Source organism: Cryptomeria japonica, chromosome 6 (genome assembly GCF_030272615.1).
Source record: "Cryptomeria japonica chromosome 6, Sugi_1.0, whole genome shotgun sequence".
Lineage (NCBI taxonomy): Eukaryota > Viridiplantae > Streptophyta > Pinopsida > Cupressales > Cupressaceae > Cryptomeria > Cryptomeria japonica.
This window is the reverse complement of record NC_081410.1, coordinates 600,902,374-600,974,462: the sequence shown is the minus strand read 5'-3', so window position 1 is coordinate 600,974,462 and position 72,089 is coordinate 600,902,374. Positions and strand designations below refer to the sequence as shown.

Genomic DNA, 72,089 nt, shown 5'->3' with positions numbered 1-72,089 from the left:
ATTCTTAGGATCTTACACACACACAACATTCTTTGACACACATTTTTCACTACATTATTAGCTATTTGTGGAAGTGGAAATCACCAAAATAGGGGTTTGACTAAGAAAAAACCCTATATAGCCACCCCAAGCCCTCTTTTTCAACTTCAGGTACAGGATCGAAATGGAGCATACCTGGAAGTTTTAGGACCGGAAGAGCATAGAGGGATAGTCCTGGATTGCAGATCTTGGTAAAAAACCCAAGGACAGAGGTATGGTACCCTGGTCCTACCCAGGATAGTGGCATGGCTCCATGGTCCTGCCCTGTGTTAGCAGGACTTGGTAGAACTACACTTTGCAGGCTTCAGAATTGCAGAATCAGGACAATGGCATGGCACCTTGGTCTTAGACATTTCTACTCAGATTTTAGGCATAGGTGCACCTCTGATTTTTCCTTCTGATCTATACTTTTTAGTAGTGTATCATTTGTTCTTTGATCTGCATTCTCATATTAGGGTTTGCTTGCTTACTTGCATTCTAGGTTAGATTGCATTTTGTATCATTCCTCTCTCTCATTTACAGCAAAGGAATAGAAAACTTAAGAGGTAATCTGTGACTCTCTCTTTCTCATAAGAAGTATCCGACATGAGTTACCTCCCTAGGCTCTTTCATATTCCATGAGTGTGTATGAGAGAGGGATTAGGGTTTTCATTATTAGTCTCACTTTTTCCCCTACACATCTTTGGTGAACCTGACGTGAATCCAATTTCATTTTCATTGCATTACATTATTACATCTAGATCTAGTTTATTTCATTTTCTTTGAAAACATAAAAAAAAGAAAAAAAGATAGGTTTCTTTCATTTTCCTTGCATTGTGTGTTTGAGTTTCATACAATTTTTATTTCAAAATGTTAGATTTCTATTTACAAGATGTTCATTCTTTCGATGATGTATGCAATTTTTTTGATAATGAGTTTAGTAAGGATGAATTATATGAAGCTCTAGATTAATTTTTGAACCCTAAGCCTTCTAAACCCTCATTTTGCCAAAATTTAATCAACCTTGTTACTATGCCATTTCGTGGTGATGAGAAAGATAAGTTGAATGATTCCTCTCATGGGTACATTCCTATCAACTCCTCCACTAGATCTAGCAACATGGTTGACTCTCATGATAAGCCTTTCAATCACTATGATCATGCTTTATTGGATCATGCCCTTGATGACTTTATGTCTTTGCCTAAACTTTCAAACAAGAATAATGCATCTAAAAGGTTAATAAATATGATCAATGTGAATGAATATAGAAAACCACTTTTTGTTGTCCAAGGTGCTTGTCCTTTTCCAACTTCACCTCTTCCTAATCAACCTCTTTTCATGATTCAAGGTGGATATAGTCATGATTCCTTTAGTACTCCAAAAAAACCTATCATTATGGCTCAAGGAAGGAATCCCAGTAAGAGTCCTTATAGCTATGCTAGACAATTACTAAGGAAAGTTATAATGCAGTTTTGCATACCTATAACATGAGAAACACTAGGAAACCTAACCCTTCTCCAGTTTTTCTGACTCCTCGACCTGACCCTCAATCCATTCTTCCTTGAGCGCCTCACATTTTATAAACCCTTGGTAAGGAATATGATCTTGTTGAACAACTTAAAGCTACTCCTGCCATGATATCCCTTTAGGATTGGCTTCAAAATTCCTTGACTCATCATGGAATGCTACAAGATTCCTTGAAAACATTGAATGTCCTACCCATAGTGATATTCAATAATAGGGCTTCCTTGATTAACTCTATTACAACACCTAAGGCTCAGATTGTGTTTACACAAGATGAGCTGCCCTCTAGAGAAGTTCAACAACAATATTATCCCTTAATGATTGTGATTATTATAAATGATATTGTGATAAGATGAAAACTAGTGGATAATGGTTCTAGCCTTAATTTTGTAGCATTAACTTGTTGCATAAGATCAATGTTGATACATCTCTTATGAATCCTGATTCTCTCACCTTTCATGGTTTCATTAATGTTGCTAAATCTTCACTAGGTATCATCACCTTGCATGTTAAGGTAGGCTCTATTACTTTACCCACACCTATCCATGTCATGTTTGGAGAGTTGGCATACAACTTTTTGATAGGGAGACCTTGGATTCATAGCATGCAAGCTGTTCCCTCTATATTGCATAGGCAAATCAAATTTATTTACAATAATACAACATACACCTTGTTAGGTGACACAAGATTCCAGGCTTGTTTACAAACATCAAGTTCTAAATCCTCTTCAATCAATTCTTCCCCAACTATCTTAGATAATTCCTTAAAATCTTCTACTCCAATTAGTGTAACCAGTTCATCAAACTTGTCTCCTATATCTGAATCAATTACCAATACTTTCTCAAGTAACCCTAAGATTCTTGAGGAAGAGTCTTCTCAACCCGATTCTACGTTTGAGAACACTTTCTCTCTAGAAAAGATTCTTGTAGAAGATGATTGGGGATCCCTTGATTTTAATCCTACTTTTGTAGGGGAATACAAAATTCCCCCAAGAGAACCTAAGATCGAAAAAAAGAAAGAAGAAGAAGAAGAACCTAAAAAGGAATCCACCTTATCTAGGTCGTTAAGTAATAACTTTGTGGCAGGTTCTCAAACTTCATCTCCCTTAGTTTCTAGGTTAGAGGATTTTGATCCTTCACTTTTTTAAAATCCTCCTTCTTTAGAAATGACTAACCTTTATGGTCCTGGTTTTCACATCCTAGCCAGGTCTGGATATAATGGAAATGGATGTGGTTCTCAAGAACAAGGGATTAAGGTTCCCTTGGTAAACAACTTTCATGATATGACATTTGGGCTTGGTTATGATCCTTTCAAGAATACTAAAGCCTCTAAGAGACCATCTATTAGTGTTAATGTCATTTATTCTTCTCTCTCACTAAAATATCCACAATATATTGACTGTGACCCTTCTTGTGTCTTTTCTTTGGATGTCTTTTCTACCAATGATTCCTCACCTAAATTTTTGGGAGCTTATGAGAACCTTCTGTCGTGCCCAAACTTTTGGGCAAAAATGGAACAACAAAAATTTTTTTTTGACAACATAAACTCACAAAATAATCTGCATTTAAAATGAAATCAATTAAGTTTTGTCTTAACTAAGGTGTAAATAGAAGTGTTTACTAAAGTTGGAATGATTAACTCCATTAATGAAGTGATAATATTTAATGAAGACTAATTATTCCCTAAGAGAGTCATCGCAATTTAATTAGTTAATTTAACCAACCTAATTAATTTGCCGCTACTTAAAGTCGAGGGATATTTAAATATCTCAATCGCTTTTAAAACATTCTAGACCAAAAATCATGATAATGCTATCTTAAATTTAAAATTAATTAATTAGGTGCATGCAAATTCATTATTTAAATTTAACCAATAAGGTTACAAATTCAATAATGTTATTTGCCAAATAAATCTAATTTATACTATAGCCAATTTTAATCTCCCCTAAACCTTCAAGTTTTGACTATTAAATAATTTGGCCAATATTGACCTCATAGGCTAAAAATTTGCATAAAATAATTAATAATTTTCGTTTCCAAATTTCCCCCAAATTAAATTCAACTTAACGTCCATATTTAATTGAATATATAAAAATAACTATATAGTAACCCTAGTTAAATAAATTAAATCAATTATGCAATTAATGTAACTATTTAACATTAATCTTCATTTTAAATCCTATAAAAAAAACTATATTAAAATTAATTTCAAACCCTAATTAGGGTAGAGTTAATTCTTCTTCTATATTTTATTTAAAATCAACTTAACAATTCTCCTTTTTTTAATTTGCTAACCCTAACCCGAATATGGGCTAGGGTTGCATCTAATTTTCTTTTATTATTTAAATGCTAACACTAACCTGAAATTGGGTTAGGGTTGCATATTTTTATTATCTAAAAATTCTCTTTTTCTCTATTGCTTTTACCTTAACTCGAAACTGGGTTAGGGTTTATTATTTTTATTTTTATTTTTATTTTGTGTGTGTGTATTTTGTGTGTTGCAGGGTATAGTGGCCATGAGGCAGCGGCCATGGAGGTGGCGGTGAGTGTGAAGGCATGAGGGCCAAGGCGGGTTTAGGGGGCCACAGGGTACCACTGTGGATACACACAGTGGCAGCCCTGACACCACCCACTTAGGTTATCCACAGTGGTGGTGCCGACGCTACCCACTGTGGATGCCCATGATGGTGGACACGGCTCCACCCGCTATGGGTACCCACTGTGGATACCCACAGTGGCGGACGTGGCCCCACCCACTGCGGGAGGCACCGAAGAGGACCTGCACCGCCCAGGGGTAAGGGTTTCGGCCACAAGAAAGAATCTCCCTCCTTTTTTAAAAAAAATAATTAAATTTTGTTTTACTTTGTTTTATTATATATATATATATAAATATTTATATATATACTAAATAGATATCTTGAAATGCATGCATGATTTTTTTGTTTCCATGCATGATATCTTGAACAACAAGTTTAAATGGTTGTTTAAAATAATAAAATAGGACAACATTTTTGTTAGGTAAATATTTCCTCTCTTCCTTTTTTTTTTGCTTGCAAATAGGAGGGATAATATATATGTACGAATATATATGTGTATTTATATGGTTATTTAAATGATTATATTGTCCTCTCTAACTGTCTAATATATAGGGATAAAATAAAATAACGAATATCCTAGAAATAAACCAGCAACATAAATAAATGCATATTTTTATTTCTCATGTATAAACATTACAAACTAACTACATTTTTTTTTTATCCTTTTCATTTTAAACCTCTAATAGTTAACTATAGGAAAAGAAAAATTTGTCTACCTTAACTTTCTACATTTTTTTGAAATAGATAAATGACAGAATAAGTAAAATTACAGCAACATTTAAATAGTCTAGAAAACACATAAATACATTATCATTTTGTACAATGCAAAACTATTATACTTCAATGGCTATTTAACCCTATTTGCATTTGGAAAATAACTAGAACTTAAATAATTATTTTTCTATTACTAACATTCATTTTATTTTTTTTGAAATAAGTTAACTTATCTATGTGAAATTTCTTGTAATATTTAGAAGGAAAAATGACAGATTTCAAATAAATAACAGTAGCATTAACTTTACAGAATTTATTCAAAATACAATCTCCTTACTTAAATTACCAACATCTTTAGCAAAATACATTACATTGCATGGTAAGCCATTTGAATAGTACATTTCTGTTTCCAAAAATAAATACAACATAAACTCCTCTTTTACATTACTGCAACTGAATTACAACATTACATTTCCTATTCTTTTAATGTAACTAAAATAAAATCAGCAACTCCTAGCTTTCCTTTTTTTTCTTTTCCAAGCAACCTACATTCAAAATCTTAAGGCTATGACCATGGAGAGCTCACCTCCCAGCCTAGGCTTACTAGAAGCCACCATCGAGCTTGGAGAACCAAGTACTAGACGGCTTACACTCAAGCAAACACAAACAAGCAAGGGAGAAACTCAAACAAGCACATTCCCATCCCAAGGCTGAACTTTATCACATAATGTGATATTTACATGGGTGGAAGTGGACCAAGTACCTTGAGGAGAACTCCAAGATAGTAGATCATAGCCAACTCATGGCAACCAAGAACACAACAAAAATCCATCTTAACCCAAAATCCTAATGACTCCCAAGGCATACATGTCATACTTTCTCCCCTTATGACCCCCGAATGCATAAACAAAACTATGCTGTAAGGGTCACATAAACAAACCCTTGAGATCACTCTCATAATGAGAGCCTCTCACTCTAAGGCTGTCAAAGTCCTTCCATCGCCAAGACCATTCTATCCTCCCAAGGGTAAGAAGGCCTTGGATACTCCCAAAACACAAGGAAATGCATACAAAAAAAGAAATAAGAGAAAGATCACATAATATTTTCACAAAGGAAATACAAGGAAAGCAACATTTACATTCAAGCAATCCTACAAATAGATTTCCAACATACAAGTAAGAAAATGCACCAACCCTGAATCTGCCAAGGGTTTTCTAGGGATAGCTTGGAGAAGAGCAGCCCAATTCCACAATTCTTTTCTCGAACACTTAGCCAAAATTCTATTTTAAAACCGGTTTTCAAAATTCCATGATCTCCAAAGATGGATACCGGGTGATTAACTCACTAAGTCTCAATCTCTTGCCTAAGAAGGCTTCTCCCACTCTTTCCAATCTCTTGGATAGAGTGAGAGGCTCCCATTGGTTGGTCTTCCCTAGGTCTTACACACTCCCTAACCAAGGCACCTCAAGAAGAGGAATGTAATGGGGAAGAGGAATGACACATACCAAGAAGGTTATCTACCCAAGGATGGCACTCCTAAAGATTAAATTCTGCCATCTAGGAAAACCCACTTTTTTGGGAGGTTAAACAAGTCCTAGGGGAAGGACACATGGCCAAATTTGGCCTTCACCTATAGATACCCCATGAGGCCCAATAAAAATACTCCAAAACTAACTCTAGGAGTTGGTTTAACCCTTTGAAAGTCCACCTAAAGTTTACCTACGGGTCAACTCTGAGTTGACCCTCCTAATCGCTCACTATCCTAGATTTCTTGGAACCTTCAAGGATAATTTGGAAATATAACAATTAAACAAAATAAATCTCTCAAAAAAGGTGACATGACAATGCCAACACAACATACAACATATGTGTCAAATGACGCTACAAAATAATTCCACATCACTAATACACACATGGCAATTGTCTCTTTTAGGATTTACACAAATAAATAATTATAATTTAACACACATGCAATCATTTATGTTTACGAATAAAATATGATACATACGGGGTGTTGTCTCTCCAAATAGACAACCCCTAGTTTTATGAACATACATAGGCCTAGGCTTGATTCTCCATAATGTTTTCATGGTCACATGGATAATTTTCCTATGCATCTCAATTACACATTAGTACTTCCCAATAGCCTCATATAATATTAAACACAGAAATAAGAATACAAATCAATCACTCTACATACAATTGACATCATACAAATCAATTTACCATATAAAAAGGCAAATCCACATAAGCAATTATCATAATCCTCATAAATTTAATTCATTCATAAGATATGCATCATATTTCTAGCATCATAATAAAGTCCTTCAAATCAAATGATGACATACACCATCTCAATGTTATCCTATTCTAGAATCATATACAATTCTATATCCACAATGCATAGAAGTGAAGCATCAATATATCAATGTTATCCAATTCCTGGGATCATATAAAGTTCTATATCCATAATGCATAAAAATAAGGCATCCATAATAGTTCCAACATGAAAATCACTGAAATGCTAGGATGGGTTGGGGTAGGGCCTCACACCCTCCCCCTCTAGGCATGAACTTCATCTAGAGTTCATCAAACAGATGAGGGTACTGTGATCTCATACATGCTGCATCCTCCCATGAAGTTGTAACCTCATCATAACAATCACACTGGACCATAACCTGGTCTAGCTCTTGACCATGAAGGGCCAACATCTGGCGAGCCAAAATGCGAATGGGCTCCAAAGCTAGCTGCCCATCCGACTCCACCTGCAATGCATCCCAATCTAAAATATGAGACTTATCATAGATATACTTCCTCAAAACTGATACATGAAACACATCGTAGATGCGTGACAAGCTAGGTGGCAAAGCTAGACAATAAGCAACTGGTTCCATCTTCTCAAGGATCTCAAATGGTCTGACAAAGTGAGGTGCAAGCTTAGAACCCTTTCCATAATGGATTGGACTCTTATGCGGCTGCACTCTTAGAAAAACGATGTCCCCAACCATGTAACTTCCGTCTATCCTCTTTGCATCTGTATACTTCTTCTTCCTATCTTGTGCCTCTCTAAGGTGTTGTCTAGTCAAAATTACCTATTGCTCCATATCATGAACCATCTCAGGACCTATGGCCACTCTATCCTCAATACAGTCCCAACTCAAAGGTGTCCTACAAGGTCTACCATACAAAGCCTGATACGGTGGCATCCCCAAAGAAGAGTGATGCCCATTATTATAGGCAAACTTTACTAAATGAAGGTACTCCTCCCATCGGGTCTGATGATCCATGACATACATGTGGATCATATCCTCTAACACCTTTTTAACCTGCTCTATCTATCGATCCTTGTCCTCTTGTCAGCCTTGTCATTTTGCGATTGATTCATCATCGATCCTTGTCCTCTTGTTAGCCTTGTCATTTTGCGATCGATTCGTCATCGATCCTTGTCCTTTTCAATCATGTCAGTTTGGATCGATTAGTCATTGTTCCTCATCAATTTGCGCCTATCAATTTGATCTCCTTATCAATCTTGGTCAATTTGTCATTGATTTTTGTTAACCAATTTTAATCATTTATCAATATTGGTCCTTTTTCAGTCAGAATCATGATTGAACCTACATTAATTTCTTGTTGTCTTGACCTAATTCCTTGTCCTCTTATTTCTAAGGTTTTATGATTTGTTCATTTAATCCTTTTCTTCTTCTTTGTGGGTTAAATAAATCTATATGTTTAGTCCTAGGTCTCTTTCATGAATTAATTAATGGATGAAAACCTATTAATTAATTCACCTAATTTCTATTTCATCTTTTTCTTCAATTTTCTAATTTGCTAATTTCTCCTAATTTCTAAATTTCTATTTCATATTTCAATTTTGTCATAGTTTGTCATGCATTTTGCATAGCAACTTGTCATAATTTGTCATATTTTGTCATACTCCTTGCATAAAAATTTGTCATACATTTGTCATAATGTTGCCATTCTTCATTTGAATTTCCTTTCAAATCTCTTCATGCTAATCATGTCCTCTCTCCAATTTGTCTATAAATTGGATGAGTTTCTTCAATCAAAGGATCAATCAATCAATCACATTTTTGAGTAGCCTTATGCTGCAAATTTCATCTCTCAACTTGCTTTCTACTTGCATTTTGTACTTGTAGGTGAGATCAACATCAAATTTGAAGGTGAAAGATGAACAATGGAGCCACATGAAGGAGATATCTACATTGGTTTGCTTTGATTTCATGCAATTTGAATATCTTGTATTTATGTTTCCATTGATTGGATTAGGATTGCTTTCATTGTAGTTTTAGGTTTTGTGATTGTCCTAACTTGATATTGCTTTAATGTTTTCCCAATTTCCTGATCTAAATTTTGGTGAACCTGACGTGAACTAACCCCTTAACCATGTTTTGAGTGCTTTTGAGCTGTTTGTAGGTGAAAAACTCAAGAAACAGGGCGACTAGGAGCTTTCTGGGCACTTCTGCGCCTATGTAGAAGGGTTCTATGCCTATGTTGAGGCATTTTGTGCCTGTGTAGAAGGGTTCTGCGCCTATGTTGATGAGACTTGCGCCTGTGTTGAGGCATTCTACACCTATGTAAGGATAGAAATAGAGGTGAAATCAGTTGTTTTTACTTGCAAGTTTGTTTGTTTTTCATTCTCTTTCTTGCATTCTGGTTTTTCTTTGGTACTAATTCTTTTTGCAGCATCTTGGCATTACATGTGACGAAGACTAAAAATGCAACTACTAACGAATCTTATGCAGGACGCGGTCAAAGACTTCTATTAAAACATCTTGCTTGTGATTTTTAAAGTAGTTGCACATTTCATTTCTTAAAGGTTAATGAACACAATGCATGCTTTGTCTATTTTTAATTTGATTGTATGTTTTAACCCTTAGAACTAGGCCTGCCTCCCGATTTGCCTGGCACTTCGCACAGGCATTGGTGAGAGGGAACGACCCAAAGTGGTGATGGGCTAAAGCCAAGGTCTTTCAAACCACTTAAATAACTGTGGATGCAACAAAAGTTGTAGACAACGGGTGCTAGAATGGTATTGCGATGATTTATTCGCCAGATAATACCCACCCAAACGGATGCCCTTACTAGAATCTCTTGTTTTTAGATGCCAAAATCTTTCTATCTTTTGGCTTAGGCGTTGTGATACATGCATGCCGAAGACACCTCTCATGTACTCCTCAGTTAGAGATAGCAAGTTCTTGGGAAGTGATGCCCCTTGAACTCAAAGCTTGGTATGCCTGAGAAGTGAGTGCACTGTAAGGGGGAGCCAGTGCTACCAAGTATCTAGCTATCCAGCTGAGTGTTGTATTTTATGGTTAGAGGATTCAACAGGTATTACCCTTGCCAGCCATAGGATTTGTTGTGAATGTGCTTGATTGTCTTGAGTCAAAGTCAAACAAACATTTTGTCTTCCATGATTGTCAAAAATTAAATCCAAAACAAAATTTCAAAAGTTCTCATAGTCAACTTGGGTTTTCAAAATCAACAACCTTCAATTCAAAACAAAATCCAAACAAAAGTCCAAATTTGTCCAAGTATTCATCCAACATTTGAACATGGCTTGTCAAAACATTGAATGTCTTTGTTTCAAAAATTCATGTCACTTTAGGCTAGGTTTTGTATAGTCCAACTTAGGTCCTAGGGCATATTGTCATCTCCCTTCATTTTAGTCCTTTTCATTGCAATCGTCCTCATTTTGCACTTAGGTTCAAAATCATTTCCCTAAGTTTGTATTTCATTGTCATATCCAAGCTATATTTCCATTTAGGTGACATTCGTTCATTATCCTTGTCATGCTACAATTAGGTCTTGCCTAGGTTGCATTTTGCATATTCCAAGTCATTGGTCTTCGCATATCCTTATCATTGTATTGTCATCTTGTCTTGGCTTCATCTTGTCATATCATATCCTTAGATCATTTTCATGTCATATCCTAAGTCATTGTCATAATCATTGCCTTCTTGTATTTAGTCTCAAAATTTTGGTTTGTCAAACTTAAAAAATCAAAACTTTGGATGATACCCTAAGTTGTTGTTAGGGAGTCTTGACCTTGTCTAAAATTTGTCCTTTCATTAATATCATTTTTGTCAAACCTAGCTTAGTATCCAAGCATATAGGTGAGACATTGTCAATTTGTCCTATTGTCATTTGGTCCTTTGTCCTTTAAGGTCTTGACTTCATTTCAATTTCCCAAGGTTGTGTCTTTAGCTTTGCATTTCAAAAGTTTGTCTCCAAAAATTCAAAAAGTCCAAAAACATTAAGTTGCATTGTCATCCTTTTAGGTTGCATTTAGTTGCATATGATACATCATCCTTTTAAAATCAAAAAAATCCCAAAAATATTGCATTTGCATAGTGACATGTTTGTTGAAATGAGGTCTCAACCTTCTTATGAAGCCATGTCATCACAATTGAGAAATCAATCATGTCAATCCAATCTCTACATGTCTTAGAACTTGGATCAAACTTATCATGATGATGTAAATGTCCAAATACAAAAAATAGAGGAGAAACTAGCTCAAGAAAAAGAGATCTTTGAACAAAAAGTGAAAAATAGTGAGAAGATTAGATCCCAAATGTCCAAAACATTTAAAAAATTTTAAGGTCTAAACCCAAAATTTGAGTCAATTGATGTGAAAGCTCTTATCGAATGATTAGACATACCAGCTCTCATCTCTCAAATAGAGATGATGAAACAATTTCAAAAAACAAGCACAAATTTCAATCAAGTCCCAAATCAAAATTCATTTGGTCAAATTTCATTCAATCAAATCTCGAATCAACAACATATACAACCAACACAACCAATGGTTCAATTTCAACAATATGTCCACAAATAGTTCAACCAATGGTGGAATATCAACAAGTTCAATCAACATATCAATGTCAACAACCACAACCAAACATTCAAAAACAAAGGTTGCAACATGCACCAAGCCAAATTTTGAACATGTCAAACCAATTTGATCAACATCTAGTTCGAAATGAAAACATGACATCAGACCAGAACCAACTCCTTTCCAAACAAGTTCAAATTCCAGATACATCTATATCAAAACCTCGAAAGAAAGATGGCCTTATTGCAAGGATCTTAAGGAAATTACCAAGTGAGTTCTTGAGGATGATCAAAATCATACACCAATGTCTAGCAATGGCTCATCCATCCATCAAGAATTTGACCCTCAATTTGCCTCCACTTCCCCTCCCATTCCATCATATTTTGAAGTTTCACAAGCGCAATTTACACCATCGCCTCCAAATGATGTATCAAATAATGCATCCTCCCAAGGATTGTTTGCCACAGAAATATATGCTAATCAATTCATTTATACAAATACCTTGTACTATTTGGAAATGCAAGATTTAATGCCATCAAATGCTTCTCTCTTAGAGAGTCCCATTCAAATTCCATCCCCTTCATGCCAAATCATTAATCCCTTGCCAAAATCCCCCATGCATATCCAAAGTCCAACCCCATGTCAAGAGGATAATTTAGATAATGAAGAAACATGTCTTGAAATAGATGAAGATCAAGATCTTGAAACCTTATCATCCCATCCAATTGTTGACCAAGATCCCATTTCCCCAAACACTCGCAATGATTCACTTATTCCTGTCAATTCTATCCAAGAATAGAATGTCCTTTCAAATCCCATTGACATTCCACTTCCTAAGAAAGATCAAGATATCCCTTCCATCCTTTCCAATGATCCCATTAAAAGTCAAGAGCAAAGCAACTTTAAAGAGGATTCCAATGATCTTCCTCCTTGTCAAGATCAAATTATTCCTTTAAATCCTCCACAAGATCCTTTTGTTCCTCCATCAAGGTGTGTTCCAATGTTGATCTTGCCTTCATTTCTATCCACTCAAGCACAGTTCTTCCAATACCCTATCCATTATCCAATGCATATTTTCCATCCTTCAATCCCTTTGATCCAATCCTTTGCATAAATCCTCGCCTTAGTTTCATCTTATTTTCCATGTCCTTATCCTACCAACATCTTTGAGCATACTTTTAAAGGTCATGGTCCATTTTTTTCAAGGCTACTATCCAAACAAAAAGACGCTTGAGTCCTTCTTCCATCCCCTATCATGTGTCCATCTTCTATTGAAAAAGTCAAAATACATTAAAAAAAAAGAAGAAACAAAAAAGAAAAAAAAGACAAAAAAAAAAAAGTAAAGCAAAAATAATTCGTCCACTGGTGAAAACCCAGCAAACAGCCACCTTGGGCAAGTACCGTGATGAAAACCTAGCAAACAGGCATCATGCATAATCTATGAACTTCTTGCATACCATACTTGGGGATAGGTTTTATCCTATCATATCCTTTTGTCCTTCATTGTTCCATTATCTTATTGAACCCCTGTAATTACCCTTCATATCCTATTGTCCCTCATGTCCAGTTTCCCTTTCCACCTTTGATCTTGACAAGGCTAAGGATTGTCATGAGCATCATGCATCTTGTTTGCAGCTTTTAGTCCATCATAGCTTTTGATCTTTATCCATTTGCTTATTATAACTTTTCATCCATATTCCCTAGCTTATTGCAACTTTCTACCACTATCCTGTATCCTTCAGTCCATATCTTAGCACTATCCATACACTATTTTTGTCCCTTGATCTTGATCTGACATAAGGATGTGAAATGCAAAACATGTTGTTCAAAACCTTGACATATCCCTCATGCCATGTCACTGCTTTACATTGTCATATCCAGTCTCTTGTCCCATCATGCAATAGCCCTTGAAAATTGCATCTGTATTGTCTCCATGATAAAAGGCCTTTGTCTTTCCTCTATCCACCAACATTTTAGAAAGCCTATTTATTCACCTATCATATTCCTTGCCTTGCTAGACACTGGGGGCAAAATCATAAAAATTGAAAAATATTCTGAAATAATAAAAAAAAAATTGAAAAAATCCTAAAAACATTCAAAAACATCAAAAAAATCATGTGTTCATTTTCAGCTAAAATTTCAAAATCCCTAAAAATCATATAATGTCCTGAAAAAATCCCTAAAAATCATATAATGTCTTGAAAAAATCCCTAAAAATCAAATAATGTCTTGGAAAAAAATCCCTAAAAATCAAATAATGTCCTGAAAAAATCCCTAAAAAGTCAAAAAAAGTCCTGAAAAACGAACAAAAAAATAAAAAAAACTTGAAATTCCTACAAAGTGAAAAACATCAAAATTCAAAAATAATTTCTTTGGCATTTTGCATTTTGTCAATAAATGGTCCCTTTTGTGCATAGATAGATCGTTGAGCATACATCCAACGACAATCAATCAAACATTGTGCTTTAATGAAATCATGCATTAATAGATGAACTTTTCAATCAAACCAGGCACTCAAACTGATCAAAATTGTCATGTCAATCACTCAACATCAATACCATTCATCCTTGTCAACATTATCATGGGTCTTATATAGGGTGTGGTATACTCAAAACTAGACTGTCTCCTGTCTTAGACGGGGTACCGCATTCCCTGAAACCAGACAGCATGATCATTCTTGTTTTCCACTTTTGACAATGATGATCAGACTGTTTGTTTGACTTGGTTGAATTTGTGTGTCTTATCTTTTTACTGATTTATCTTTGGCTTTGATCATGTTCCTATGTTGCTCGATGATGTCACTGAGTGATTTAGAGTGACCAGGATGGTTCATGGTCCCTTTCCTTTTGTTTTTTTGTTGTGTTTGTTGTTTGTGGAATGTTTGTCACAAACTGGGCCAACTATATCATTGGGTGTCTGTGATAAGTACGTTCACTTTGTGAACACCACACATACCTCGACCCTTGATGTATGCACCCTAGGATACTTCACTCATTCCTTGTGTGAGATGTGTCTGTCTTTTGCAAAAGGGGTTGCATTCTAGCTCTGGCCTTCAATGCCATGATGCTCTGCATCCACTTTGCTACATTAAATAAAGGTTCTCACCTCCTTATGTGCATTTGTGAAAGAAAGTTTTACTTCATCTCTAACTATCCTCTATCTAATTTCTGCTTCCTAACATTTCTTCCATCAGTCTTGGCAGTCCATTCGAACCTATCATCTTCTGTCATTCTTATCGATCACTTGGCCTCTTTTCTTGATTTTTTTGGGCAATTCCTCAAGGGGGCATGCATATGTTATTGTTATTGTTTGGGGCATTTTCATTATTGTTCTTTGAAACAACGCTTAGAATCACATTGTCTCAAAGAGGGGCAAAATGTAGACATCTAAAAATGGTCAATGCTTGCAGAGTCATACTTTAACATTTGTGCATTGCCTTATTTTAGGGTTCTTGCATCGCATTAACATTTCTTCTATGTTGTGTACTTGGTCTTTATCATTTGCAAGCATCGAGTCCTTCTTCTGCATTACTCATTTTCATCGCTTTCAAATTCGGTCTTGTCGATAACAATCTTGAGTCATGATTTTGGTCGATCTTATCCTGTCGCATCAATGTGCATGCTCATTTATCATCATTTTGGACATCATCAATCCTAATTGATGATAGAATTAGGGTTTTGTCCTCTTGTCAGCCTTGTCATTTTGCAATTGATTTGTCATCGATCCTTGTCCTCTTGTCAGCCTTGTCATTTTGCGATCGATTCGTCATTGATCCTTGTCCTTTTCAATCATGTCAGTTTGGATCGATTAGTCATTGTTCCTTGTCAATTGGCACCTATCAATTTGATCTCCTTGTCAATCTTGGTCAATTTATCATTGATTTTTGTCAACCAATTTTAATCATTTATCAAGATTGGTCCTTTGTCAATCAAAATCATGATTGAACCTACATTAATTTCTTGTTGTCTTGACCTAATTCCTTGTCCTCTTATTTCTAGGGTTTTATGATTTCTTCATTTAATCCTTTTCTTCTTCTTTGTGGGTTAAATAAATCTATTTGTTTAGTCCTAGGTCTCTTTCATGAATTAATTAATGGATGAAAACCTATTAATTAATTCACCTAATTTCTATTTCATCTTTTTCTTCAATTTTCTAATTTGCTAATCTCTCCTAATTTCTAAATTTCTATTTCATATTTCAATTTTGTCATAGTTTGTCATGCATTTTGCATAGCAACTTGTCATAATTTGTCATATTTTGTCATACTCCTTGCATAGAAATTTGTCAAACATTTGTCATAATGTTGCCATTCTTGATTTGAATTTCCTTTCAAATCTCTTCATGCTAATCATGTCCTCTCTCCAATTTGTCTATAAATTGGATGAGTTTCTTCAATCAAAGGATCAATCAATCAATCACATTTTCGAGTAGCCTTATGCTGCAAATTTCATCTCTCAACTTGCTTTCTACTTGCATTTTGCACTTGTAGGTGAGATCAACATCAAATTTGAAGGTGAAAGAAGAACAATGGAGCCACATGAAGGAGATATATGCATTGGTTTGCTTTGATTTCATGCAATTTGAATATCTTGTCTTTATGTTTCCATTGATTGGATTAGCATTGCTTTCATTGTAGTTTTAGGTTTTGTGATTGTCCTAACTTGATATTTCTTTAATGTTTTCCCAATTTCCTGATCTATAGGAAGAAGTGAATAGGGAATCCCTGTTAGAAATAATCTTGTGTGGAATGCCATGAACCCTGACAATGTCTTGCAAGAACACCTGTGCCATTGCTGGTGTTGTGAAGGTAGTTCAGACTGGTGAGAAGTGGGCCACTTTGGTCAACTTTTCAACTGTCACCAAGATAGCATCATGGCGACGAGATGACATGGGAAGACCAATAATGAAATCCATGGATATAGTATCCCACTTCCACTCTGGTATAGCATGGGATTGGAGCAACCCACTAGGATGGTAGTGCTCCGCCTTGACTCTCTGACACTCAAGGCATCGAGCTACTAATTCAGCAATAAGCTGCCGCATACCTAGCCAATGATATAACTATCTCAAGTCTGCATGCATTTTCTTAACCTCGGGATGCGTTGCATAAGGAGCTCTATGAGCCTCCATGACAATGAAATCTTGCAATCCCCCGAGAGAAGGTACATAGATGCGCCCTCTATGGCGTAATAGTCCATCGAACTCTAAGGAATAATCCACATACTTCCCTTCCAGGGTGTCCTAAGATCGAATCATCCGACAAACCTCTAGATACCATCCATCCTCTGGTAACTACTGCAATATAAGATCTCTCAAATCTATGCTCATAGATGTGGATTATACCTCATGTCATCTCCTACTCAAGGCATCTACAACTACGTTCTCTTTCCCCTTGATGTAGTGGACATGAAAACCATACTCCCATAGAAACTCCATCCATCTCCTCTGACGGGCATTAAGATTAGGCTGGGTGAAGATGTACTGCAAGCTCTGATGGTCTAAATGAAGCTCAAAATAATGACCCAAAAGGAAGTGTCTCCACCTCACAAGTGCATGAACTACTCTTGCTAGCTCTAGGTCATGCGTAGGGTAGTTAAGCTCGTGAGTCTTAAGCTTCTTAGACTCATAAGCTATAACTCGACCCTCCTGCATAAGGGCTGCTCCTAATCCATCCAAAGAAGCATCTGTGCATACCATGAAATCAGTCATGGGGTCTGGCAAAATAAGAATAGGTGCACTAGTGAGTGCCCTTTTTAGATCCTGAAAAGCCCTCTCACACCTTTCTGTCCACTCAAATTTCTCCCTTTAGTTGAAGGGATGTAATGGGGTGTGCAACTCTGGAAAACCCCTCAACAAAGCATCTATAGTACCCTGCTAGACCCATGAAGCTCCTGACCTCTGTCACACTGGTTGGCACTGGCCAATCTATAATAGCTCTAATATTAGATGGGTCAGATTAGATCCCATCACTGGATATAACATGCCCAAGGTACTTGACCTCTGATCTAAAGAAAGCACACTTCAACAAACTACCGAACAACTGGTTGTCCCTCAAACACTGCAAAACCTACCTCAAATGCTCCTCATGCTCCTTCTCATTTTGAGAATATATCAAAATGTCATCAAGGAACACAATCACAAATCAGTCAAGGAAAGTGAGAAATACCCCATTCATGAGACTCATGAATACAACTGGAGCATTCGTAAGACCGAATGGGACCACAGTGAACTCATATTGGCCATATCTGGTATGAAATGCGGTCTTGTGGATATCACTCTCCACAATCTGCAACTGATGATACCTTGAATTCAGATCTATTTTGGAAAACATTTTAGCACCCTGCAGCTGATCAAACAAATCATTGATCCTGGGCAAGGGATAGTGATTCTTGATGGTTAATTGTTCAACTTCTTGTAATCCATGCATAACCGAAGGGTCCATCCTTCTTCTTCATGAAGATGACTGGTGCGCCCCAAGGGGAGACACTAGGATGAATGTGACTTTTTTCTAAGAGTTCCTCAAGCTTCATCTTGAGCTCATTAAGCTCATGTGTGGTCATCCTATAAGGTGCTCTTGAAACTAGCTTGACTCCTGGTACAACATCTATGTGGAAGTCAATCTCTCTACTAGGTGGCATACCAGGTAGCCCAGCTGGAAACACATTTGCAAACTCCTCAAGGATGGGATGATCATCTAGGGAAGTCTCCTCATTTTCTTCCTCTCTATTATTTATGGTGATAGAAAACAACTGGCATTCCTTTTGTATGCTTCGCTTAAGCTGCATAGTGGAAATCATATGAAGAGACATGGGCCTCTGAATCCCAATGATTACTATGGGAGCACCATGATCATCCTCACACTTGATCTTTTTTAGGCAATAATCTATCTTGGCTCTGTGGGTGTAAAGCCAATCCATGCCAAGTATGATGCTATAAGATCCGAGTGGTGTAACTCTAAGGTCTACTAAGGTGGTGGTATTACCAATATGGAGCAAACATCCCCTAACCTCTGAATCCATTGACACTCTAGCCCCTGAAGCTAACTCCACTTCCCAACTGACACCTTGCCTAACTGCCACTAGCCCGCAACACTCCACAACCAATGGAGATATAAAGGAGTCAGTAGCTCCTGAGTCAAACAATATAGAAATAATGATACCTCTGATCATACCCGCAACCAAAATAATTGTGGGCTGGTGCTCTGCTTAGCAGTTGTCAACCACTATGAAGACCCTATGGGACTTGCCCATATCTCCAACTATAGGCTCCAATGGTGCCATCCTCTGACTACTTGCCATCTGACCCTATAGATACTCTCTCTCCATGTGCCCCATGGCTCCACATGTGAAAAAAGCACCACGTGCCTAAAACTATGTGTCCTGAGGCCTAGAGAAAGGCTATCTACCAGTCCTACTCGAACCACTTTACCCACCCCTGGAGGACTGTTGAGTCCGTGCTAGAGGTGTGTAAGTACCCTATGCTCTCTGGATGTGCCTAGAACCCTATGAATGCTACTGCTTGGGCTTGGAGCCCTATTGTCCCTGAGGGGGCCTCTACCTCTGATTCTACTATGACTGCTGTGAAGGAGGGGGTTTAAAGGACCCTGATGCATTTTTGTGGTTGCCTTTCCAGTGGGGTTTCTGAAACCTGAAAGATTGGGGTGTCAGGTTTTAGTTCCGAAACTGATCCCTCGTGTCCTGTGGCATGGCCTGAATCTCCTTTGCTATCAAGGCCTTCTCGACAGCAACCCGAAGGCTTCCTAGAGTGGTCATCCTCACTGGTCCTCCTATCCTGACATTCAGTCCCCTGATAAAATGATTGACGAGAAGCTTCTCGTCCTTCAGGTAATCCACATACGGTAGGAGCTTAATGAACTTACTCTCATACTGGGTCACTGAGAGACCCTTCTGCTAGAGGTCGTGGAACTCTTCTATCTACCTGAAGTGCTCTAATAAGTATCTCTCCCTGAACCTCTCTATAAAGATCTCCCATGTGAGGGTGTCTGCAACTAGGTGACACTTGTATTCCTCCTGTCTCCACCATGTGGAGGCCGTCCCTCTTGAAAGGTGCACTACTACTCGTGCCCTTAGATTGCTTTCATAAGAACGCAATGCAAAGCACCGATCTAGGCTCAAAAGCCAAGCCTTAGCTTCTACCCCATCGGTAGATCCCCAAAAGATGGTGGCTGGAGGCACAAAATCGCTCTGATCAAATCCCCTGGATCTCAATGTGCCCTCTCAATATAAATAGGTGTGGCTACTGGAGGTGGTCTGGGTAGATGAACGGACTCAGGCTCATGCTCAGCCTAGCCATCTAAGGGATTAGGAGGTGGACTCCTACTCCGTTCCCTAACTGTTGATCTATGACTCCCTAAGTTCTGGTTTTTTGCATGACGGTCGACTGCTGGAATCCTATCCTAAACTATCCCAATCAGGTTCTCAAGTGCTAATAAGATGTCTCAATTTGGGTCAACCGGTGGTTCGGGAGGGGCCTCTGGGTTCCATTCCAGAGCTGGTTCCTCCCTATCAACATCCTCATGTGCCATACGTGTATGCCTAGGACCCCTTCCGCGCTTGCAAGCTTGTCGCATAGTCAGAGGCATCCTTATGAGAAAAATAAAATAAAATAAAATAAATAAATAATTTTGGAGAAAAATTTAATTAATTAAATAATTAAAGTGAAACGTAATGGAGAAAGGTTTCTAGTTTTGGAAACCTTGCTCTGATACCAAAATGTCGTGCCCAAACTTTTGGGCAAAAACAAAACAACAAAAAAATTTTTTGACAACATAAACTCACAAAATAATCTACATTTAAAACGAAATCAATTAAGTTTTGTCTTAACTAAGGTGTAAATAGAAGTGTTTACTAAAGCTAGAATGATTAACTCCATCAATGAAGTGATAATATTTAATGAAGACTAATTATTCCCTAAGAGGGTCATCGCAATTTAATTAGTAATTTAATCAACTTAATTAATTTGCTGCTACTTAAAGTCGAGGGATATTTAAATATCTCAATTGCATTTAAAACATTCTAGACCAAAAATAATGATAATGTTATCTTAAATTTAAAATTAATTAATTGGGAGCATTCAAATTCATTATTTAAATTTAACCAATAAGGTTACAAATTCAATAATGTTATTTGCCAAATAAATCTAATTTATACTATAGCCAATTTCAATCTCCCCTAAACCTTCAAATTTCAACTATTAAATAATTTGGCCAATATTGGCCTCATAGGCTAAAAATTCGCATAAAATAATTAATCATTTTTGTTTACAAATTTCGCCCAATTTAAATTTAACTTAACGTCCATATTTAATTGAATATATAAAAATAACTATATAGTAACCCTAGTTAAATAAATTAAATCAATTATGTGATTAATGTAACTATTTAACATTAATCTCCATTTTAAATTCTATAAAAAAAACTATATTAAATTAATTTCAAACCATAATTAGGGTAGAGTTAATTCTTCTTCTATATTTTATTTAAAATCAACTTAACAATTCTCTTTTTTTTATTTCCTAACCCTAACTCGAATATGGGGTAGGGTTGCATTTCTAATTTTCTTTTATTATTCAAATGCAAAACCTAACCCAAAATTGGGTTAGGGTTGCATATTTTTATTATCTAAAAATTCTCTCTTTCTCTATTGCTTTTACCCTAACCCGAAATTGGGTTAGGGTTTAATATTTTTATTTTTTTTGTGTGTGTGTATTTTGTGTGTGTTGTAGGGTACAGCGACCATGGAGGCAGTGGCGAGTGCAAAGGCATGAGGGCCAAGGTAGGTTTAGGGGGCTGCAAGGTACCACTGTGGATACACACAGTGGCAGCCTCGTGCCACTCACTATGGATATCCACAATGCCGGCCCCGATGCCACCCACTGTGGTTATCCATAATGATGGTGCTGACACCGCCCACTGTGGATACCCACAGTGGCGGACACGGCTCCGCCCACTGTGGGTACCCACAATGGTGGCACCGACGCTGCCCACTGTGGATGCCCATAGTAGCAGACGTGGCCCCACACACTGCAAGAGGCGTCGCGGAGGACCTGCGCCGCCTGGGGGTAAGGGTTTTCGTCGCAAGAAAAATCTCCCTCCTTTTTTTAAAAAAAAATTATTTTTTTGTCTTTCTTTTATTTATATATATATATATATATATATATATATATATATATATATATATATATATATATATATATATATATATATATATATTTATATATTTATTTATATATATACTAAATAGATATCTTGAAATGCATGCATGATTGTTTTGTTTTCACTACGCAAGTAGGGTGAGGAAAGAACAACAAGTTTACGTGGCTGTTTAAAATAATAAAATAGGACAACATTTTTTGTTAGATAAATATTTCATCTCTTCCTTTTTTTTTGCTTGCAAATAGGAGGGATAATATATATGTACGAATATATATATATGTGTATTTATATGGTTATTTAAATGATTATATTTTGTTCTCTAATTGTCTAATATACAGGGATAAAATAAAATAACAATTGTCCTGGAAATAAACCAGCAACATAAATAAATGCATATTTTTATTTCTCATGTATAAACATTACAGACTAACTACATTTTTTTTTTATCCTTTGCATTTTAAACCTCTAATAGTTAACTATAGGAAAAGTTAAATTTGTCTACCTTAACTTTCTGCATTTTTTTGAAATAGATAAATGATAGAATAAGTAAAATTACAACAACATTTAAATAGTCTAGAAAACACATAAATACGTTATCATTTTGTACAATGCAAAACTATTATACTTCAATGGCTATTTAACCCTATTTGCATTTGGAAAATAACTAGAACCTAAATAATTATTTTTCTATTACTAACATTCATTTTTTTTTTTTGAAATAAGTTAACTTATCTATGTGAAATTTCTTATAACATTTAGAAGGAAAATGACAAATTTCAAATAAATAATAGCAGCATTAACTTTACAGAATTTATTCAAAATACTTTCACCTTACTTAAAAGACCAACATCTTTAGTAAAATACACTACATTACATGGTAAGCCTTTTGAATAGTACATTTCTTTTTCCAAAAATAAATACAACATAAACTCCTCTTTTACATTTATACAACTGAATTACAACATTACATTTCCTATTCTTTTTCTGCAACTAAAATAAAATCAGCAACTCCTAGCTTTCCTTTTTCATCTTTTCCAAGCAACCTGCATTCAAAATCTTAAGGTTGTGACCATGGAGAGCTCACCTCCCAGCCTAGGCTTACTAGAAGTCATCCTCGAGCTTGGAAAACCAAGTCGTAGATGGGTTACACTCTAGCAAACATAAACAAATAAGGGATAAACTCAAAAAAGAACATTCCCATCCCAAAGTTCAACTTTATCACATAATGTGATATTTACATGGGTAGAAGTGGACCAAGTACCTTGAGGAGAAATGCAAGATAGTAGATCATAGCCAACTCATGGCAACCAAGAACACAACAAAAATCCATCTTAACCCAACATCCTTATGACCCCCAAGGCATACATGTCATACTTTCTCCCCTTATGACCCCCGAATGCATAAACAAAACTATGCAGCAAGGGTCACATAAAAAAACCCTTGAGATCACTCTCATATGAGAGCCTCTCACTCTAAGGCTATCAAATTCCTTCCACCCCAAGACCATTCTACCCTCCCAAGGGTAAGAAGGCCTTGGATACTCCCAAAACACAAGGAAATGTATACAAAAAAAGAAATAAGAGAAAGATCACATAATATTTTCACAAAGGAAATACAAGGAAGGCAAAATTTACATTCAAGCAATCCTACAAACATATTTCCAACATACAAGTAAGAAAATGCACCAACTTTAAATCTACCAAGGGTTTTCTAGGGATAGCTTGGAGAAGAGCAGCCCAATTCCACAATTCTTTTTTGCAACACTTAGCCAAAATTCTATTCTAAAACTGGTTTTCAAAATTCCAAGATCTCTAAAGATGGAGAGTGGGTGATTAACTCACTAAGTCTCAGTCTCTTGCCTATGAAGGCTTCTCCCACTCTTTCCAACCTCTTGGATAGAGTGAGAGGCTCCCATTGGTTGGTCTTCCCTAGGTCTTACACACTCCCTAACCAAAGCACCTCAAGAAGAGGAATGTAATGGGGAAGAGGAATGACAGATACCAAGAAGGTTATCTACCCAAGGATGGCACTCCTAACGATGAAATTCGGCAATCTAGAAAAACCCACTTTTTTGGAAGGTTAAACAAGTCCTAGGAGAAGAACACATGGCCAACTTTGGCCTTCACCCATAGGTACCCCATGAGGCCCAATAAAAATTCTCCAAAACTAACTCTAGGAGTCGGTTTAACCCTTTGAAAGTCAACCTAAAGTTTACCTATGGGTCAACTCTGAGGTGACCCTCCTAATGGCTCACTATCCTAGATTTCTTGGAACCTTCAAGGATAATTTGGAAATATAACAACTAAACAAAAATAAATTTCTCGAAAAAGGTGACATGACAATGCCAACACAACATACAACATATATGTCAAATGACGCTACAAAATAATTCCACATCACTAATACACACATGGCAATTATCTCTTGTAGGATTTACACACAAAAATAATTACAATTTAACACACATGCAGTCATTTACGTTTATGATTAAAATACGATACATACGGGGTGTTGTCTCTCCAAATAGACAAACCTTGGTTTTACGAACGTGCATAGGCCTAGGCTTGATTCTCCATAATGTTTCCATGGTCACATGGATAATTTTCCTACGCATCTCAATTACACATTAGTACTTCCCAATAGCCTCATATAATATTAAACACATAAATAAGAATACAAATCAATCACTTTGCATACAATTGACATCATACAAATCAATTTACCATATAACAAGGCAAATCCACATAAGCAATTATCATAATCCTCATAAATTTAATCCATTCATAAGATATGCATCATATTTGTAGCATCATAATAAAGTCCTGCAAATCAAATAATGACATACACCATCTCAATGCTATCCTATTCTAGAATCATTTACAATTCTATATCCACAATGCATAGAAATGAAGCATCAATATATCAATGTTATCCAATTCTTGGGATCATATAAAGTTCTATATCCATAATGCATAAAAATAAGGCATCCATAATAGTTCCAACATGAAAATCACTGAAGTGCTAGGATGGGTCAGGGTAGCGCCTCACACCTTCCTTGTTATCACCATAACCGTAGTTTTCCCTATTGTCTAAATGCGGAAGCTTACTTTGGGAAGGAAAGAAATAATGAGATAGTTAAAGAATTTCCTCAATTAAAAGATGCTCCTCAACGAATCAATCTCCTAATAAATGACACCATTGATATCAAGATGGATCCTTGTGTTGAAGATAAAATCATCAAGATAGGGAAATGTCTTGACGAAGAAGAGCAAAAATAGTATGTCGAGTTGTTACATGAATTCCCTGAGACCTTTGCTTGGATATATTTTGACATGCCTATCGTGGATCCTAAGATTGTCACTCATAACAATGTCCTGATCCCTGATTATAAATCTGCGAAGCAAAAGATTCGAAAGATTCCCCCTAAGGTGGTAGTACTTGTTAAAGCTGAAATTGAAAAATTGTTGGATGCTAGATTCATTAGTCCTATTGATTATTCCCCATGATTTCAAACATTGTGGTTGTGGTTAAAGCTGAAAACAAGATTAGGATGTGTATGAATTTTCCTAGTTTAAACAAGGCCTCTTTAAAGGATGACTTTCCTCTCGCGAATACCGATATGATAGTGGATTCGGTAGCAGTGCATGCTTTATTATCCTTTATGGATGGTTTCTCAAGATATAATAAAATCTTCATTAATCCCCAAGATCAATATAAAACTACTTTTACCACTCCTTGGGGTGTGTTATGTTTAATTGTGATGCCTTTTGGATTGAAAAATGTAAGTGCAACCTATCAGCATGCTATGACTCTCATATTCCATGACTATATGCATAAGACCTTAGAATATTACATTCATGATATCTTAGCCAAATTTTTTCATCATACAGATCATGTTAAGATCCTTTGTCAAATATTTGAGAGAATACATAAGTATAACATGCGTTTGAATCCCCATAAATGTGTTTTTGGTGTGGATAGTGGAAAACCATTAGGATTCATAGTTTCACATCATGGCATTGAGGTGGATATGAAGAAGATTGATGCTATTGTTAACATTCTACCTTCTAAGAATGTTTCCCAACTACAAAGTTTGTAAGGAAAGATCGAAGCTATTTGTAGGTTCGTATCTCAACTTGTGGATCGTACCTTTCCCTTCACACAATTGGTTAAAAATAATATCACTTTCCAATGGAATGAGGATTGTCGTAAAGCATTTGAAGACCTAAAAACCTATGTGGCCAATCCTCCTATTCTTCAACCTATTCATCCTACTAAGCCTTTCCTTCTGTACACTGTTGCTTCCCCTCAAGCTCTTGTAGCCCTATTAGCACAATGTGATAAGGATGGTATAGAATGCTCAATTTATTACATAACCCACACTCTACTCAATTATGAAGTCCGATATTCTGCGATAGAAAGACAGTGCCTTGCTTTACTCTTTGCAATTCAAAAGTTGAGGCATTATCTCTTGAATGTTGAGATCCATGTTATCATTATATTCGATCCTCTTAAACATCTTTTCTCCAAAACTGACCTTTCTGGACTCTTAGCTAAGTGGGTTATGATGTTGACCAAGTTTGACCTTAAGTATGTCTCACAAAAGGCAATAAAGGGTCAAGTATTGATGGACCACCTAGTTGATGCTCCTTCACCCTTTCCCTACCTTATCTAGAGTCTTTTCTTGATGAATACATTTTTTCCATTGAGGTTGATGAGGCTTGGGAATTGTACTTTATTGGCTCTAAGTTTCATACAAGATCGGTGGTAGGGGTGGTCTTAATCTCTCCTAAAAAGAAGCCTATTCCTTTATCATATCATCTCAATTTCTTATGTACCAACAACATTGCTGAATATGAAGTTCTTATAGCTAGAATTAAAGTAGCCTTGGCATTGAATGTATAACATCTACATATTTATGGAGATTCTCAACTAATCATAAGACAAGTGACAAGAGTTTATCAAGCTAAGCAAGAAAAATTATCACAATATAGAGATCTAGTTATATCCTTGTTGCAAAAATTTGATTCTTATACTATGGAGCTTGTTCCTCAAAAAGATAATCGACATGCTAATGTGATGGTATGTGTTTCCTCTCTTGTGTCTCTAGAGGACCCCTTGGTATATCTTAAATTCACTATTCACAACCTCACTACCCTGACTATTGTTGATAATCCCAGTGATGTGGCATTTTGTTGCATTTTAGATTCTGATGAATGGTACTTGCATATCATGAGATATTTGAGTGATGGTACCTTTCCAGACTCTGTGAATAAGAATACTAGGGCTAGGATTCACAAATTGGTTGCTAGATACATTATCCTTTCTAATGTTATTTATAGGAGGGGTTATAATGGTCTTCTCCTTCAATGCTTAAACAAGGTTAAAATCCCTATTTCTCTTGACGAAGCACATTTAGGTGCTTGTGGGGGGGAATTTTGGGGGTAGATATTTAGTTCAAAGATTTCTCCGAATGAGATATTATTGGCAAACCATGGAAAAGGATTCTTTTGAATTTGTTAATAAATGTCATCGGTGTCAGCAACATAGAAATTTGATCCATGCCATGCCCAAGAGCTTCAATCTCAGGTAGTATCTTGGCCCTTTTCTACATGGGGTTTGAATCTTGTTGGTAAAATATCTCCTCCTTCATCTGAAGGACATACTACTATTGAAGTAATCTATGAATTCATTTTGGAAAACATTATTTCTCGATTTGGGATATATTTTTCCTTAGTTTCAAATAATGGAACATCATTCAAAAATAAGGATGTGAAGAATTTTCTCAAGAAATATCATATTCAACATAGATTTTCTACACCTTATTATCCTCAATCAATTGGTCAGGTTGAGTCTTCTAATAGGATAATTGAACAAATTCTTTGAAAGACTGTAAACAAGCATGGTAAGGATTGACATGCTCAATTAACCTATGCTATGTGTGCTTATCGCAATAGTGTATGTGTTGCTACGGGTTGTACTCCTTATAACCTTGTTTATGGTGTTGATGCAATTATGCCTTTGGAGTTGAGATTCCTTCTCTGAGAGTCTCTCTTAGGGGTATAGTGGATGATGATTTCTATAGAGAGAAAAAGCTTCAACAACTTGATATTCTCGATGAGCGGTGTATAAATGCCCTCGAGCATATTCAAGCATATCATAAAAAATTTAAGCAAAGCTACAATGATAAGGTTATTCAATGTTCTTTCTCAGTAGGGGATTTAGTTCTTTACAAGAATCAATGCAATGTGAATGCCTTACCTAAGGAAAAAGGAAAATTCAGCCCTGATTGGCTTGGACCATACATTGTTGTTGAGGTCTATGGATCAAGTGCTTACAAGATAGAAGATGTGGAAGGTACACCTCTCAAGGAACTCATAAATGCTATGCATCTTCGTAGATATTATGCCTAGTTCTCTTTTTCTCTCTTTCTTTTTAGTCTACTTTTTGTTCTCCCTCTATATCTTTTTCTTCAAAATTGGGTAATATGTTAGCATGAATTAATTAAAGTATGCATGATTAAATGATGTTATATTGTTTAGTCTACATTACTTCATTCTTGAAAAGCATGTTTCATTACTTTATTGTTTGTCTTGGATTCTTTTATGTAAATTGTAATGGATTTACATCTCATATGTGCTAGGATATTATACAATTTCTTTTGTGTTAAGTAGAATTATATCATGTTGTGTTTAATCAGAGTTAATTAAATCACATTAGTTATATACTTCTCAGGCTTAATACATTGTTCTTTTACATCGTCAAAGTAGCATTTAATTACATACTTAGTTATTTATTTAAATCACACATGTATCAATTTAATCATGAAGCATTGACAAATCAATCACATGGAAATTAAAATTAGACATACATGTTCATCACTCAATATGTTACTTCTAATCTAAGCAATGCATATATTGTTTAAGTATTAAAATAACATATCTATGAGTATCATAATATATACATCAATACATCAAGGTCATCTCCTATTCCTAGGACTAGTAGCTGGAGGATAGTGGCTAGATGCTCCCTCCTTATCTGGCCATGGGGGTGGCCCCATGGAGGTGTATCATGATATGAACGGCAAGTGACTCTGAGAGGAGCTCCTGCAATCCCTCTCCATCATAATCCCACAGTATGTGGCTAACTCTATCTGTGACACTGCTAGGTCACGCTCTATCTATCATAATATCTCTCGTAGGACCTCCATCTCTATATGAATAGGGGAGATAAGGTCCTCATGTTTTCTTTTACTCCTCTGGGATCTGTGTGATATCTATGAGGAACTAGGAATGTGTGCAGTCACAATGAGGTCTGTCACTGCATTGTGAATGAGAAAATGCCACTCCTAGATGGTAGCTACAAGAAAGAGAGAAATTTTTCATCATTAACATTCTATATCATCAAATCTTAGAAAATAAGATACATATATTAATCAATAATAGGACACCTTACCTAGATCTCCCTCTCGCTTGTAGGGGTTGTGGAAAGTGATGGCCTAAGACTGGGACCTTCTAGGCTCTCTACGCTCGTACTTTCTATTTACAATAGGTGTAGGCCAATGGAGAATAGGATCAGAACCCCTTATAGGGTCATTCTCCACCTGTAGTGGGAGACTTGCTGGATCTAGGGCTATGGTATCCTCCCTAGAGTGATGAGGAACTGCATCTGACTCATCCTCCTTGTCCTCCACCTCGTCATCCTCCTCCTTTTCATCCTCCTCCTTATCATCGTCCTCCTCCTCCTCTCCATCCTCCTCATCATCTCTGTCCTGATCTCCCTCTCCGGTGTCAGGATTGTCTCCATCTTTGTCTGCCTCCTTCTCTTCTGTGGTGTTAACTTGATCATCTGATCCCTCCTCGGATTTATTAGATCCCTCTCCATCACCTAACTGTCGCCATGGTTTGGGGTTCCCTCTAGGGAAATCTACTGGGAAGATGTCTCCAGGGTATGTCCTACCCCACCATGTAATGTACCTATGGTGCACACCTGAATCATCTCTATAGTCTATCGCAATGTCCTGATTTGACCCATCTGAATTTGTGATGTCGATCTAAGCACTGGTAGGCCTAGGAATGGCTCATAGCCTCGACATCATGCATGAGTATCAGATGTACACAGGCACATTAGTAGGAACACACTGCTCAAACCTAAACTGCCACCAAACTTGGTTGAAGTAGAAGGGAACAACTATGTGGTTGTACCACCCCTCTAGTAGATGATTCCTTTGCATGTTGAACATCTGCCTATGTATCCCTACCCACATGTACATCCTGAGGTAGGGTCTCCATATTACTTCGCCCTCTATCAATCTATCCAAGCTCAACCTCCAATACAAGAGATCATCGATTCTCCACTCATAGGTAAGAGGATAAGAAAATACCCTAGGCTACTCTGGGACTTTCTCTATGGGGGCTCCAGCAGGCCTCGTGCAGGTAATATGCTTGAACATCCACACTTGTAGTAGTGTACATGTCATTAGACTACATCCCTGTCTAAAGACATACTCCCCAAGGTCATGATAGAGATGTGCAAGCATTCTCCAACCCTAGGAGTATACCCTTCTATATCTCTCCATCACTTGGATAGCATAGATGAGTCTTTCATGCATATGTGTGTTGCGCCCATTAGGGCACACGGCTAGTACAAGGGTCACAATCATGAATCGCATCACTAATAGAACCTTTCTGGTAGGGTGTAGGAGCTAGATGACCATGATATGGCCCCTTGTCTTGCCGAGTATCAATCTTCCCACATCATATACCTACTCTCTCTTGTAATCCTCATCTGTCCGGTCAGATCGATATCTCACAGTCTCTCCCCTAATGGGAAGGTATAGAATGTGGTATACATATGCAAGGGTGACTGTCATCTCCCCCACAAGTAATAAGAATGTTGAGGTGTCTGCATCCCACCTCTCCATCAATGCCATCAACATCGTAGAATGGAATCAGATGGACGACATAGTCATCACATCCCAAAAGCCCATTGCATGTAGAAAATTCCTCTCTCCCACTATTAGTCTTGGGATTTTCTCCTGAAGGCTCTAGAAGGTGAGACCGATGGTATGCTCGCGGATGTATAGTAGTGTCTGCAAAATGCAAAACAATCTATCATCAGTAATCAATCATCATCACTATCATCTAAATAATGTGATCATTCTATCAATTCTAACATTCATCACCTGATCTCGTGTCACCATTGGTTGTCCCGAATAGGTACTAGAGATCCCTGATTGGACCATGGTGCCCTATTGGGACCATGGCACCTAGATGGGACAGTTGTTCTCAAAAAAGAGAAATCCAACTTCACCTGCCAACTATTTATGAGAAAGCCAATGTCAATCAATGAAAAAGCTTCAGGGCTTGGACAACATTAACATATGATCCTAATGATCTTCCTTTACTTTAGGTTCTACAAGACCTAGGGGGGGAAACCCTTTGATGCACAAAGTACAACTAGTTGCAAATATAAGGCATCAATAAATGCAGATAAATATCACAGGGCTCAACAACAAGGAGGTTACTATAGATGGGCTAGATCTACATTGACATCTCAATAAGATTGGAGCATGAGATAGATGGAACATCTAAAACTACAAATATAAAAGCAAATGAATACTTGATATTTTAAAATCTCTGAGAATCCCCATAATCTGCAAGACCAATGCCTTATCCAAAGGCATGGAGTCATACCTGAAACTGAAAATGAAAACCTCTATTGCAAATCCAATTTATTAAGAAAGATATCCCTGTATCAATGCCTGACATTAATACATTCTAAACTCAAATGAAGGATCATACATATCGAGAAATTATCCTCAATCCAAAATGATTATTCATAGAATTTAAACTCTTCCTTGAAGAGTACCTAAGAACACCCATTACACTCCCACAGTGAGAGGATAAACCCAAACTCCCTTGAAGACTAGAATTATTGAAAACAAGAGAAGGCCTAGAGACAATCCAATAAACTATATATATGCCTTACATATATGTGACCTACAATAGAAAACATTTACAGCAAGAAGATACTCTATTACTTGAAAAGGGACATTTTATTACAAATTTTTCCAAAAGCTCATAATTGGAAAACTACGATTATGGAGCCTCGCTCAAAAATATATGGAACCCCTTAAAAAATTATAAGACTCTCAAATAAGAAGGCAGTAAGGACAAAATCAGATTTCATTCTCTGACAATAGAAACTACTCTATCCTTCGGCAATAACTATTTCGCACAATTTGGCCTAAAGGACATCCAATCTCTCTAACTGAAAAATCCAATCTTAGATCCTAAGGTAACTGCCCCAAAAATATTTTCCATGGGTTACACTTGACCATAGGATCAAATTACTTGGATTGAGAGCTTTCCAATGATATATAACACTTATATATCAAGCAACAAATAGTCCTTTAGTCATCAATTCCTCTGCAGGTTGGTTGTTTAATTTTCTACCTGTTCACCACAGTCAGAAATCATATTTTAAATCTTTGAAATTCCTGTGCAGATATATGTCATGCATCTCTGCCACGTGGTATCATCTGGTTCATTTCAGGGCCCATATCCTTCCACCTCAGCAATGCCTGGGTTTACCACCAGAATGAAGCCCTTTGTTTCTTCCTTGGCTCTTCTTTTGTTTATTTCCTCCAGACTGTTTTCTTTCTCTATCGGGCCCCACTGGTTGGTGGCCAAGTCGTAGCCTTTACCCTTCGAACATATTTCCATCGCAACTTGGCAACAACCATGGATCTTCCTTGGATCACCGTCAATCTTACTTAACTTGCCCAGCCGTTACCTCGCCTAAGCGACTCCATCTATCACTTTCTCTTCTAGTGGGTTAGACATGTATCACATCATGATTTGTCTTTGGATCTATCTAGACGCCACTTGTACTTTCCACCTGGTCAATTGCTATGTTGCATGTGATAGCCATCACGCACCTTCACATGGTTGTATAGTTATTGTCGTAGATCTTCCCTCAAGCTGCTCAATCCTTAACACCTAGGCCACTTTCCTTTTAGTGGACATGCTTTGTCGCCAAGTTGCATGGGATATTTGGCAATCACTTTCATCTTGCGGTATGGTGACAATCATTAGGTCATCTTGCTTGATCATTGATCTTTCCTAGCTTGCTCAGACTTTAGCTTCTCTGAATCACTCTCACCTATGCCATGGTGTCAATGTGTGGTATCTCTGGATTCGCTCTGAGATCTACCTGAACTCAAACTATCTAGTCAGGCCTGCCACTTGTCAACCTTTGGTTCGCCACCTAATTCATCTGGACCACCAAGTCAACTCCACCGGGCCCACCACTACCTCTAGTTTGTTCAGCGTTTCTCCCTTTCGGCCAAACTTCCTCTTCGGCTATCCATTTTTGTGTCTCTTCAAATCCACAATTTCATCGATGCCTTTACTTTTCGATGAAACCAATTGATATTTCTTTGATGTGCCCTTTGTCGATGGATCTGAGCACTCGATGAACTATTTTCTCGTCTTATCAAAACCCAAGTTTCATCAATACCTTCACTTGTCGATGAAACTGATGCCTTTAGTGAGTCCATTTTGAGATCTATTGAAGCCATCATTTGCTCGATATACACCTTGATGATATGCCACCTGTCCACTACGTGTTACCATTTGGTTGGCTCCAGAGTTCACAACTGGGTGCCACCTGTCACCTAGGTATTCATTCTCGTCTCTCCACTCTGACATCTTAGCACAGCCTCCACTAACTATCAAAATGAACCACCTGCCTTAACTGATTCCCTTAACTACCAGCCATGGTTCATCGCTTGGTGAGTTCACCTCTTCATCTTTGGCCCATGAGTGACGACAATGAACTTTGAACCACTTGAACTGCTTGAACCATTGAACTGGTTCAAAGTTCAAGTTCAAAGTTGTTATCTGCTCGCCTGCTGCAAAATTAGGTCGCTCTGAGATGCATGCGCACGTGGGGCCCACCACCTTAGACTGCCACTTGCCAAAAGCCCGTAATCTTTGACACTAAGGATGTGTGTGGCTGTACATTTGAATACAAAATTATCTCCTCCCCGTGGCCAATATTGGATAAAAGATTCTTCATGCTAGGGCCCTTCCATCGGATCATCAGGACCTCTCAAACATGCTAACTTGATTGCTGAAGATGACCCTCTGCACTCTGCACCTCTTTGCACTATCCATTGGGTCATCAGGATAACCTCAGAACTTGACCTCCGATGGCCAATGAATTACCGCACTCTGGATGATGTTCCATCAGGTCATTGGGTAGCACTACATTACGCTATTTTGATGGCCGATGTCACCATTGTATATCTCCTCACTTGCAGCATGTCATCGGGTGGTCGGGATAGCATGAAACCGCTCCACCTGATACCCAATACACCACACACACCACCTACAACCTCATCAGGGTGAATTTTGCCGATTGGGATAGGTCTTGCCGATAAGGCAAAAATTTAAAACTGCTAGAAACATACCAGGAGGAAGTGCAGACGCAAAAATCTTGAAATGGGCCTCCCAGATTACTCAAATTTTTATGAGTCTCAACAGTGGCTTTGACTGGGGATAGTTGGATGCAAGACCAACACAAGAATTTAGAATCTTTGGCACAGCAGACCACCCAAAAATAGGGCATTTCTTCCTCTTTTAAATTCTTCAATGAGCTTCACTCTCCAAAACAGAGGTTCCTTATTTCGACCCAACAACAGGGCTCTTTATTGAAAACCACACAACTAAAAGCAAAGCGACTGTACAACAAAATTTATTTACATATGGCCCTAGGCCATCAAAATTGGAATCAACGCTTACCTTTGTCAAATACATGATTCTCATTTCCATGAATCAAGGGTAAGCTGAAAGTTTCACTTACATTTGCCTAATCACAAACTCTGCAACATCTCATAAGCTCATCACACAAAAGATAATCAGCACCCTGGTAATCAATCAATCTTTGAAAAAAAAAACCCACCTCTGAATGCTGACCATCAATTGACACATAACTATCATATTGTTTACAATCATTTCCCAGTTGAAAAGAAAAGTGACCCTACTCCATCTAATCACTGTGAACATCAAGCACATGCTGATCACTATGAACATCAAGCACATGCTGATTGCTAGTTTTCATAAATGGAAAACACTCTTCCATAATACAGGCTTGCAAACTAGAGAGGAACATTTCCTCATAAAATGACTGCAATTTAACATGTTGATCACACCTTATATCAGCCTTTTGCGAACATGAAAATGCATGATCATTTGTCAATGTTTCATTTACCAATTGCAAATCTAGAAAGACTACCTTAGATTTGACTTTCTCTTTAAAACCAAGATCCACACAATGCATATCAAGTTTTGATTTCATATCAACATATGAATCCACATTATCACATTTATCAACCTTATATGCAGTTTTATCTTGTCCATTATTCAAATCAAATGTAGGGAAAGAAATATCATATGTGTCATACCTCACACCACCAAGAACATCATCAGTATCAAAACATATACTGATTGGGTATGAGAGATTGGGGACATTTATGGATGTATACCTCTTAAGATCAGCAGCTAAGAGTCTTGAGATTTTTTCACTACTTAGTGAACCTTCTCCTTCATTTTCATTTTTCTTGGCTTCCTCTTATGTTCTGTGAACATTGTTCCAATCTGATGCATGCATTAAGTCTGCAGGCTCATGACTATTTGAATGTTAACTTGTACTTTCACAATTTTCTTCTTGCTCTAAATACACATCTGCACTGTCATGTTGAGAATAAGAGTTACCTTCAGCATAATAAGAGGTATATCCACTCAAAGATTAATCTCCATCACTATACTCAATACTCTGTACATTTTTATATTTGGTCATTTCAATCTCATCTATCCATTCTTTAATACATGCTACACTTTCTTCCCTCAAAGTTGAAGACCAACTAACTGAGCCAGGCTCATCAAGCTCTAAAAATAATTCAATCCAAACTAACTCATGGGGTCTAACATCAATTGGAAGCTCATTTAATAAAGCAATACATATTTCATAAAAAACATATGATGATTCAACCTTTCTCTTCCCTACTTTCCTTCTTAAAAACAAGATGCACCTATCTTGGATCTTTTGAAGATGTATTTCAATCTCCCTATCAATGTCTTTCAAATTTGACAAATAAATTTTAGATCTAGGAACCACATCTAGATCCATCAAATTTGAAACATCTATTGAACCATTACCATGACAATGCATCTTACTGTTCTACAAACATTTTTCCAAAACACATGCAGTCATTAACTTCATAACGAGACATACTTCTCACCATATTATCTAACTGAAACTTTTCAAAACAAGAAGTATGCAAAGTGCAGATTTCTTTTCCTTTCAATGGTGACCTTTTCACCTTATAAGGAACAAATAATTATCTCAACAATGAGGAATACTTGGAGTAAATTTGCTACTGCTATTCACTTCACTTTTGACTGAAAATTTGAAGAACTCCTCCAAATCTCAGGTTCGATCTTACAGATTCGCCACCTCACTGAAGAGGAATAAAATTTAACCATTGATCTTCACTTTGAAATACTTTCAGATTTTTGGGTACCACACAAAATAGAGTCACATAATATTTTCAAATTTCATAGCAACAAGACCTTCCAAGGTATACACTTTCAAATCCAAAAATAACTTTCAGATTTCTAAACTTCTGAGACTCTTCCCCAAATAAATTTTGGCCAGACTCATGGATTTGACTTGACAAATTTTTACATCATTCTCCCGAGCAGAGTCGTTGTTTTTGTTGTGGTGACTTGGATGGGCAAACCCACTTACAATCTGATTCAACAATCTATACCAGAGATCTTTCGATTACTCCCCAATAGAGTCTCAGTTTCTGTTGTTCTCAAAAAAGAGAAACCCAAGTTCACCTACCAACTATCTATGAGAAAGCCAATCTCAATCAATGAAAGAGCTTCAAGGCTTGGACAATATTAACATAGGATCGTAATGATCCTCCTACACTTTAGGTTCTACAAGACTTAGGGGGGGACACCCTTTGATGCACAAAGTACAACCAGTTACAAACATATGGCATCAATAAAAGCAAATAAATCTCACAAGGCTCAACAACAAGGAGGTTATTGTAGATGGGCTAGATCTACATTGACATCTCAACAAGATTGGAGCATGAGATAGATGGAACATCTAAAACTACAAACATAAAAGAAAATGGATACTTGATATTTTAAAATGTCTGAGAATCCTTAGAATCTACAAGACCAGTACCTTATCCAAGGGCATGGTGTCATACATCAAACTGAAAATGAAAACCTCTATTGCAAATCCAATTTATTAAGAAAGATATCCCTATATCAATGCCTAACATTAATACATTCTAAACTCAAATGAAGGATCATACATATCCATACATTATCCTGAATGCAAAATGATTAATCATATAATTTAAACTCTTCCTTGAAGAATACCTAAGAACACCCATTACACTCCCACTATGAGAGGATAAACCCAAACTCCCTTGAAGACTGGATTTATTAAAAACAAGAGAAGGCATAGAGACAATCAATAAATTGTATATATGCCTTACATATATGTGACCTACAATAGAAAATATTTATAGCAAGAAGATACTCTATTACTTGAAAAGGGACATTGTATTACAAATTTTTGCCAAAAGCTCAGAATTGGAAAACCGAGATTATGGACCCTTGCTCACAAAAATATAGAACCCCTTACAAAATGATAAGACTTTCGAATAAGAAGGAAGGGAGGACAAAATTAGATTTCATTCTCTGACAATAGCAACTACCCTATCCTTCAACAATAATTGTTTCGCACAATTTGGCTTGCAGGACATCCAATCTCTCTGATTGAAAAATCCAATTTGAGATCCTAAGGTTACTGCCCCAAAAATATTTTCAATGGGTTAGAATGAAGAATTAGATTCATTGGATTGAGGGCTTTCCAACGATATATAACACTTATATATTAGGCAAAAAATAGTCCTTTAGTCATCATTCCTTCTGCAGGTCGGTCGCTTAATTTTCTACCTATTCACCACAGTCAGAAATCATATTTTAAATATTTGAAATTCCCACATAGACATCTGTCATGCATCTCCACCATGTGGCATCATCTAGTTCATTCTGAGGCCCATATACTTCCACCTCAACACCGCCTGGGTTTACCACCAAAATGAAGCCCTTTGTTTCTTCCTTGGCTCTTCTTTTCTTTATTTTCTCTAGACTCTTTTCTTTCTCTATCGAGCCTCACCGCTTGGTTGCCAAGTCACGACTTTTAGCCTTCAAACATCTTTCCATCAGGACTTGGCGACAACCATTGATCTTCCTTAGCTTGCCTCATTGTTACCTCGATTGAGCGGCTCCCTCTATCACTTTCTCTTCTAGTGGGCCCGATGCATGTCACATCATGATTTGTCTTTGGATCCATCTAGATGCCACTTGGACTTTCCACTTGGTTAGTTGCTATGTCACATGTGATAATCATCGAGCAACATCACATGGCAGTATAGCAACTGTCATAGATCTTCCCGCAAGCTTCTCCATCCTTAACGCTTGGGCTTCTTTCGTTTTAGCGCACGTGCTTTGTCGCCAAGTTGCATGGGATATTTAGCAATCACTTTCATCTTGCGGTATGGCGGCAACCACTAGATCATCTCGCCTAGCCATTGATCTTTCCTAACCTGTGTGGCATCTCTGGATTTTCTCTGAGATCTACCTGGACTCCACCTATCCAGTCAGGCCTGCCACTTTTCAACCTTTGGTTCACCACCTGATCCATCTGGACTGCCAAGTCATCTCCACCAGACCCAACACTACCTTTGGTTTGCTTGGCATTTCACCCTTTCGGCCAAACTTCCTCTTCAGCTATCCATTTTTGTGTCTCATCGAAACCACAGTTTCATCAATGCCTTCACTTTTCAATGAAACCGGTTGATATTTCTTCAATGTGCCCTTTGTCGATGGATCTGAGCACTCGGTGAACTATTTTCTCATCTTATCAAAACCCAAGTTTCATCGACACCTTCACTTGTTGATGAAACTAATGCCTTTGGTGAATCCATTTTGAGATCTATTGAAGCCATCATCTACTTGATATACACCTTGATGATATGCCACTAGTCCGCTACATGTTACCATTTGATTGGCTCTAGAGTTCACAACTGGGTGCCACCTATCATGTGGGTATTCATTCCAGGCTCTCCACTCTGACATCATAGCATGACCTCCACTAATCGTCGGAATGAACCGCCTACCTTAACTACTTCCCTTAACTGCCAGCCATGGTTCACCTCTTGATTGAGTTGGCCTCTTCATCATTGGCCCATGAGCGATGACAATGAACTTTGATCTAGTTGAACTTGTTGAACCGCTTAAACCATTCAACTGATTCAAAGTTGAAGTTCAAAATTGTTATTTGCTCACCTGCTGCAAAATTAGGTCACTCTGAGATGTACGCGGAAGTGGGGCCCACCACCTTGGACTTCCACTTGCCAAAAGCCTGTAAGCTTTGACAGTAATGATGTGTGCAACTGTGCATTTGAATACAAAATGCTCTCCTCCCTGTTGTCAATGTGGGATAAAAGATTCTTCATGTCAAGGCCCTTCATCATCAAGACCTCTCAAACACGCTAACCCGATGACCGAAGATGACCCTCTGTGCTTCGCACCTCTTTGCACTATCCATCGGGTCATCGAGATAACCTCAGAACTTGACCTCCGATGGTCGATGACTTTTTGTGCTCCAGATGATGTTCCATCAGGTCATCGAGTAGCATTACATTGTGCTATTCTGATGGTTGTTGTTACCGTTTTATATCTCCCCGCTTGCAGCATGTCACCGGGTGGTCAGGATAGCATGAAACTGCTCCTCCCGATACCAATAACACCAAACACACTACCTGCAACCTCATCGAGGTGAGTCTTGCCGATCGGGATAGGTGTTGCCGATAAGGGAAAAATTCAAAACTGCCAAAAACATGCCAGGAGGAAGTGCAGATGCAAAAATCTTGAAATGGGCCTCCTCGAATACTCAAATTTCTATGAGTCCCAATAGGGACCAGGGAACCCCCTTGGGACCATGGTATCCTAGGAGGACAAGGGTGCCCTAGGACCCCTAGGTGTCTGAAAGGAGGTCCCGAGTGTGGACTTGGTGATGACATCATCATTCCCAAAAACTATGAAAGCATGAAAAAGTCAAATGCAGTCAATAGAAGGTCAACTCACCTTGTCGAGTGGTCAACTGATGAGTACGAGCTGGTGTAAGATCTCCATCCACATAGGTCCCTTAGGTTGGCGTCGAGGCATGATGGCTAATACGTGGGCTCCTCTGCAAGTGTATAGTGCCAAAAAGTTAGAAAATGACAAATGAAGGTGTCACTTTCATATTTATGTTTTATGCATTTTTTTTTGACTTTATGTTTGTAAGTTAAAACCCTAATTTCTGCACTTTTTCTTCAATCTATCATATCTTGATCTTGGAATCTCTTATTCTCACACCACTGGTGGTCTTGGAATCATGAGTTCACCCTCTCGCTCTACAATAGTTCCATAATGTTCTTGGATGAGCAATCAAACATTTTTGTGAACTTCCTTCATCAAAATCTTAATCACAATTCGTTGTGGTAAACATGATACCCTGTTTCACTTCACTAATAAGAAAGTCAAAAAAGGGGGGCATATAGATACCCTCAAATTTCATAACTTTCCTTAGTAACTATTAGGTGATTTTTTGATCTAACATATGGTATTGTAGGGTGTGGTTCCTAACTATGCACTGTAGATACCACCGGGGGCTTCATCCGACAACTTATGGATATATCCTTTTTCAAATGATGTTTAGTTTTTTGTACTTTAGCTTGCATATGCACATTGTGTCATATGACCACTAAAGTGGGGGCTAAATGTAGTTTTCTAAATTGTACAGCCTTGCTAGGGTGGTACAATTTCACACTTAGGTTAGCACCTGCTTTAGTGTGTCTTCCATCTTGCATTTAATTAATGTATTTAATTAAATCTAAGGTAATTTTTCATCACTTTACATATTATAAAGTTGGGCCCTTTACCCTAAGCATGCCCCTTTTCATCTTATTCCTCCAATGGATCATTTAATTATAAACCCTAATTATGTCTTATTTTGACCATTTAGGCCCAATTTTGCACATCAAAACATCTCAAAATCAACTATAATTTTGGGATGCACTCTAATATCATCATACCTAATGGCCCCAAAAATTTGGTGAAAAGATGGTTGGACTATGGTAGGAATACACAAGGTTTGTGGCTTTTTCCCCAAAATTTTGGGAGCACAATCCTATGATATAATAATGCTTAACCCCAAAATATCAGTGGGAAATTCAAATCCTTGGTCAGCCTAAACATGAAATTATGATCTAGGGTTTCATACTTAAGAGCTCTCTTTCTTCATTTGAAGGGGATGATTTCTAAGAATCTAAGAGCAGGTTTTTGGAGTATTAGAGCCTTCCTTGCAGTGAAAAAGTAGATCTTTGAAGTCTTCAACAACATTCAACATTCATTCATCAAACATTCATCAAGCATCATTTTATTAATTGGGGGCTTTTGAATATGTAGAAGAATAATAGGACATCACTAACTGACAATTGGCTCGTACCTCTCCCTTGGGGTTGGGTATGGTTTCATGTTGTTTCCATGTCTTTGCATAAGGTTCATTTTGATTCACATTCATGATTTAGATCACTTTTTCATTGTGGATTTAGAGCATTTACTTTGTCAATCATAAGCAATTATGGTTTACTCTTTAGGGTTTCTCTAGGTTGTTTACTTTCACTCTTAGGATCTTGCACATAGATTAGGTTCTTGCACACACATTTTTAGTATATTATTGGCTATTCGTGGAGGTTGAAATCACCAACACAAGGGTTTGACTAAGGAAAAACCCTCTATAGCCACCCTAAACCCTCTTTTTTAGCTTCAGGTATAGGTTTGGATCCGAGCATCACTGAAAGTTTCGAGATTGAAAGAGCACACATAGACAATTATGTATTACAAATCTTGGAAAAAATCCCAAGGATACAGGCGTGGTGCCCTGTTTCTACCCAAAACAGTGGTGTGGTGCCATGAAAATGCCTTCTGTCAGTAGGACTTGGCAGAACAACACTTTTTAGGCTCCAGAATCTCTCCTGTCAGTTGTAGCTCCAGAATTGTAGAATCAGGACAGTGGCGTGGCACCCTGGTCCCAGATATTTCTGCTCAAATTTAAGACATAGGTGCACCTCTAATTTTTCCTTCTGATCTATACTTTTCAGTAGTGTATCAATTGTTCTTTGATCTACATTCTCAGATTAGGGTTTGTTTTCTTACTTGCATTCTAGGTGAGATTTCTTTTTTCATCATTCCTCTCTCTCAGTTACAGCAAAGGAATATAAAACCTAAGAGGTAATCCACAGTTCTCTCTTTCTCATAAGAAGTAGTTGATGTGTGTTACCTCCCTAGGCTCTTTCATATTCCATGAGTGTGTATGAGAGTGGGATTAGGGTTTCCATACGTAGTCTCACTTTTTCCCCTACACAACTCTTAATCAGGTACTAGTAAAGAGAGGTAACAATAAGACACCCTATGAGCTATGGTATGGAAAAACTCCTTGTGTTAGTTATTTTAAAATTTTTGGAAGTCAATGTTTTATCAAGAGAGATAAATACACTAAGAAGTTTGATGCAAAATCTGATGAGGGATTTTTTCTTGGTTACTCTTCTAAGAGTAAAGCATATAAATGTTACAATAAGAGAACTAAGAAAATTGTTGAAAGTGCTAATGTAAAAGATAATGATTTATTTGATAAGTCTGAAGGTACAAGAAGATCATAACCTAAAAAGGATGACAATCAGGAAAAGTTTATGATCATTGAACCAGAACCAAAGAATAATGAAGAACTAGAAAATGCAGAACTAGGTGCTCAACTGGTAAGCAACGACAGTGATGAAGAAGATGCAAAACCGACACATGCAATACCTAGATATGTTAGACTGAATCATTCACAAGAGAAGATAATTGGTGATAAGAATGCAAGTTTGCATACCGGGAAAAAGATCAGTGAGAATTCATGTTTGATATCTACAATAGAACCCAAGATAGTTAAGGAAGCACTAAAGGATGACGATTGGGTTAAGGCAATGAATGAAGAATTAGATAAAATTGAGAATAATCAGACATTGTCACTTGTTCCTAGACAAGAGGATATGAATGTAATTGGAACAAAATGGGTATTTAAGAATAAATTGGATGAAGAAGGAAGGATTGTTAGAAACAAGGCAAGGTTATGTTACTACTTATCAAGTTGCCATTAGTTTTATGTTCAAAGTTATTCTATATACTCTAGTCAGTTACTACTATTGAAATATTCAGTCAGTATGTACAGTTTAGTCGGTTACAGAAGAAAGTAGTCTCAGAGCATAGTTTACACTGAGCTATCTACCGAGTATCATTCCATGTCTACCGAGCAACAAAGATGACACACTGAGTTTATATACACCGAGTGAAACGTGTTACCATATTCATTGAACCTGGACATAAATATGAAAACGTGTTACAAGATCAAGGCACATAGAACCGTTATCACATTGGAAATTGCACTTAAAGATTGTGTATGATTTTGAGGTCATCTAACCAATGAAATATTTTGCATGGTTATTCATTCGATAAAACATGTTTGTAAAATCGAAGCAATGAATGGATCACCGACATAAGAGATCTATTTATAAAGCATGAGTTAATTATTAAAAAGGTGTGTGCATGAGTGTAAAAGACTGTTATAGAGACACAGAGGTCACCGAGAAGGCTTTTAGAGAACAGTCAAAGAACAGAGTAAACAAAAGGGTTTACCGAGTTACTATATGGGTTACTGAGGTATGCTATAAGAAAGGTAATCTTATTCTAAGCACATAGAATCTGCTATAACATTCCAGATGTAAAGTTGCAGATATTTGTAATGATTTATTGTAATATTTTGAAGTTGTAAGAGAAACCTTTAACAGGGTAAAAGACTCTAATCAAGTCTATAAATTGTAAAGCCTCTAACCATGTACAACATTTAGTTTAAGTGTTGTAAAATCCTTTAACAAGGTAGATCTAATAGATCTTGTTACTCCTAACAGGGTAAGCTATCAAAAATAGCTAAACATGTAGCTCTAACCAAGCACTCTTTATTATTGCAGTAGTGAAGTTGTGGGTGCCATCCCCACCATAGTTTTTCTCTCTAACCAAGAGTTTATGCGTAACCAAAATATATGTGTTATGGAGTGAATAATGTATGATTGTTATCTATTTGTTTTAGCTTTATATTATGTTACTGCACTATTCAGTTTATGCATAATAGTAAAGTTATTATTGAAGAAAAGTTTTGAAGTATTGATTCACCCCTCCCCTCTCAGTACATTAGCTTTCCATATTGGGCCTAACAATTGGTATCAGAGCTTCAATCTTGGAAAAGGGTTTAACTGCCTAAAGAGAAAGATCTTATCAATGGAAGGCTATAAACAATCTTAGAGGATTGTGTATCTGCAAGAAGAGCTGGATCATGCTAATCAAGTGATTGCAGACATGCAAAGGCAAATGCAAAAATCTTTGAAAGTAAGAAGAAGATTATCTGATGATTTGCAGGACTCTCAAGAGTTAGTGGAACAAATTGAGACATTATCTAAGAACAATATATCTGAAGAAACTGAAGAAATGATTGGAGTATTGAGAGAAAAGAACAAAGCACTGGTTGATCAACTAAAAGCAATGAAAAGAGAACATGAACATTTCAGCACACAGATGACTGAAAATTTTGATGCATTGAGGATAGCCGAGGATAAAGTAAGAGATCTAGAAAGAGAGAAACAACATCTTGAAGTCTTAGTATCTGATAAGAATGATGAAATCACAAGGATGACTAGAATTCAAAAAAACCTGTCAGATCAACAAGGTTATGCACATCATGAAGCAAATCTGAAGGATGATGAGAATCAAGCATTGAAACTTGAAGTATCAATGTTGACCAATGAACTTGAAATAGAGAAGAAATCCAGAGAAACACTGAAGAAGAGTTATGAAGTATCAAAGATGTTGGATGAGAAATTGAATACAAGAAGACCCAACAAAGACGCAGGACTCGGTTACAAAGGCAAAAACTCTATCGATAGAGGAGAATCATCAAAGCAAGCTGGAAACAAGGAGAACATCAAAAGAGAGAAGCCTATTTGCAACTACTATGGAAATCAAGGTCATACTACCAACATGTGCCAAATCAGAAAAGGTAAGAAACCCAATGTCACTAAGTCCAAAGGTTATTGTTACAATTACAATAAATATGGTCACACATCTAAACAATGTAGGACAAAGTCTGTTAAAAATTATCAAAAGGCAAAATTCAAAGGGTTTTGTAAAAACTGCAATAGATATGACATAGTACCGAGAATTGTTGGTTTAAGCAAAAGAACTATATGTGGTCTGTACACCGAGCAAATGCTAGAGGTTATCGAACTCACACAGATCCTTACCGACAGTATTCTACAGTACCATGGGATTACAATACACGGATATGGTGTGAATGTTGTGGAAGATATGGATATATAAGTGCCAACTGTTTTATAAGGTTTGGGATGAACAACCGAAGATCATGGAGAAATCCTCGTATGGCATGTTTTCAATGTCACAAAGTTGGACACTTAGCTGGAGATTGCAGAGATCAACCTAGAAAAGACACTAAGTAAATAAAAGAAAAATTAAAGATGATTTGAAAATGAAGGAAATTGTGTCAAATAAAGAAAGCACCTTACCTACCAAGTTAGGTGCTCCTATTCCAAATTAATCAGTAAAGGTATGAAGGGATTGCATTCTATCAAGGTTAAATCTTAACATTTCCTATTTTATTATGTACTTAACTCAAATCTGCATAATTAAGATGTAATAGTAAATTTGAAATTCTATCAAAGTCTTTTGAAGCATTTTATAGGAAACCTGTCAAGTCAGTGAATACAGGAAGCCTTTCAAGTTGGTTACTCGGTTAAAGCAAAAAAAGGAAAGAAGGTTTAGTGGAACCGAGTGCATTTAATATTTTTGACCTAACCTGCATGGAGCCCGATAAGGCATATTGTGTACTTAAAAGCATTTTCATTGTCATTTTCAACTCACCAAGTTTTCGAGAGAGCAGAGAAAAGTGAATCTAAGGCGACCAAACCTCCTACAAAGAAAATTCAAGGTATTTACATCAATCTCAATGCATTGTTAAGTTGTTTTACCAATCTTATCAAGTTGCTATTATTTGGTAAGTGTGGAACGTCAGTCGTTTGAAATCCTGAAACCTTAAGGATCCTTTGTTAGCTTTTATCTTAAATCTAAAATGTCACCTAAGATCCAAGATCCCATTGTTGTCAAGAATGTAGAGAAGCCCTCACTAAAATACTCTTTGACTCCCAAAGTTGCACCTGAACCGGATGACAAAACCACTTTTTCACTCATCCCGAATAGAGTGTTGTTAGTCGAGGATGTGAGATTCTTCACCAAATGTCATGTTGAAGAACTCGGTCATGTTGAAATTAAAGACACCTATGATGAATTATGCACAGACAGTAAATTGAATAGCAAGTATGAGCACATTAAGATACAGGGATTAATTGAAGCCCTAACCTATCCCCGTGTGTTCAAACCCCAGTGGATCAAGTTTGTTCTAAGCAGAGTTCATGATGATTTCATGTGGCTAGAAGAGAAACCATTTAAGATTACCAAGGAAATCATTCATCTGATTACCAGTTACCCTATTTATGATCATGCCCGAGCCTAAAAAATGATATCACAAAAGGAATTGATCAGTTTAACCATAGTGGAATCAGATTGGAGAGGATTAAAACTGAATAATGTCACAAATGAAGAACTAAAATTTGCCATTAGAGTAATAGGTTACTATTTCTTCCAATCAACAAGGGAAAATAGTGTACCCTGTGGAGTAGTAGACTTGGCATACAAAATTGTGAAAAAGGGAATGAAAATTGATCTATGTGAGGTGTTGCTGAAGAACCTGTTTGACAATCTAAACATCATCAAGAAGCCAAAGAAGAACAACCTGGCTAATACACTAAAGTTTGGATCATTACTTTATGCATGTTTTTCTATTTTGAAAAATTCTTTCCATCAGTTGGTAAATTTGTTTGGGAACTACACCGACCAATCACCCATCAGATTAATGACTTCATTAAGAAGTTAGGTGATAATTTTAATGATATTATGGATGATTACTTATGTAAGTTCCAAGAAAAAATGCATAACAGGTACCGGATTCCACCCCAGCTAGTGGAGAAATACAAAAATGACATATGTTTTGAAGTTAACACTGATTACTTTGTGTGAATGCTGTGGAACCAAGGACTCAATCTTTGTCACCTATGGGATACAAATTTGATTTTGACATCACACAAGAACAAATTGATGCACTTCTTACATTATCGAGGCATGCTACCGAGCTAAGGTATGGAACCTATGAGGAAGTAAAGGAAAAGTTAAAGATAAGAATTGTAGTACCCAAAGCTACAAGAAAGGCAACAAAGATGATAAAGGTATTGTCAGAGAAATTCGGTGAAGACTCTTCCTCTACACCTGTCAAAGGCACCATTGCCATTACCAAAGAGGAATTTGAAGCCCAAGAGGTAGCAATAACACTAAGCACTGAAATGCCTAAGGGAAAAGTGTTGAAGAGAAAGAAACTAGACACATCAAAGGTCCCACCAACTCCACCTCCAAAGCGACCTAACACTAGAGCGTTTGCAGCTTCACCGAGTAAGAAAACAAAAAGTGTTACTACTTCCAAGGTAACAAAGACCTACAAGAAATCTACTCGGAGACTCATTTTGGCAAAAGAGTCTAGTGATACCAAATTAGAGGATGCAAGCAAATTTTAGATTGTCAAAAGCAAGAAGGTAAATGTACATAGTGTTGAAAACTTTTGTGCTAATCTGAAAGAATATGGAGGATTTGGTTCATTTAGATATGTTAAGTATGAAACCAGAAATAATGATGAGAAGAGACAAATTGAAGAAGCTGTCATCTGTGCACTTCTAAAATTCTAATTATCTCCATTGGAACTAGCAAATTCACTTCCAAATGAACTTTACTTGTATATTGATAATAGGGGGAAGTATGCAATGGACTCGAAGAAATAGATCAGAGAAAGAAGTCTGGTTCATCTATTTCCTGACATGTCAGTAGCTGAAATAAAAGAACATCTGACAACCTACAACTCAAAGTTTCTTGTCAAACAAAGAGCCTTAAAACTAATGAATGGGATGTACATTGAAGTCGAAAATGAGATAAAAGAAAAGTGGCAAGAAATCTTTAAAATCAAGGATGTCGGTGAGCAAGCTGAAATTGAAATTGTTGATGTCACCGAGAAAGATCCTGATGTTACCGAGAAAGACCCTGCTGACACAATTCAAATAGATGAAGATATCATGGATAGAGAAGCACCCGAACAAGAAATGATAGAAGGCAATGCATATGCAAAACTTGTATCTAGTGAATTAGTCTTGGAACAAGTTCAGCCTTATCCACCGATCAAGCAACCTGTCTCAACTGAGACCCCTCAGGATATGGAGCAAGACACTGAAGGCCACAAGTCTACAACGGGAGAAGGTACTACTCAAGAATAGACATCTCAAGCACCTTCTAGCACTACAAATGTTGCAACTAAGACACAAAGTACCGAGAAAACAAAGGACTCTACAGAGGCTAAAGAAATCGATCAAAGTGTTGCCTCTACTGAGCAACCTACTGAGGGTCATCAAGCCTCACAAGCCATTGTCTTAGTTCCATCGGTGAAAGGTAAAGAAAAGAAGATGAAAAAGCATAGTTTTAAAGTTGATTTGTCAAAACCAATAGTGTTGCCCAATATAGATATATCAAAATTAAAGGGGCAAGCACTCATTGATTTCGGTGAACTATGCAAAGCAAAGGCCAAACAAGAGAAGCAAATGGCCATTCAAAAGAATAGTAAGGTACTTCAGAAGGTGAAAGCACTCTTAATAGATATGTTACCTGAAGCGTCAGTGTCAACAGATGTGGCCATCCACATTCAACTGGATGAACTCCTAACAAAGATAGAGACATCTGGACTAGATGCATTGGAATATCTGAGCAAGCTAAAAGACAAAGAGCTCACTGCAAAAATGATAGAAGAGGTACATAAAGCTATGGCTATTGGCAAAGTTAAACTTGTCAAATTTATTGCTGAGTTGACTCCTCAACTCAAGCATATTCTCTATTTATTTTAGAAACTCTACACATTTTCTTTATTCATTAAATACATAAAAAATAAATAAGAGGCAATTGAGAAAGAGATCACCGATCTCTCAAATAAGTTGACCATAGAGCCAAATTCAATTCAGAATTTTTATACAAAGCTACAATAGCTCATGGCTTAACAATTGGACCTAAGAAATGAAGACCACAAGATTGGGATGGACATAATGACACTTCAGACATTATTCCTTCCTCATCTCTCATCCGTCCAAGAACAAATCAACCGAGCCACCTCCTTATCTACTACACAAGAGGGAAGCACTCTAGATGGCTTAACATCATTATTGGCTGATATTCAAGTGCATAATTCTTTAATGGACAATGTAAAGAATGCCCTCCCTGTCGCTCTCACCGAAGCACGAACCAAGTACAAATCCATTTTTGACCAGTTACCACCCCTGAATGGTAATTAAGTTTTGATGTTTGTTAAAAAGGGGGAGTGATATAGTACTAGAGGAATAATAGGAGTGATACAACATTGGGGGAGTGATATAGTATTCAAGTATCAAACAAAAGGAGTATAGTATACAGGGGGAGTATACCAAGTAGAGTAAGCAGAGTATCCAAGAGTAGTGAACCGAGAAGTAAACAAAATAGTAAGCAAAGAAGCAGAACAGATCATCGAGCATACAAAATCAGAGTTTTGTACAAGTATATCGATAAGGGGAGTATATTTTCATTGACTATTGTATATATTGTTAGTATAGTCAAATTTTGCAAGTATATAGATCATTGAGTTATAACTTTGAAAGTAGTTTTTGTCAAACATCTCAACTAATGTCAAAAGGGGAGATTGTTACTACTTATCAAGTTGCCATTAGTTTTATGTTCAAAGTTATTCTATATACTCTAGTTAGTTACTACTATCAAAATATTCAGTCGGTATGCACAGTTCAGTCGGTTACAAAAGAAAGTAGTCTCAGAGTGTAGTTTACATCGAGCTGTCTACCAAGTATCATTCCATATCTACCAATCAACAAAGATGACACACCAGGTTGATAAACACCGAATGAAACATGTTACCAGATTCATTGAACCTAGACATACATATGAAAACGTGTTACAATATCAAGGCACATAGAACTATTATCACATTGGAAATTGCACTTAAAGATTGTGTATGATTTTGAGGTCATCTAACCAATGAAATATTTTACATGGTTATTCATTCGATAAAACATGTTTGTAAGATCGAAGTAATGAATGGATCACTGACATAAGAGATCTATTTATACAGCATGAGTGAAGAATTGAAAAGGTGTGTGCATGAGTGTAAGAAGACTGTTACAAAGACACAAAGGTCACCGAGAAGGTTTTCAAAGAATAGTCAAAGAACAAAGTAAACAGAAGGGTTTACCGAGTTACTATATGGGTTACCAAGGTATGCTATAAGCAAGGTAATCTTATTTTGAGCACATAGAATCTGCTATAACATTCCAGATGTAAAGTTGTAGATATTTGTAATGATTTATTGTAATATTTTGAAGTTGTAAGAGAAACCTTTAACAGGGTAAAAGACTCTAATCAAGTCTATAAATTGTAAAGCCTCTAACCAGGTACAAAATTTAGTTTAAGTGTTGTAAAATCCTTTAGCAAGGTAGATCTAAGAGATCTTGTTACTCCTAACAAGGTAAGCTATCAGAAATAGCTAAACATGTAGCTCTAACCAAGCACTCTTTATTATTGCAGTACTGAAGTTGTGGGTGCCATCCCCACTGCAGTTTTTCTCTCTAACCAAGAGTTTTTGCATAACCAAAATATATGTGTTATGGAGTGAATCATGTATGATTGTTATCTATTTGTTTTAGCTTTATATTATGTTACTGCACTATTCGGTTTATGCATAACAGTAAAGTTATTATTGAAGAAAATTTTTGAAGTACTGATTCACCCCTCCCCTCTCAGTACATTAGCTTTCCATATTGGGCCTAACAAGTTAGTCTGCAAAGGGTATGGTCAAGAGGAAGGTGAGGATTATGGTGAAATATTTGCACGTATTGCTAGATTAGAAGGTGTAAGGATGTTGTTGGCATTTGCTATATATAAGGGATTCAAAGTCTACCAAATGGATATCAAGTCATCCTTTCTAAATGGGATTCTAGAAGAAGTGTGCATTGAACAATTGGATGGATTTTCCTTGACCAATGATAAAGACATGGTGTGTAAATTGCACAAAGAACTATATGGTCTTAAACAGGCACCGAGAGCATGGTATGCGAGATTACATGCACATTTTATCAAGATTGGATTCCAATGTACTAGTGAGGACATAAATATTTATTTGAAGACTGATGGAAACAAGATGCTGATAGCAAAAGTGTTTGTTGATGACATATTTTTTGGTGGAAATGATGATATGTGTATGGACTTTGCTGATATAATGAAAAATGAATTTGAAATATCTCTAATCGATGAAAATTAAGCTCTTTATTGTCTTATGGGTTCAACAACTAGATCATGGTATCTTTATTTGTCAGATCGAGTATATCCAAGAGGTGTTTAAGACTTTTGACATGGAAGACTGCAAACTGGTAGGAACACCGATGGTGACTAGTTGCAAGTTGTCAAGGGAAGATGATTCTCCTGATGTTATTTAAAAATAGTATAGATCTATGATTGGCAAGCTACACTATATTGTCCATATTAGACCAGACATTTCTCATGATGTTGGATTAGTGGCTATATTTCTAAAAGAGCCTAAAAAGAGTCATATGGTGGCTATGAAGAGAATTTTTTGGTATCTCAAAGGCACAATAGACTATGGTTTATGATGTATACTAAGAGAGGGGGGGTGAATTAGTATACCTAAAAACTTAACCAAACTCTTAAACAATTTTCTAGCAGACTGTTGTAGTAGCTTAACCAGTAAACTGGTTAAAACATAAACAAACCAAATAGCAAATAAAGCATTCACCCATAAAAGCACAATCACCATAACACAAGATATTTTGACGTGGAAACCCAAATGGAAAAAACCACGGTGAGTAAAACTCACAAGTCAACTATCTGCAGAATAGTAACCAGACCGGTTAAGGTCTTACAATGTTCTTCACCAGAACAGATCCTGTTAGGAATCCAGATGTATGTTAGGAGATAAGTCTTGTCAAAGACTACCCTATTAAAGGATTTTAGATCCACAACTATGAACCACCTTGTTAGAGGATTTACAATAAGCTTGGTTGGGCCTACTCAGTTAAGGGTTTCAGACTTGTCGAAGATATTAGTAATCAAGAAGTGAGTGATCTAGATAGTAGCACAGAATGCTTGATTAGATCCCTGATAACACCTTGTTAATGCATTCAAGAATTACTTCAGTCTTCTATGCTTTGCACTCTTCAATCTCAGTCACGAGATACCTTTTATATCAAAATATTCGCACTTAACTACTTCTATTCTCTACTTAAAACCCTAGACATGATGTCCTTAAATAGGAACTTGATTTCATGTCAGTCCAATAGGATTAGATTACAATTTCCTAGGTACAGTGCATCTAGACACATTTGGTAGCATGGCACAGAAACACTGCTAAAGTGTCGTTGGATGATAACTCATCACACATTATATATATATATATATATATATATATATATATATATATATATCAATTAATTACATATACCAATCACCGCTTAATAAGTGAAGACTGGAAAACTTGATCATAGTCGATCTGATCAAAAGATTGACTGTCACTCGGGGTCTCCATTCTGCTTGAGGTCTTCATACCACTTGACCGATAAGCTTCTCCTTTAAAACATCGATAGTCTTCAATCAAATAAAGACTATTCATACAATACTGGTTAGAACAATTACTGGTTGAGAATAATACATTCATAAAATAAGTGTGTGTCCATCAATGACAATCACAACTAAACAATATCAAAATACCAATAATCTCCCCCTTTGGCATTGATGGCAACACTTAGGAAAAAAAAATTTACATCTAAGTGCTTTGAACAAAAAAAAATGTCATAAGCAGAATTACTCCACCTAAGCATATACACTACTCCATTTGCAAAAATACTTGTCAAAATTTGAAAATAGATACACTACACCCCCTTTGCCAACAATGACAAAGCAAATACAAAATATTGCCAGTTTGTATAACATGAAAATAGAGTATGTGTTTATGACAACAAGGAATAAAATTTCTCAAAAAGAGATTTAAAGTTTTGCAGAAAGTCCTTCATATCGAAAGACCATGAGTCAAGAAGTGAGGCAGCAATTTCACTCTCGATCTTCATTTGGAAGGCTAGTTCTTCCATCGCATATATGGTGCTCAGCTCCTATGTCACAGTGATATCTTCTAGGTTCAGAAAGCATTTATGAAGTACCTGCAATTTAGGCAATAAGAGAAACTAAAGCACCTACAAATCTTGAGTCCGATTGCACATTTCTGAGTCAGGCTTGGCAATTTGATACTGATAATGATGAATAGAGTGTCCATAGGCTGTGAATAGATAATAGGGCAGGTTGAAATTGCTGATGTATTTCTGCAACTCAGTTTGTAATAGGGTCTTCTACTTCAGATCATCTTCATAGAACAGGTGAGGTTGATAGATTTTTCTTAAGAGTAGGTTACCTTCACCCATAGCTGATCTTATATTATCTTTCTGTTTAACTAGTTTTACCCAGTTGTTATTCATGTGTTGTATTAAGGTAATTGTGAGTGCCTTTTCATGGCTCTTATTTGCAGTGGCCTAGGCAACATCTTCCAAACATTATACCTGGTCATTGACTACTGTGTAGAGTAGTTTGAGCTTAGCTAGTGAGGACTCGGTACTGGGGAGATTAGTACCAGGGATTAGATTGGAAAGGGTGTCAATGGAAAATTGAATGACATCATGTTCTTTCTTTTTCCTTAGTTCTTCCAATCTTTCCTGCGCTAAGTGAATGCTTCATAGTAGCTCAGTTTCATCAGCCGACTGGGTCAAACAAACAAGAGTCAAGTCAGCGGAACTGGTGGGATCAATCTGCTTGGCTTGATCTCTAGGGGCCTTAGGAATCTATTCTCCTTCTTTGGATTTGACCTCTTCTTGTCTTCGCTTCTCCTCTTCATCTCTTTCTTGCGCTAGCTTGATAGCCTTCTCCTCTTGGTTCTTTCTCTCTTCTTCTCTATGTTTCTCCTTTTCGTTCTTCTTCTCTATTTCTTTCCTCTTTTCTTCTTCTTCCTTTTCCTTTTTCTCATCTTCTTCCTTTCTTTTCTTCTCTTCTTCCTCCTTTTTCTTCTTTTCCTCTTCTTCCATTTTCTTCTTTTCCTATTGCGCTTTCTTCGCTTGTTCTTTCTCTTGTTTTTCTTTTTCTACTTTCTCTTTTTCAAGTTTCTCATTTTTTGCTTTCTCTGCCTTTTCTTTCTCTAATCTTTTAGTTTCAGCTTGCTCCTTATCTGGAGTGATATCTTCTATTTCTAGTGCATCAACATCAATGGGATCATTTTGTTCTACTATTATTTCACCCATACTGTCAAAGACTTCATTGGGTTTGGTTGTGGATAGATCAGGCTCTTGTTCAACCAACCGATTAGCTTCTTGTACTCTTTGCATGTCAACAAAAGTTTTCACCTTCAAATGGGTGTCTTGTTCCACTTCAGAAAATTTGCCTTCGAGTAGCACAAGTATTCTTTTTGCATGAAGAAAATGCTTTTGCTCTTATCAATGAGTTCAAACAATTCAGAATTAGAGACATCTGGAAAATATTGAGCAAAACTTTTCTCTCTGATGTCTTGCTCCTTGTCAATAGCAATGTGCCATTTGTTGTCCAAAGAATCATACAAGGATTTGGATGTAACAGATTTGATCTTAGAAGGTGACAAATCATTTATGCATAGATATTTAATGAGTTCTTGTTCAACCTCCTCCTTTTCATTATCATTGAAATCATCAAAATAATCCTTTAAATCATCAAGGAATTTTCTTCTAATATTCTTTATGGTTCTTTAACAATGTGTCATAGGCTTGTAAGAAAAAATATCTAAGTTTATCGGTGCAGAAATTGTAGGTACATTACCGATTGACTTCACTCTCTTGGTAGATTGCCTTGTCTTCTTTACTTCTACCTTTGACTTAGAGTCTTCAGGATCTGGTGAGTGATTCCTAGTTTTCCATGTCCATTTGAACACCTTTGTCGGAATAGCCTCCGGTTTCTTTTTAGCAGGTGACCTTTTGGTCACTTTGGGTTTAGTAGTAGATGTAACCAGTGTCGATGCTGATGGTGCTGCTTTACCTTTTATCTCCTTTGGTTTCTCACTAGATTTGATTCTCTCTAAATAAGTACCTCTCCTCTTCTTTTTGGGATCCAGTGGTGAGGCTATTAGGGTTGAGGTGTATCCTATCAATATATCATTTACCACCTCATAGGCCATAGGCCGAACTATATCTTTTCTTGGTTCAACTGCTTCCATTATGTATTCATCTGTTTTGATGGTGAAATAGATGTCATCTTCATATTCTTTAAATAAATCACCAGATATTCTCATTCTCTGGTTCATTTTTAGTTTGAATTCACCAAAGTATTTGTTCAAGGTCTATGGATATCTAGTTTTGATTGCTTGCAGACTCTCCTTTATTTGTCTGGTAATCGGTAGATCAGTTGACCATTCAACATCACTGACTCCAGGAAAGTATCTTTGAAAGTAGAAGAATAAACCAATTAGTAATTGACCAAACTTGAACCTTTGAGTTTTATCTGATTTGATCGACTTCAGGTTCTCTAAGAATTGATTCTTCATACATGTACATAGATCACATTCTGCATCATCCTTCATCATCCTGTAAGCGGCATGCACCGCAGCTAAAGGAACAAAATTTATTCTACTAGGATAAAATATTTTGTACCCTATTACCATACATGCATATTTCACTAAATCATCTTTAATGGTATTGACAATCATTGCTCGTTGATCACTTACTAAACCGGTGAGCTCCGTTACTTTCATTTTAGGGATTTTCTGAAGAATGAGCACTTCCCCAATATTGTAGAATCTGGTCACGGCATGAATTTCCTCAAGTGTAATGTCATGTGTTCCTTCAAGGTACATTTTGTCACCATGAACCCTACTAAGGATAATCCTGATGTGTTCCTCGGTAAAATCTTCAAGAAAGTAAACTGTATTGTGAAATTTCTTCTTCTCTATTATGCTATATTCAGGTTTAATCTTTTTATCATTTCCATAGAACAGACTCAGCTGGGAGTGAATTACTAGGGACCCTAGGTCTTCTAGTTTACAATCAATATATCCTGTAACATCTCCTTCAATAATGACTCCGATGGGAATTTGGGATAGGGCATTGTACCTCATCTTAAGAAGCTCAGGTGTGTCCTTGGGTTCAGTAGAACTAGAGGTGACATCTGATGTAGATGCAATACTAAACTCATTCCAAATGATAAGAATGTTTCAAAGAGAAATATGTTTATTCTCTGAGCTTTAGGGTTTGTTGATGACATGAAAAACACACTTCTCTAGATGCTTGATTACCACTCTGACTTTCACACTGATAGTATGAAACAGTTGCAAGATTTGAGCAAGATTTATTTTTGAATTCTTTTGAATGTAAGATGAAATGCTCTGGTTGCGCTACTCAACTTAAATGAAGTTTCTCGATAGCTAGGTAAGTAGAAATGATGACAAAAGTCACTTTTAAACTTTCTCCCACCTACCATAATAAATGCATCACTTATTAGGGTTCAAACCCTAATTTTACTTTTTACCGCTTCAATTCTTTTGTCTGTTGACAGGTAACAACTATCAATAAAAGTGCCTTACCGATATACTCTGGGGGTTTCTAAATATTATACCGATATGCTCCCCCTAAGCTTTTTGAAGCTCAGTTTATTGATTCAAAGATTTCCACACTTGGTGCGGAAATTGGTTTGTCATGTGACTTCACCTCAGATTTATTTTTCCAAGTTTTTTCCATATCCGCTTGAACGGTTTCAATATCAATCTTCCCTTCAGTTTTGATCAGTATGTTTCCCGATAGATTCTTTCTCAGTCTACATGCTCTGGTGGTATGTCCTAGTTTGTTGTAGTGATAGCATACCATTCCAGGTGTTCTCCATGGTCCATTATTCACATTTCCATTCTTCCTTATGCATGTTGCAGCAGTGTGATCGCTACCATGATAGATTAGACAGGTTTCTCTCCAACTAGTTTCTGCTTCACAACAATTGGACTGGTGGTCATGGGTTCTGTACTAGTTTGGGTTCTGGTTTATAAGAGGTTTATGGGTGGCTCCATTGGATCTTGGTGGATTATTTCCAGAGTTGTTGATAACTAACTTGCACTCAAAAGATCTATGCCCAAACTTGCTACATGCATAACAGTGACCATTAAATCTACTAGGTCTAGCCACATTATTTTGAAAATAAGGAAAATTATTGTAAGGCTTGCTCCTAGATACATTTGTAGTATGTCCTTCCTTAAGACAGTTGAAGCATACATGTTTAAACTTTTTCTTACCTTTACTTCCATTGTTGTCCTTAGGTGCTAATTATTTATTCAATGCATCACTCTTGGTTCTAGAGGTCTCACCTTCCTCGTATTTAGAGAAACCAAGTCCAGTGGTATCCTTTGATGGTTTTACTGATTCTAGTTTTTGTTCTAACTTGACAGCACTCCGATTGAACTTAGCAAGTATTTCTTTGGTCTCAATAAGTTCCTTGGAAAGAGCATCATTGGTCTTCACTAAGGTTTCATTTTGAGAGATACTTGCATTTAGTTCAGCTTGCATTTCTTCTTTCTCTTCTTTACCCTCCTACAGATAGGCGGTAATGGTGCCAACTTCTTGCTGTAATTTAAAGATCTCATGCTCCTTGTCCTTTACCAGATCTTCAGCTTTTCTCCTATTTTCCAGTTCCTGAATCATCCTGATAATTAGTCCTTCTAACTCCCTCCTTAGGTTAGTTTTGGATTCATTTAGTTTCTCCACTTCTCCAACTAGGGCATCCATGTCTACTTCATCAAAGGAGCTATTTTCAGTAAGTTCTATCAACTGCTCAGCAAGCTCTCTTCTCTTGGCTAAAGAGGATTTAAACTTGATCTTGAGTTCATCATAGGCTTTCTCAGATTCAGCCAAACGGTGAGTGAGTTCCCTCATACTATATTCTCCCATAGCTCCTTTTAGATGGTTAGACTTATGGAAAGGTTGGCTCTGATACCAATTGATGAATACGAAGAGGGGGGGTGAATTATTATACCTAAAAACTTAACCAAACTCTTAAACAATTTTCCAGCAGACCGGTGTAGTAGCTTAACCAGTAAAGTGGTTAAAACATAAACAAACCAAATAACAAATAAAGCATTCACCCATAAAATCACAATCACCATAACACAAGATATTTTGACATGGAAACCCAAATGGGAAAAACCATGGTGAGTAAAGCTCACAAGTCAACTATCTGCAAAATAGTAATTGGACCAGTTAAAGTCAGACCGATTAAGTTCTTACAATGTTCTTCACCAGAGCAGATCCTGTTAGGAATCCAGATCTTTGTTAGGAGATAAGTCTTGTCAAAGACTACCCTGTTAAAGGATTTTAGATCGACAAATGTGAACCACCTTGTTAGAGGATTTACAATATTCTTGGCTAGGCCTACCCAGTTAAGGGTTTCAAACTTGTCAAAGATATTAGTAATCAACAAGTGAGTGATCTAGATTGTAGCATAGAATGCTTGATTAGATCCCTGATAACTCCTTGTTAATGCATTCAAGCATTACTTCAGTCTTCTATGCTTTGCACTCTTCAATCTCAATCATGAGATACCTTTTATCTCAAAAGATTCACACTTAAATACTTCTATTCTCTACTTAAAACCCTAGAAATGATGTCCTTAAATAGGAACTTGATTTCATGACGGTCCAATAGGATTATATTACAATTTCCTAGGTACAATGCATCTAGACACATTTGGTAACATGACATAGAAACATCGCTAAAGTATCAGTGGATGATAACTCATCACACATTACATATATATAGATATATATATATATATATATATATATATATATATATATATATTTATCGGTTAATTACATATACCAATCACCACTTAATAGGTGAAGACTGGAAAACTTGATCATAGTCGATTTGATCAAAAGATTGACTGTCGCTCGGGGTCTCTGTTCTGGTTGAGGTCTTCATACCACTGGACCGGTAAGCTTCTCCTTTAAAACACTGATAGTCTTCAATCAAATAAAGACTATTCATACAATATCGGTTAGAACAGTTACCCGTTGAGAATAATACATTCATCAAATAAGTGTGTGTCCATCAATGACAATCACAACTAAACATCATCAAAATACCAATAGTTTATGGTATCCTTATAAAGTTGATTTTATTTTGGATGTCTTAACTAATGTTGATTGGGCAGGTAATGTGGATAATCAGAAAACAACAATCGGTGGAGCTTTTCTACTTGGAGGAAGATTAGTGGCATGGATGAGAAAGAAACAAACTTGTGTTTCTCAATCTATAACTGAAGCTGAGTATGTAGCGGCATCCATGAATTACACATAGGCAATATGGATGAGACATGTTCTAGAAGGCTTCAAGATAGATATGTTAGAATTGGTGGCTATCTATTGTGATAATACAAGTGCAATCAACATTTCTAATAATCTTGTACTTCATTCTAGAACCAAGTACATTGAATTGAAGTATCACTTCCTAAGGGTAAGAGTTCAAGAAAAGGAGATGAAGATGGAATATGTGAAGAGTAAAGATCAGTTGGCTGATATATTTACTAAGCCCTTACCGAAGGCTACCTTTGAATTTATTAGAGGTAAACTAGGGGTTAGACCCCTACAACAGAAGAACTAAAATGATGGAGGTCCATCAATCTTGTGGATTTCATGTTTATTTTTCACTAAGGATTGATGAAGGTGTAGACTACTCCTTTGGGGGAGCAAGTCTGATGTAAAGTTTGTTGGCATTTTTGATGATTATGTTGTGATTGTCATTGATGGACACACACTTGCATTGAGATCATTTTTATATGTATGATTTATGTTCAACTAGAAATTGTTTCCAATAGGTATGATGCATTATAGTACTTAGACTATTGGTATTTTGCAAAAAGTGTTTACCAATCTGAAGCGGTATGTTGACCCCAAGCGGTTTGAGGATCTCAAGCGATATGAAGGATCAAAGCGGTAGAACACATATTTCCTAGTCTTCATTTTGTCAAACTGCCAACCGGTATTTTGCTTAAACCGGTATTTTGTATGAATCGGTAATACTCTGTGATGAGTTACCATCCACCGATTGTTTGATGGTGCCGACACTTCAATGGTGCTTTTTGTGTCATGTTACCAGATATGTGTAGATGCATTAAACCTAGGAAATTGTATTGTATTCCTATTGGACCGACATGAAATCAGATTCCTATATAAGGACATCATGTCTAGGGTTTTAGGTTGTTGCTATGGTTTAAGGTGGTTGATGAGTTAGAGAGAGTGTGAATGTGTTGAAGACTGAAGTAATGCTAGAATGCATTAGGAATGAGCTATCAAGGATCTAACCAAGCAATCTGTGCTATTTGCTAGATCACTCATTGATTACTCACATCTTCAACAAGTCTGAAGCCCTTAACTCGGTAGGCCCAAAAGCCTTTTGTAAATCCTCTAACAAGGTGGTTCACATCTATGGATCTAAAATCCTCTAGTAAGGTAGTCTTTAATCAAACTTATCTCCTAACAGATATTGAGATTCCTAACAGGATCTATTCTAATAAAGAACATTGTATGACCTTAACCAGACCGACCTTAACTGGTCTGATTCCTATTCAGCAGATAGTTACTTGTGAGTTCTATCTCACCATGTTTTTTTCCATTTGGGTTTCCACGTCAAAATCTCTTGTGTTATGGTGTTTGTGATTCTATGGGTGAATGCATTATTTTCTATTTGGTTTGCATGTGTGCTAACCAGTCTATCTACTAAACTGTTTTACTAGTTTACTATTAGTCTAGCAAAGTGTTTAAGTACATTGATTTTTGGCATACTAATTCACCCCCACACTCTTAGTATTCATCAATTGGTATCAAAGCCTACCTTTCTATAAGTCTAACCATTTCGAAAGAGATATGGGGGAATACACTATGAGGGAACTTGCTTATTGGTTCACTCAGTCTGAGCAAGCCTATGATGATCTTATGGTCAAATATAAGGCCTCTCAAGCAAAAAGGAGAGAACATGCTGAAAAGCTGATGGAGCTATCTAAAAAATAGTTCTTCTGATGAAGCGGACATGGAAGCCCTATTCCAAGAAGTAGAAAAGTTGAATGAATCCAATTCCAATCTAAGAAAGTAGTTGGAAGGACTAACTATCTGAATGTGCCAAGAGCTTGGGAACTAGAGGAAAGTTGAAGATCTAATAAAAGACAAAGATCATGAAATTTCCAAGCTGAAGCAAGAGATCAGTGCCCTAACTGCTCAACTCCATGTGAGAAAAGTGGAAAAGGAAGACATGCAAGGAGAACTAAACATGACCATCTCTGAGAATGCAAATCTAATGGAAACAAATGCTGCTATTTCCAAAGAACTCTCTGAGTCAAAGGAAATACTTGCTAAGTTCAACAAGAGTTCTGTTAAGCTAGAGCAAAAGCTTGAATCTGCCAAACCTGTCAAGAATACTGATGGACTAGGTTATTCTAGTCAAGAGGAAGGTGAGACCTCTGGTAAAAATGCTAGAGCATTGAAGAAACAACTGACATCAAAGGATAAAGGTAAGCAAAAGTTTAAACCTGTTTGCTTTAACTGTCTTAAAGGACATACTGCCAGTGTGTGTAGGAGTAAGGCATACAATAATTTTCCTTATTTTCTAAATGATAAGCCTAGATCCTATAGATCCAATGGTAACTGTTATGCATGCAACAAGTTTTGGCATGGAGCATCTAAATGCAGGTCTATTATGAACAACGTTGGAAGATATCCTCAGAGGACTCAAGGAGTTGGTCTGGAACCTTTTGTGAACCTGAATCACTATCGGTTTAATACCTTTAATCATCAGTCAAGAAGTGGTGGCTATCAAGTGGCAACCGGTTGGAGAGAAAACTATATGATCTGTCATGGTCATGGTCACACTGCTGCAACATGCAGGAGGAAGAATGGTAACATGAATAATGGACCTTGGAGAGCACCTAGAATGGTCTGCTATCATTGCAACAAACAAGGTCACATTGTGAGATTCTGCAAAAGTAGAAAGAGTATATCGGATGTTATACCAGTCACTCTGCAAGGAAAGATTGATATTGACATTGTTCAAGCAGATATGAACAAAACCTGGAAGAAGAAACTAGCAACATTGCAAGAAGAACCGGTTTCTGCACCTAGTGTGGAAATAACTGAACCAGAAAACTAAGCATCAAAAGCTTGGGGGGAGCAAACGGTGAAACACTAAGAACCCCCGGTTTACACTAGTAAAAGGCCTTAACTAGTATGCGATACATGTCATTTGGCAGAAGACCGAAACGATAAAAGGCAAATTAGGGTTTACACCGTAATGGTGGAGCATTAATTACAGTTGGTGAGGAATATGCTTAAAAGGAATTTTCAAATCATTTCTCACTATCATTTTTTGAGCAAAGAAGGTTTTCAAGTGCAGAGCAATGAAAAATTGATTTGTGCTACGATTTGAAGAAATTTAGAAACCTTGAAGGAGATTCAGAAGCAAATTGCAAATGGTCAAGAGAAGAACGCAAAGCAGTGATTCTACAACTGATGAAGTGTGAGGTGAAGTAGAATCTGAAAGCCCTAAATTCTTGATTTCTGGAAGGTACTTCTCATGTTTTCTATCCTTATCATGGCTTCCATATCTCATACTAGCTCTAGTGCATCTACGATTCAGTAAGCTTCATTCAACGCGAGTCCAAATACAATGCCCTGTCACAAGTTCCTGCTGGAGTAATAGTGGAAGAAGGAATATCTGATTATATAGACTATAAAAATGAAGACCTAGGGTCTCTAGCAATCCACTTGCAGCTAGGTCTATTCTGTAGGAAAGATAAAATGATCAAACTAGAGTATAGCATTTTGGAGAAGAAGAAACTTCACAATGTGGTTTACTTCCTAGAGGATTTCATAGATGACCACATTAGAATCATTCTGAGAAGAGTTCATGGTGACAAGATATACCTGGAGAGAATGCATGATACCACACCACAAGTTGTTCATGCCATCACTGGTTTCTACAACATCGGTGAAGTGCCAGCCCTGAGGAAGATCATCAAGACTGAAATGACCAAGCTCACAGTTTAGTGAGCGACTCACGAGGAATGACTGTTAATTCCATCAAGGATGACCTCCTAAAATATGCATGCATGATGATTGGATATCGAACGTTCCATGCCAGCAGAATTAAATTTGTATCTACTGCAGCAGTAAATGCTACTTACTGGATGATCAAGAAAGATACATCATTTGACCTCTGCACCGGTATGCAAAGGCAACTCCTATTGAATCTTAAATCAATCAAACAGGATAATGCATTAAAATTCAAGTTTGGACAACTACTAGTAGGACTATTTTTCTACTTCCAATGTTACTTCCCCAAAGTGGGAGATATTCAGTGGTCTGCGGACCAACCGGTTACCAAGCAGATCAAAGAAAGCCTGCAAGCAGTTGGAACCAGCTACCCTGAAGTTCTGAACAAGTACTTTGATGAGTTCAAAAGCAATATGAGTCCGAGGATGAGGATATCCATTGACATTGTCAAGAAATATGAAGAGGATATTTGCTTTATCATCAATGTGGATGAATGCATAATGGAGGCCGTTGAGCCTAGACAGGAAGAAGTAGAGCCTATGGGCTATGAGGTGATGTATGATATGCTGGACGGGTATGCTTCTACCCTAATCGCCTCACCTCTTGATCCTAAGGCAAAGAGAACCAGCACCTATTTGGAAAGGGTTGCACCGGTTGTAGAACCTTCTGAAAAGAAAGGAAAAGCAGTGCCTTTGGCATCAGCACCGGTTACTGCAGCTAGTCCCAAAGTGACCAAGAGGTCACCTGCAAAGAAGAAACCGGAAGTGGCACTTGCTAAAGTCTTCAAGAGGAAGAGGAAGACAAGGAATAACTCACCAGACTCAGAAGAAATTGTGTTTGAGGAAAAACCCAAGAAGACAAGACAAGCAAAGAAAAAGACAAAGAATGAACTGGCATCATCAGCACTGATAAATATTGACATTTCTTCTTACAAACCTTTGACACATTGTTAAAGAACTATAAAAAATATTAGGAGAAAAGTGTTGAATGATTTGATTGATTGTTTTGATGATTTCAATGATGATGAAAAGGAAGCAGTTGAACAAGAAATCATTAAGTATTTATGTGTTAATGACTGGTCGCCTTCAGAAAATAGATCTGAGACACTGGATTCTTTGTATAACTCCTTAGACAATAAATGGCACATTTCCATAGAAAAGGAATAGGAAATGAGAGAGTAAAATTTTGCTCAACATTTTCCTGATGTATCAAATTCAAAACTTTTCAAAGTTATGAATAAATACAAAGGCCTCTTCTTCATGAGAAGAAGAAGACTCCTGTTACTAGAAAGAATGGGTCAAGAAGTGATCAAGAATACACACACTCTTGCTCAAGAAGCTCTTAAGATGCATCGAGTGGCTGAAGCCAACAGGAAGGCTGAGCAAGAATTGGCAATAACAAAACCAGATGAAGTGTTTGATACTGAAGGAAACCTGGTTGTTGAACCTACAGACACTGTTGATGTCGATGCTTTGGATGTAGAAGATGTTGCACAGGACACCCCATCTAAAGCAATAGGACAAGAGAAGCAGGATGAATAGGTTGAAAAGCAAGCTGTGGACAAATGGGAAGAGGTAGCAAAGAAACAAGTAGAGAAGAAGAAAAAGGAAGAAGATGAGGAGAAACGGAAACAAGAAGAAAAGAGAAAAGAGGATGAGAAGAAGAGAAAGGAAGAGGAGAAGAGAAAGGAAGAGGAGAAGAGAAACGAAGCAGAAAAGAAGAAGGAAGCAGAGAGGAAGAAGGCAGAGGAAGAAAAGGAAGAGGAGAAGAGGAAGGAAGTAGAGAAGAAGAAGGTAGAGGAGGATAAGGAAGAGGAAAAGAGAAAAGAAGTGGAGAAGAAGAAGGCAGAGGAGGACAATGAAGTAGAAGCGGTAAAGAGCACACAGATGGAGACTCCAAAGGCAACTAGTATTCAAGCCAAACCGGCTGACCTCACTAGTCCTATTGACCTCCAGTCTACAAATGAAATGGAGCTACTACAGAGCATTAAGGTTGCTCAAAAATGCCTTGAAGTGTTAAGGAGGAAGAATGAGGAAGATGTGATCCAAGCTGTGGTGGACATTCTTACCAGTTTGTTACTCGACACAAACCTCCCCAATGCTGATTCATCATTAGCACAATTGAAGCTCCTATGCACAGTAGTGGATGATCAGGTGTAGAGCCTAGAAGAGGTAGTAGAGGCAAATGCCAAGAAAGAGCATCAAAAGGCTCTCAACATTGCCCTGGTGAAGAAGCTTAATGAGCTCCGGTCCTGTTGGGAGTATTTAAAACTGAGTCAAGTTTATAGGCCCATTTCAAAATTTTGCCCTGCATTTCCAAATGATTAAAATAAGTCAGTTTGAATGGCCTAGTTAGCAAGGGGGTAAAATGGAGCCGGTTGATCTTCAGAGGGTAAGACTAGGGATTCATGTCCCACACCTTTCATTTGGCCTATGCAGTGATGTGCAACTTTCAGAATTCAGTTTGGATAAGTTTACTAGGTACTCATTTCGAGGGGTGAGCTAAAAGTGCATTCTAGGCACAAGTGCAGATTTTATTAAGTAGCCTACTTTGGGTGTTTATATCTTTTTGCATGTTTATTATCATGAATAATTTCAAAATGGATTGAATTTTATGCATAAATGTGAGTCAACATGGAAAATTTCAAGTCCTTATGAATCCGTTTGCTCAGTTTTCAAAGCTCAATCCGTTTGTAGTTTGTGATGTTTGCACAAGTGTAAAAATGTCCTGGTGAGCGTCATGTCAGAATGTTTGTTCCGGGCTAATGTTGGTATAAATGGTGAGCTACGTTTCAAATTTCAAGGCTCTACCAATCCGTTTGATCGGTTTTCAAAAGAGCTCATTTTGCCATCAAATTCAATTATCCGCACTCCAGTGTTATGTCAGTTAATGTAGCCGTTTTGGTGAGCGCGCCATTTGCATCCTGTCAGTCTGGTGATCAAACTAAGAATTCAAAGATTTAATATGTACTTTAAGGTACCTATGTTTTAAATTTGAGGACCCACGAAGGTCGTTTGATATTTTTGAGAAAGGCATCATGTATTGCCAGAACATTGACTTCATTAGGTCCGCAATGTCGACAAAGCCAGTTGGCCATTTTCGGAAATTAATATCTCTTCGCTCAGGACTCCTCTTGAGAAACCATTTGGTAGATGTCATCCTTGTATATCAAAGTACATTCCTATCAAATGGTGAGCTCCAGAAAGGTGTTTTGACAGGTTTGAAAATTACGTCTTCGCGATTAAATGCGAAAATTGTGGCGTAATTGCCTGAAGGTTGTAAAATATGGATTAATGATCCGAAAATGATGCCAATCATTCCCAGAGGTATGTTTGAGGTCTGTGAAGATATTTCAAAGGCCAGTAGCTTGAAAACAAAAAAAAATTTAGTCGGACCCACTTTGGGGCCCGACATGGCTCATGCCTGTGCTTTAATTTTAATGGTGAAATGTTCTTTTCTCCTGACAATATATGTGTATCCATATTGTATCAATTTGAATTCGCCAGTCAGACAGTGAGAGAGAAGAGAAACTCCAATACCAAATGCAAATTGGTATGTGGAAAATTGAAAGGTTTTCAAATTAAATAGAGCTGACATGTTTTGATGCAAATGCACTTGGCAGCCGTGGAGTGGAGTATGGTAAAGTTTTTTTTAAAAAACTTCAATAACATTCATATTGGCAAATGTGTGAGCAGCTCCAAACAAAGCAAATGTGATATCAAGTTTCAATTGCCAAGCAAATCCCTCCATGTGGGAGCAGCACAATGAAGCCTCCAAGCAATCTCTTAACCATAATTCCTCTCTGCTGTAGCAAGGTGAGTAGACTACAGAGACTTTCAGCAAATGCTATGTGGGGGTTTTCAGACTCTATCAAATGAAAATACTAGTAGCTCGTGCCTCCTCCCTTGTCCAACATGGGGGTTTTCAAAGTTCAGAAAATGCATAAACTTTGAAGTAAATGCAAATGGCAAGTCCACATTGGCAGCACTCTCCCTTTGCATGGAGTGGTGATTGAAGAAAATTAATTAAATCTTTCAAGCAAATAGCAATGGCAGATCCTCCCATCTCACGTGGCATGTTTGAAGCTTTATAAACCTTCTAAATGAAATGGGAAGTGAAGCATGGAATCAAATGCAATTTGCAAATGTCCTCTTTCCCCAACGTGGTGCAGAGCCCAGTCTCCTTTGCCAGCAGCTTCCCTACAATGAAAGGGCATTAAAAAAAAAAAAACATTCAGCCAAGTGCAATTACCAGTTTTGTCCCTGCATGGAGAGTGGGAGAACATCACAGTTTTAAAACCAAATGAAATGGCTTCCCTGCATGGAGTTTGGAGGGCGGCAATGAAATACTAAGCAAATAAACAATAGCAAATGCATTGAACTTTGCTTGCACCGTCCTCCCTACCATGGTGTTGAAAGGGGGTTTTAGTTTTTTTTAAAAGCATGTGTATCAGCAGGAGTAATTCTCCTCCCACATGAAGTTTGCGAAGTAGTTGAAACAGCAGCAAATGCATAACCCCCCCTTGTGTAGCGTTTGGAGAAGAGGCAATATGAAATAGTTTCAGTTTTAAAACCAATGTATTCAACAACAGTATGGACAGTAAAAGCGTTGAAGATGGAATGGAGTTGAAAAAGTTTCCAATTTAGAAGAAATCACCATGAAAGTCTCAGAAAAGAGCTCCAAAAGTGCAACTATAGGCAAATCACTTTATCCCACATTGGCTGGGAAGTGGTATTTTCTGGTATTTATAACCAAAAATGCATAGTAATAATATGTCTATGCCATAAAGGCTTTTCACGGATGGTGCTTGATGGCGCCCAAGGTGGGCCCACATGCGAGCACAGATCTCGAGGCAACGGAGGAGTTGATTGGATGGCGACTAGGTGGACCCCATGTAGGCACGCTTCCCGAGGCAGGTAGGCAAAATTTTGCAGAGAAAGGTTGGCTTAACGATTGAACAAGTTTGAGATGGATCAACAGTGCGCGCTATTTCGCGAAAGGAAGATGCTCACGAGTTACACCCTGCGAAATAGCGAAAGTGAACGAGAGCCGTCCACGTGTCGTGATAGGTGGCAGTCCAGCAGGCAGGTCCCGATGAGGTGGCACACAGTTGGCGCACAGGTGGCAGTCTAGTGGCGATGACGTGGCAGTGATGAAGCAGATGACATGGCAGTTATGAGGTGTCATCCCAGGTGGCATCCGATCAACCCCATCGACCAATCAGAGGCCGCCACGTGGCAAGGCGTCAGAGCACAAATGGAGGCAAAAATCAAAATTAAAATGAATAAATGATATAGTTCTGACTATATTAAAATTCGAAATATTTAAATGACTGAGCACAAATGGGAATTAATTCGCCCAGGGTCTAAATTTTGGCCAAAATATAAAGTATTATATATTGCCAGAAAGCTCTCGGAGCGAGGAATCTAATTATGAGGTTAATTTTGACAAATGTGGGATATTTTGGACGCAATTTCCATGGGAACAAAATTCAGTGAGAGAGCAGACACTTGGCAATTCAGTTGCAGATTTGATTTTCTTCCCTCCTCTTTTTATTCTGAATTCTTCTCAATTGTAAGGGTTCCAGAAATTTGGAAAATGCTCCAGATTTGATGGCTTCCATTTTCTGAAGATCTTGACCCAAGTTTGTAAATGCTTCTGTTTGGTTTCAGGGTATAGAGATTGCAGTGCACTATTGTAAATATGGTTTTAATTGCAGGTCTTACTTGTGTCAGGCATGAGTAATTTCCCACAAGATTGTCTCTGTGATATGTTTTTTATTATTATTATGAATTCAATCCTCAAGGAGGATGAAATTTGTCATCTCAAGGAGATTGTATGATTGTTTGTAGGCATTCTTCAATGAAGAGTTTAAATTCTATAGTCAGTCATAAATAATGAAATATGTATCCAGATCTGATGAATTTGTGAATGAATCAAATAGTGCATTAATATAAGGTATTGATGCATGAATATTTTGTTTAAGGAAAACAAACATGCATCTATGATTCATATTTGTAGTTCTGTGAGTGACTCTGTTGCCCAATGAACAAGGCACTAGTCTTTGACAGATTTGGGAATGGTCTTAGATATACATTTTAAAAGATAAATCTATTTCCCTTTATGTTTAGGGGTTAATGTTCTATCCTTCCAAAGCTCTATTTCACCTATTATTTGTCTAAGATCCAGCCCATCTGTACCTATTACCTAATTTGGTGAGCTTGTGGAATGGTTTGTCTGCTCATTGTTGATGCAGTCTTATGTTTGTGATTGTTGTATTCAATGCATCAAAAGGGTGTCCCCCCCTAGGTCTAGTAGAACCTAAAGTGCAGGAGGATCATTAGGATCCTATGTTATGTTGTCCCAGCCCTGAAGTGTTTCATTGATTGAGATTGGCTATCTCATAGATAGATTTATAGGTGTCTTGGGTTATCACTTTTGGTGAACAACAAAAATGGCGACTCTGCTGGGGATGTAACAATGTTTTATAATTGCATTATTTAGTAAGGCTGAGAAAAGTTCTAGTAACCTTGTTGATTGCAGTCAAACCCATGAGTCTAGCTAAAATTCATTTGGGTAAGAGTCTTAGAAGTGTACAAATCTGAAAGTCATTTTCAAATTTGGAAGTGTTTACCCTGGAAATTCTTGTTGCTAAGACATTTGAAAAATATTATGTGACTCTGCTATGTGTGTGAGACCCAGAAATCTGAAAGTGTTTCAGAGTGAAGACCAGTGTTTAGAATTTATTCCTCTTCAGGGAGGTGGCGACTCTGTAAGAACGAACCTTAGATTTGGAGGAGTTCTTCAAATTTCCAGTCAGAAGTGCAGTGAAGAGTAGCAACAAATTTACTCCAGGTATTCCTCAAAGTATTAATGAGACAATTCATGTTCCTTATGAGGTGAAAAAGTCACCATTAAAAGTAAAAGAAATTTGCAGTATGCATACTTCATGTTTTTGAAACAAATTTCAGTTATATGATCAAAGAAGTATGCAGTTCTGAAATTAGTGACTACAAGGTTTTTGAAAAGATTTAAAAAAAAAGCAGTAAGGTACATGGTCATGATAATGGTTCGGTGACTACTATGAAACCTAATGGATCTAGATGTAGTTCCTAGATCCATTAATCCTTTGTCAAATTTGAAAGAGATCAATATAGAAATTGAAAAATGTCTTCAAATGATCCAAGAGAGATTTGTCTGGTTGTTAAAAGGGAAAGTAGGGCTAAGAAGTAAAGGAGAATCATCATATGTGTTCTATGAAAGATTTTTAGCTGCATTGAATGAGCTTTCAACTGATAATAGACCCCCTGAGTCTGTTTTAATTGAGATATTCTTAGAGCTTTATGAGCCTCACTCAGTTAATTGGTCTACTGCCTTTAGAGAAGAATGTGTTGAATCTATTAAAGAATGGATAGATATGATTGAAAGTAACCAATCTGAAAATATGCACAAGATTAAAAATAATGAGGGAGATGAATCTGTGAGTGGATATGCCTCCTATGATGCTGAAGGTGATTCTTATTCTCAGCATGACAATTTAGATGTGTATTCAGAGCAAGAAGAAATTTGTGAGAAAATAAGTAATTGTTCGAGTAATCATGAACCCATTGAGGTTTCAGATTTTAATGATATGGGTCATCTTGTTGTTAAGTTCAATCCACAAAATGTTTGCAACCCCAGTTATGAAACTATGTTGCAACATATAGAAACACTTCATGAGCAGCATGATAAAGGTTATGATGCAGATGTGAGTTATTGTAATGATGAAACAAATGTGCATAGACACATGAGCACTACTGATCCAATACCTTTATCAGATTGGGATAGTGTTTACAGCTCAGAGGATGAAGCCAAGGAAAATGAAGAAGGAGGTTCACTAAGTAGTGAGCAAATTTCAGAACTCTTAGCTGCTAATTTTCAGAGACATGGATTAAAAAATGTGCCCAATCTTTCATACCCACTCAGTATATGTTTTGATTCTGATGATGTTTTTGAGGGTGTAAAAAATGATACATATGATGTTGATTCTTTTCCTATGTTTGATAAACAAAATGATAATGCATATATGGTTGATAGGTATGATAATGAAGGTTCATATGTTGATATGAATTCTAGCTTTGATATGCATTATGAGGATCTACCTTTTAGAAGATATGACAGATCTGGGGTGTTTTCCTAAGATTTGCAAGGAGGAAATGAACCATTGGCAAGTAAAAATCATGTACTTTCATGTGTGCAAAATGCTGATAGAAATTGTGATCAGCAAGTGGAAGTGCAGTCATGTTATGAGGAAGTTTTCCTCTTTAGTTTGCAAGCCATCATTGTGGAGGAGTGTTCATCACTTGAGCAAACTAGTAATATAGATGTGCCTGATGTTTTCAACTTTGAGAATGAGTTAGACTACTGTGTGGGGGAAAAAGCGAGACTAGGCTAACATGCCCTAATCTCACTTTCGATCACACACTTGTGGAATACGAAAGAGCCTAGAGGTATCACACAATTGGCTACTTATTTTTGTGGAAGAGAGAGCCACGGGCTACCTATTAGGATTTCTATTCCTTTGTTGCAAATGATAGATAGAATGATGCAAGTTCAACTATTAACCCTAAAGTGTAAGTATG

At 37.1% G+C, this 72,089-nt stretch overlaps 1 protein-coding gene across 1 annotated transcript; it reads right to left on the bottom strand.

The window, feature by feature from the left end:
* Positions 1–19,375: 19,375 nt before the first annotated feature.
* On the bottom strand, positions 19,376–55,605 carry LOC131036233 (uncharacterized). The gene is made up of 4 exons (XM_057968079.1): positions 55,212–55,605; positions 54,512–54,852; positions 29,573–29,899; positions 19,376–19,543 (listed from the first exon to the last, which is right to left on the bottom strand). The coding sequence occupies exons 1-4, from the start codon at positions 55,603–55,605 to the stop codon at positions 19,376–19,378; spliced, it is 1,230 nt and encodes a 409-aa protein (XP_057824062.1).
* Positions 55,606–72,089: the final 16,484 nt, after the last annotated feature.

Coding starts and splice junctions, on each gene's coding strand:
- LOC131036233 (XM_057968079.1), bottom strand. CDS start 55,605: ATGGAAGCAGTTGAACCAAGAAAAGATATAGTTCGGCCTATGGCCTAT. Junction 29,900..54,511: donor AGAAACTTGAAAAAGAGAAA/GTAGAAAAAGAA, acceptor GGGTCAAATCAG/GACATTGCGATAGACTATAG. Junction 19,544..29,572: donor AAAAGGAGGAGGATGACGAG/GTGGAGGACAAG, acceptor GATTACCTGAAG/GACGAGAAGCTTCTCGTCAA.